The 60,948-nt window shown below is 41.1% G+C and overlaps 1 protein-coding gene and 1 long non-coding RNA gene across 2 annotated transcripts; one reads left to right on the top strand and one right to left on the bottom strand.

The window, feature by feature from the left end:
• Nucleotides 1-22,815: 22,815 nt before the first annotated feature.
• LOC307151597 (uncharacterized protein) lies at nt 22,816-53,808 on the bottom strand. The gene is made up of 10 exons (XM_079859695.1): nt 53,256-53,808; nt 37,474-37,602; nt 37,024-37,158; nt 36,804-36,847; nt 36,648-36,691; nt 36,192-36,219; nt 35,370-35,431; nt 33,336-33,421; nt 24,280-24,375; nt 22,816-24,193 (listed from the first exon to the last, which is right to left on the bottom strand). The coding sequence occupies exons 2-10, from the start codon at nt 37,591-37,593 to the stop codon at nt 24,062-24,064; spliced, it is 747 nt and encodes a 248-aa protein (XP_079715821.1). The 5' UTR covers nt 37,594-37,602; nt 53,256-53,808; the 3' UTR covers nt 22,816-24,061.
• Nucleotides 53,809-55,731: 1,923 nt separating this feature from the next.
• LOC307151532 lies at nt 55,732-59,384 on the top strand. Its single transcript, XR_013819895.1, has 4 exons — nt 55,732-55,927; nt 56,777-56,880; nt 57,035-57,184; nt 57,268-59,384. It is a non-coding gene; the product is annotated as an uncharacterized lncRNA (long non-coding RNA).
• Nucleotides 59,385-60,948: the final 1,564 nt, after the last annotated feature.

A 60,948-nucleotide genomic window follows, 5' to 3' on the forward strand; every position in this document is an offset into this window, starting at 1 on the left:
CTACACGGGCTCCACTTCTCTCAGAGACAGTCAAACAGATGTAGTAATCGTCACATTCAGTGCAGGAAGAACAAAGGTTGGAGACAGATCATTAATTCACTCGGTGTAATACTTCACTCGTGCCACACGCTTTCCAGACTTTCCACACCACTTCAGTGTCAGTGCATATAAACAACGGATCAAATACTCATCACTTTGCGTCTTTCCCACTGTTGACGATATCCCCTAGATCTCATTGACAAAACTTCACTCTCTCATGTCCATTTCTCGGCTTCAATCTTCGCCCTGCTTCACAGTCCAGCTTCAAATATAAACAACCCGCCGACAGAACACAGTATCTCACGGGAGGAGAACCACCCTGACCATCTGTTTCCTCTCTCTTTTTAAAGCCCCATCTTAATGCGCGTTCCTCTCACAACACTCTCTGTAATTCTCCTCACCTGCTGTCAATCAGGCAATTGGTCTCGCTGCCATGGCAACAGATTTCGCGGTGTGATGAGACGACCATCCACAAGAGGTCTCCAAATAATACTGCCTTCAAGAGGATTTTACTCTCTCTCCTTATCTGGCTTTTGTCACACCGTGACATACCCCCCTGCCAAACCGTTCTAGTCCCTAGAACGGGATCCGGACACCCAATCTCCATACCTGGATGGGGGTTGTCCCCGGTTCTCCCTTTGGGACCGTCTTGGCGGAGAATTCGGTTCCTCTGGCCTTGGCCCTATCCCCACTCTCTGAGGGACCACAGCCCATCCCACCACGGGAGGCATCCACACTGGTTCAGCAGGCGGTCTCTCTACAGCTGGTTTGGGGTAATTTGGACAAGGGCGCATCAGATTGCGGTGGAGCACCCGCTCTGGCCCTGCTCTCCCTTCGGGACGAATGGCATACACAGGCTGATCAAGGCGCGGCTGTCGTTGGACCACATACGGCTGGGGCTCCCACCGATCACTGAGCTTACCCTTTCCTTGTCGTCGGTTGTCTCGAACTAGAACTCTCTCTCCAGGCAGTAATGGTGCACTTCGTGCCGTACGGTCATACAACCTCTTATTCTTGGCTGCGGCTTGGTTAATTCGGTCTGAGACCCGTTCATAGGCCAGTTGAAGGCGTTGATGGTGTCTGGTCACCCACCCTGTTACGCTGCCTCCTTCTTCAGCCGCCGCAGTCCCCAGCAATAGGTCCACTGGCAGCCTCACATGCCTTCCGAACATCAGGTAAGTTGGTGCGTAGCCGGTCGTACTATGAATGCTATTATTGTATGCATGTACCATCGCTGGGAGATTGTCCACCCAATGTCCCTGTTGGTCACCTTCCAAGGTCCCCAAAAGACCAATCAGCGTCTGGTTAAACCTCTCACACCCTCCATTCCCTTGAGGATGATAGGGCGTCGTATGGATCTTCCTACATCCATACAATTGACACAACTCATGTACTACCCTGGATTCGAAATTGGGTCCTTGATCCGAATGGAACACTTCAGGGCACCCGAAGGGCTGGATGACATGCCTCCACAGGGCATTAGCGGTAGTGATGGCGGTCTGATCCAGAGTTGGGATGGCCCAGGCATATTTAGTGAATAGGTCTGTGATCACTAAGATGTTTTGGATACGGTCGACCGGCCTACCCAACGTCAGATAGTCCATAGCGATGATATGCATCGGTGCTTTGGCTCGAATGGGGACCATTGGAGCTCGAGGCTCTTTCCTGGCTTTAAACAGGGTGCAGCGCGGACAGCCCCGCAGGTAGGCCCTCGTAGTTCCCTCCATCCCAGGCCAGTAGAAGTGGCGTCGCAAGAGTGCCGTCGTCCTCTCCTGCCCCTGATGACCAAGCCTGGTGTGGTAAGCCTCCAGCAGGGCATGACACCTCCCCTCGGGAACCACTACCTGACAGACCGGGTCACCCGAGTGTGAGTCCTGGAGGGACCGACAAATCACCCCCTCCTTCAGATGGAGCCTCTCCTTCTGGCCCAGCAGGCCTCTCACAATTCGATTTTGAGCCCGGCGTTCCGCACCCTCCGGCCAATTGCCCTGCTCCAACCAGGCCCGGACTATTAACAAGTCCTCGTCTTCGCCCTGCCACATCCTCCAACGCTGTGGATCCCATCCCCAACTTACAGGCGGCTCCTCCGGTGGCTGCCCCGGTGCCTCCACAATGCCCACCATCATTCCCTCGTCCCGGTCGGCCTCCAGCGTGTGTCTCAGATCTTCCGGCCCTCCTTCAGGCCACCTAGACAGCACATCTGCGTTGGTATGTTCCCTTCCTGGCCGATACCGCAGCTGATAGTCAAAGTTGGCCAATTGAGCCACCCACCTCTGTTCTACCGCCCCCAGCTTGGCGGTTTGCAGGTGTACCAGCGGATTGTTATCGGTCACCACGGTTACCTTTGCTCCCCATAGGTAGTCCTTGAACTTCTCACTGAGCGCCCACTTCATGGCCAGTAACTCGAGCTTGAAGGAACTATAGTTGGCATCATTTCTCTCCGCAGGGTGTAGACTCCGACTAGCATAAGCGATGACTCTCTCTTCCTCCTGTTGTTTCTGGGCCAAGACAGCCCCCAAGCCCAGATGGCTAGCGTCCGTGTAAAGAATGAAGGGCTGTGTGAAATCGGCATATGCCAGAATGGGTGCTTGTAACAACTCTTGCTTGAGCTTCTGAAAAGCAATCTCGCATGCCTGATCCCACTCCACCACTGGGGACCCCCGGCCCCGGACATGTCCCGTTCCACCCAGCAACTGGTTCATGGGTTTGGCGATCTTGGAGAAATCCTTAATGAATCTCCTATAGTACCCCACGAAACCGAGGAAGGATCGAACCTGGCGCACAGTCTTTGGGGCCGCCCACCCCTGTACGGCCGACACTTTCTCCGGGTCCACAGCGATCCCTGCCGCACTTACAATATGGCCCAGGAACTTTACCTCCTTCCGGAAAAGCTGGCATTTATCCGGTTGGAGCTTCAGCCCGTACTTCTCCAGAGAGCGGAACACCTGCTCCAGGTGCTGAAGGTGAGACTCAAAATCGGGGGAATAAATAATCACGTCATCCAGGTACACCAGGGTGGTATCCATCAGCTGGCTCCCTAAACAGCGCTGCATTAGTCGCTGGAACGTGGCCGGGGCGTTGCAGAGGCCGAAGGGCATCCGGTCCCACTCGTATAACCCAAAGGGGGTCGTGAAAGCCGTCTTCTCCCGGTCCTGCTCGTCCACCTGCACCTGCCAGTAGCCGCTCGCCAAGTCCAGTGTGGAATACCAGGCCGCCCGTGTGAGGCTAGTAAGGGAATCCTCGACTCGAGGCAATGGGAAAGCATCCCGCTTTGTCACTAGATTAAACTTCCGATAATCCACACAGAATCTCCATGCGCCTGTCTTCTTCCTCACCAGTACGATCGGGGCCGCCCAAGGGCTGCTGCTCTCGCGGATGATCCCTCTATTCAACATCCCTCGCAACAGAGCACGAACCTCAGAGTACAATGTTGGGGGCACCGGTCGGTAGCGTTCTCTACTGGGTGTGGCCCCTCCAGTGGGAATTTGATGCTTAACGATGTTAGTACACCCATAATCCTCATCGTGGGTGGAGAACAGGGCCGGATTGGGACTCATTTTCAGCCCTGGAGTTTCATGCCTTAGACCGGCCCACTTTAGTTCCCGACTGACTATTAAAATAATGTAATTAAACCCTCAGTATATAAGGCCCAATCTTTCAAGGGCTATCTGGCACTTCCCCCAATATGGAAGCTTGTTTCCGCCACAAAATAAAAATAAATAAATGATAATTGCGACTTTTTATCTCAAAATTGCGAGTTTACATCTCGCAATTCTGACTTTATTTCTCAGAATTGCGAGATACAAAGTCAGAATTGCGTGAAATAAAGTCACAATTGCGTGTTATAAAATCAGAATTCGGACTTTTTTGAGATATAAATTCCTATTCTAAGGGGGGAAAAAAGACGGACTTTTTTTTTTTTCTCAGAATAGTTTATCTCACAATTCTGACTTTATAACACGCAATTGCGACTTTATATCATGCAATTCTGACTTTATATCTCCCAATTGCGTGTTATAAAGTCAGAGTTGCGTGATATAAAGTCACAAGTCACGCAATTGTGACTTTATTTCACGCAATTCTGACTTTATATCTCGCAATTCTGACTTTATAACACGCAATTGCGACTTTATTTCACGCAATTCTGACTTTATATCTCGCAATTCTGATTTTATTTCACGCAATTCTGACTTTATAACACGCAATTGCGACTTTATTTCACGCAATTCTGACTTTGTATCTCGCAATTCTGAGATATAAAGTCAGAATTGCGAGATGTAAACTCGCAATTGTGAGATAAAAAGTTGCAATTATCTTTTTTTTTTTTTTTTTTTTTTGTGGCGGAAACAAGCTTCCATAAACATCTGACTGTGTTAAATAGGAATCCATTGTAATAAAGTTATTCTCATTATTATGCAATAGGCTATTGCTCTACCTGCTCTCCTCTCTCATCTCCATCTCCTTCTCTCGTTCTTCTTCTCTCAGTCTCTTTATCTTTACCTGTAAATCTCCCCTTCCTGAAGATGAGCTTAGATTGATACAGTCTTTGTAAAGTGATTATTTATGTAGGTCGTTTAAAATTTCTATCATAAAACAGCCGTTTAGTTTAGCCACGCACCTTATCTCGTGAAGCGTCGCGTTGGGATTCGCGCGCGGCCGCGGCTCGCGCTTCTGTGAACTTAAATCCCGCTTGCTTTGATCGGTCATCTCAAACATTTTGCCATTGCCGACGAGCGGTGTTTGAGTGCTGAAGCAGCTCAGATGATGAGGTCGGTTATCGTCGCGATATGCGAATCATTGCAGCAGGTAATATTAGGCAATTATTTCACAACGTTCATTATACACTCAGGAAAAATTACCGAGGTCCGGATCTCGGAGACCTCAATGGTCGGTACGGCCCTGACTCGTAGGCTTGGCCGCTTGAGTTTCTAGAGATATTTTATTATTCTGGCCTTTTCAGCGCCGCCTTTGCGCCTATAGGCTATTATCCATGTTTTGTATCTCTTATTTTTTGTTCGCACATCTCTAACAAAGTGACTTTATTTTCATTTTTTTGTGGGGCTGCGATAAAATAATAATAAAAAAAAAATAGTGGGGCTGCGCTATGACTGGAGCCATAAGGAAAGCATTCAACCCAGTGCCATGACAACACCGGCCCTCCTGGCCAATAAAACAGACCGGCCCACCGGGAATTTTCCCGGTGCTCCCGATTAGCCAATCCGGGCCTGGTGGAGAACAACTGTGGCCATTTTGATAGAAAAGCCTTAAGCCGCCTTGTCTGATCCTCCTCCAGCCCTTCTCCCCGTAGGGACTCACATCCAAGGTGGGCCGGCAGTCCTTCTCCAGCCTCCCTGCTGTGCATCCCCGTCTGCGCCAAAGCAACTTCCACTACGGTTGGGCCTACTTGGCTGAACTTGACTTCTCCTGGCTCTTGCACTTGCCACGGTTTCACCGAGATGACTCGGGCTAGACACTGATGACGATACAGTTGGATTGGAAAAGGATTCGTGTTCCGAACTCTCACCCGAATTCGGCCTCTTTGGGCGGATGCCAGTCCTCTGGCCACCTCCACCTTAGGACCTTCGTTGTATGGTTCCACCAGCACCCACTCCTCCGGGTGATAAAGTCTAGGGGGCACCCTGACCCAGACCATCGCCTCGCTTCGAGCCGGGACGGACAAAGCATAACGGCAAGCCACTCTCCCAGTGCTCTCCCGGTCCTCCTGCTGCTCGGCCAGGCAAACCCGGCGACAGTCTGCCCGAATACGCTCCCATTCTCTGCCCTCAGATGTCACAGCCGCTCGGGCCGTCCCACGCTGGAACAGCTCTTCCCAGCAGTCGGAGATGACATTCATGCCCAGTAGGGCGCGATGAGACCCCAGACACACGTCACGAACCACCACCACTCCCTTCTGGGGTACAACCATACCGTAGATCTCCAGGTCTGTCACCACATAACCCACATACGGGATATCGAGCCCATTGGCCCCTCGCAGAGTTAACCAGGGGGCCTCAGTCGTCGGCCGGCCCTGGGTGCCGAATAGTTCCTGAACTAGGCTCTCCGCAAACAGAGTGACTTGCGACCCTGTGTCCAACAAACACTGCACCTTCTTGCTGTTGACTCGGATCGTGATAACCGGACAGCGGCCCACTAGGCGTTCTTTAGACAGTCCAGGAGAAGAAGGGTCTGAAAAGGGGGTCCCGACCACTTGACCCACAGTGGCCGGAGACTCTAAAAACCCCCTTGTGAAGCGCGTCTGGAAGGGCACTGACGGATGTAATGTCCAACTTCTCCACAACCGTTACAGATAGGACGCCCCTGTTCATCCCACTGGAATCGGGGACCCATGGATCGGGCGAAACGACGCTCTGGAGGGCGACTCCCGTCAGAATAGGCCCGCTCCCGCGGCGAAGGAAGTGAATGGAGGCGTTCTCGGCGGAGTTCTTCGACAACAGATTTGGACAGATCAGACATTTGTTCACGGATATCCCTTTTCAATTCTTCCCGGAGGGCATGCTTCCAATCGGAGGTGGCAGGGGCCGAAGGCCCACTAACAGCATTCGCCACCAGACAGCTGGGAGGATCCACACCTTCGGTGTGATCACGCTCAAGGGCTAGAGCTTCTCGCCGCAGTTCTTCAAACGTGAGGTCAGGATTTCGTCTCAACTGCACCCGCAGGCTCTGACGTACTGGGCCCTCCCGTAATCCTAGCAGAAACTGATCTCGCAGTAGGGTCTCCTCGTCGCCCAGGCCATGGTCCCGTCTTCCCCTTAGCCTGGTAAACTGTTCCCTCAGTTGCAACGCGAATGGCCGAACAGTTTGTCGAGGCCCTTGTCTACAATTAAAGAATTGGGTTCTCAGGACAGCTACCGGGGTGGTATCTCCGTATTGTACCGTAAGGAAATCAAAGATGGCTCGGACTGTGGTGCGGGTTGCTTCCGGTGCTGCCTGTACTTCTCTTCTTGCTTCTCCCTCTAATGAATTTAATACGAACTGTACCTTCTGCAGGGCGTTCAGCCCTTGGAGCCCTGCCAGGTATTCCACCTGGGCCTTCCATGCTGACAGGCTTAATTCTGACCCCGGACCTCCGTACTTCTGGGCCCACGGGGCCCCCATAAAAAAGGGCATAACCGGCTGTCTGGCCACTGGCTCTTCTTCCTCGGCCATTTAGGACCTTGATCGCTCCACTCGAGACGGTAACCCTGCCGACTACGCCAAGTTCTGTCACAGGTCGGGGTGGGCCAAGCCAGACTGCACCCACCCCTGGAGACCGGGTACCGCCTCGAGGAGCGTGTCAAGGAACCAAACAGCAGACAGAGGATAAAGGAATAACAATTTCTTTATTGAGTTAAAAGCAGATAATTTGAAAAGTCCTAATTAAAATCTTCCTTCTTGTCGCCAGAAGCAATTCGATGGGCCCCTGGACCGGAGCGAGATGGACGTTCGTGAACACCCTGCGGCTCGCCGGAGAGGAATCAAGGAGGACACACACCATCCAGGTAGGTCACTGGGTAGGTACTCTTTACAGGGCTCACAAGGACGTCTTGGCTACTCGGACCCCATTCGGACTGGAACCAGGTAAATACTCGTGGTGAGGATGGAACGAGTGCCGGAGGCTGCCCAGAGGTAAGTATCCAGAGGACGGGGATCCGCAATTCAGACGGGTCACAGGGGCGCCGGTGGCGAGCAGGCCGGGCCAGGAGGGGACCGTGGACAGCAAGACGACACTTTGATTGAGCCACGTGCCGCGGCTATTCTCCTTCCTTCCGAACAGCAGCAACAATTTGCAACACGGGCACGGAAGGCCACCCGGCAAGAGGACACTTCACTTTGACTGTGCCCTGCAACAATACAACAGGGTTCAATGGTTCAACAAGATGCGACGCTCAACAGTGATACCTTCTCTCCTTCTGAACAGGGCGGAGGCTTTCAGTGGGGACAGGTGGGGACCACCAGGCGGAGAAGACGCTTGAGGGAGACACTCCACTTGACTGTACACTGTAACCAGGTAACAGGATTTAACTTCCCAACAGCATATGGAACGTTCAATTGAAATACCTTCTCTCTTTCTGAGCCGGGCGGAGGCTTCAGTGGGGACAGGTGGGAACCACCAGGCGGAGAAGACACTTTGAGGGAGACACTCCACTTGACTGTACACTGTAACCAGGTAACAGGATTTAACTTCCCAACAGCATATGGAACGTTCAATTGAAATACCTCCTCTCGTACTGAACAGGACAAGCCTTCAATGGGACATTTGGAGACCACCAGACGGAGAGGACACTTGAGCGGGACACTCCACTTCGGCTGTGCACTGTAACCAGGTAACAGGAGTTAACTTCCCATCAGCATATGGAACGTTCAATTGAAATACCTTCTCTCGTTCTGAACAGGACAAGCCTTCAATGGGACATTTGGAGACCACCAGACGGAGAGGACACTTGAGCGGGACACTCCACTTCGGCTGTGCACTGTAACCAGGTAGCAGGGTTTAACTATTCAACAGCATATCAAACGTTCATTTCAAATACCTTTTCTGAACCGGACAGCGACTTTCGATGAAGCATGTGGAGACCACCAGACGGAAAGGATGCTCTAAGCAAGACACTCCACTTCAGCTGTACACTGTATCGATGCAACAGGATTTAACCATTCAGCAGTAATAAAACATTCAGCTGCAATACCTTCTCTCGTTCCAACCAGACAGCGGCTTTTGATAGGGACGTGTGGAGACCACCAGACAGGAAGATTGCTTTAAGCAAGACGCTCCAGTTCAACTGTACGCTGCAACAATGTAACAGGAATTAATGGATCGGCAGCATTCACAGAGTGGGACTGTCTCAAATGGTAAGTTGGACGCTGGATGTAACGAACCCCGTTCAGAGACAGCGGGTGAAAGACTATAGAAGCGAGTGCACAGCAGACTATTAATACTTCTCCACACGATAAACTTCACTCCATAACACAAACCGTGTGAATCGTCACTTCAGGCACTGCATTCCACTCGCACACGTGCATTCGGGCCAGCACTCACCCACCGGTCTTTCTCCCACCAGATCGACTCTCGTCTCTACACGGGCTCCACTTCTCTCAGAGACAGTCAAACAGATGTAGTAATCGTCACATTCAGTGCAGGAAGAACAAAGGTTGGAGACAGATCATTAATTCACTCGGTGTAATACTTCACTCGTGCCACACGCTTTCCAGACTTTCCACACCACTTCAGTGTCAGTGCATATAAACAACGGATCAAATACTCATCACTTTGCGTCTTTCCCACTGTTGACGATATCCCCTAGATCTCATTGACAAAACTTCACTCTCTCATGTCCATTTCTCGGCTTCAATCTTCGCCCTGCTTCACAGTCCAGCTTCAAATATAAACAACCCGCCGACAGAACACAGTATCTCACGGGAGGAGAACCACCCTGACCGTCTGTTTCCTCTCTCTTTTTAAAGCCCCATCTTAATGCGCGTTCCTCTCACAACACTCTCTGTAATTCTCCTCACCTGCTGTCAATCAGGCAATTGGTCTCGCTGCCATGGCAACAGATTTCGCGGTGTGATGAGACGACCATCCACAAGAGGTCTCCAAATAATACTGCCTTCAAGAGGATTTTACTCTCTCTCCTTATCTGGCTTTTGTCACACCGTGACATAAGTGTTTAAATTTAAGAAATTAAGTAAAAATGTCGATCAATATCGGTGGATGACGTGTTTTAATGATGGATTCAGTCACTTAGTGTGCTGGAATGTTAATATTGTTGTGTGTGTTAATTAGCTCTTAATATGTTGGTTCAAATTGCCGCCCGCGCGCCATTTTGAACGGCGGGTTTCTAAAGTAATAGTCCATGAGCCAGGGGGGTTGATCGGTATCAACGGGGGGGCAAATGCTATCATTGTTTTTTGGCAAGGTATACACCCCTAGTATTAGAAAAATCACGATAGCAGTGCAGCGGTGGTAGCGAAATCACTTTTTTCAGCTCATGTAGTTACTAACCCCCTAAGATAAATTCCGTTTTTGAAATCTGGTGTATATCTGGTTTAGGCTCATGCTAGGGATATTGTCAATATTCTATAATATGGTGATTGGTATCGTTGGAAAGGGGACCTTTTAGGCTTTCATTTAAGCCCAGTACTGAATCTGTCTGCCAAACACAGAGGTCACAAGACTTCTTTAAACCAGAAATAACACACATTTTTTCACAATTTCCGCCTAAACTGTATGCTTTCTTTTATCCCTGTGGCATGAAAGAACACCATGGACACAAAACTCAACAACTTCAATACTCAAGGCACTCTGATGACTCAGAAAATGTATAATATACCCATACTATTTATTTGTGAGAGCCTTAAATTGTGCAGCCAGCACAAGTCTTCAAAATAGAATAGAGCCAATAGACTGGACAAATAGAATACCCTATTAGTCCAGGGCCAAATGGCCTATTTATTCATGTACAGTTGTAATAAAAAGTAATTGTTTCAATAGTGTTGTCAACATAACACTTGTGGTTTAACAAAATGTTTCTATCATGTATTTTGATATTCACCCACTTTCAGTTAGAATGTCAGAAAGTCAGAAAGTAGCTCATGCACGGAATGTTGATGGATTTTGACAGTTTGACGAGGTTTTTTAAAAAGTCAGTTTTGTGAAAAGATTGTTGGTTCAGTTGACTGGTTATAACAACACTACCAACTATGCCATCTTCAATCAACTTCCATTGAGTTCCAGGGGTATTAAATGTAAGTACAAAATACTTTTTCTCTTGTGCTTGTGAATTGGTGGGGAATAGTAGCAGTAGCTAATGTAAGCTTGGCGTTTTTAGCAGGCTAGCTATCTAGCAGGCTAGCTAGCTTGCAGGTTAAACTGGCTGTCATAGATTAATCATACACTGGCATAGATCAATCTATGAAACAGTGTAACAGTAACTGCTACAGTGCAGTCAGGGCTCTCAAATGTCACATGACAGTCACTCATTTCGGTCTTTTGTCACGCCCTCTCGCCACACATTGTATTTCTCACGTGGAAAAACTATTTATAATATATTTAATATGCCGCAGCGCCCAAAATGTCTCTGGCCGCGCCAGTCTCATTATGGAACTGGCAGGAATCAATCGCTGTAAAAATCTATTATTGTCTATCCATTATAAAAGTGCGTCTATCCATAATAAAAGTGGATATATCCATTATAAAAGTGCATCTATCCATCATAAAAGTCCATCTATCCATCATAAAAGTCCATCTATCCATCATAAAAGTGCATCTATCCATCATAAAAGTCCATCTCTCCATCATAAAAGTGCATCTATCCATTATAAAAGTGCATCTATCCATTATAAAAGTGCATCTATCCATCATAAAAGTGCATCTATCCATCATAAAAGTGCATCTATCCATCATAAAAGTGCATCTATCCATTATAAAAGTGCATCTATCCATTATAAAAGTGCATCTATCCATTATAAAAGTACATCTATCCATCATAAAAGTACATCTATCCATCATAAAAGTGCATCTCTTCATCATAATAGTGCATGTCTTCATGTTAATTTTATGAAGTATACTTAAGTAATTTGCAAGTATATTTTTTTAAGTATACTTTATGTAGTAAGTATACTAATATCAATGTGTACTTGTAGTAAACTTGTGTACTATTTCAATACTGATTGGGACTAAATTGGCCCACTTTTAGTATTTTTAGTATTTGTAAGAGTAGTAAACTAAGTACACAACTAGGTTTCTCATTTGTAATGCATCTGTACTACAAGTTACTTATAAGTATACTAGTAGTTTACTATTTTAATACAAGTAGTACAATTTTTTGTTTATGAAAGTATACACTGAAGTGTACTCTCAGTAAACTACTAGTTTCGTAGTTTATACTGCAAGTATACTTGTAAGTTTTCTAACATTATACTTATAGTTTACTATAATATATTATTTTTGCACTTGAAAAATACCTTTAACTGTACTTTAATTTTTTAAATATTTTATTAGCTTCATGCATCCTTTTTTAATCAACACTTGAATGTCAGTAAGTTTCATAAAGAATGGCAACATTTTAAACAAAAAAGTAGAATTAGAGTAAATTGCTATACACTACCAGTGGACTAGCTTACACAAAAATTCAGATATGCAGAATTAGAAACATATCTGTTTTATATCAATATTCTAATCAATATTTTCAAACAATGTAAGTTTCATAAGACTGTATATGAAAAACTATGTAAAAAAATATATATTTAATTGACTACTCAATCAAAAGAGTTAACACAACTATAAGCCATGTATACTTTGATTTCTTAATTATTCTTTTAAGTATATCTGGATCAAAAGATTGAGTTCAAGTACAGGCCAAATATACCCGGGCCCGTATTCATAAAGAATCTTAATGCAAAGAGTAGCTCCTAGTGACAAAATTCTAAGAAAATTCTTAGAAATGTGGGCGTTTACTCTTAAAATTAAAGAACAAATCCCAGTAAAGAAAAAAGTACTTCAGAAAGCATCTTAACCCTTAAAAGAGGTCTTAAGGTCAGAATTGTTAGGAGCACGGATGAGGACTTTTCAGAGGCTGAAGAGATTCTTTAGCAGAGGAGAACATGGCAGAAAGACGAAGAGGGAGAAGAAAAGTGTTGCAGACAATGGGACTCAATGACAGTGAGTTAATAAGAGCTATAGATTAGATTGTGCAGGGATCATGTTTGTGACTGATCTTATTAGAGACGATATTTGGCAACTGGGAAAATGCAATAATGCAGCAGTGTGTAATGTACACAGTTGCATGTAATTTCTAAGTGAAGGCTTAGAATAGACCCTATACTTAAAATCACTCTTTTTTTCCTTCTTGGACAACCAGCCAATCACAGTCTTCAAAAGATTGTGTCATACATAGCAACGGGGTCAACCCCGCCTCCTCACTAAGATGAAAGTTTTTGTCTTTTCCTTACTCAGAGTTGCTCTCAGATTGGCCCCGAATCGCTCTTAAGATAAGACTCTATATGTAAAATCCTGAGAGGATTCTTAGAATCTTTTCTCTCAGGATAAATCAAGTACACTGAAGTGTAATTTTAGGTATATTTCTGAGAAGTACATAAAATGTAGACTGAAAGTATACTAAGTGTGAAAAACACCAAGCTTACATTAGCTACTGCTACTATTCCCCACCAATTCACAAACACAAGAGAAAAAGTATTTTGTACTTACATTTAATACCCCTGGAACTCAATGGAAGTTGATTGAAGATGGCATAGTTGGTAGTGTTGTTATAACCAGTCAACTGAACCAACAATCTTTTCACAAAACTGACAAAACCTCGTCAAACTGTCAAAATCCATCAACATTCCCTGCATGAGCTACTTTCTGATATTCGAACTGAAAGTGGGTGAATATCAAAATACATGATAGAAACATTTTGTTAAACCACAAGTGTTATGTTGACAACACTATTGAAACAATTACTTTTTATTACAACTGTACATGAATAAATAGGCCATTTGGCCCTGGACTAATAGGGTATTCTATTTGTCCAGTCTATTGGCTCTATTCTATTTTGAAGACTTGTGCTGGCTGCACAATTTAAGGCTCTCACAAATAAATAGTATGGGTATATTATACATTTTCTTTGTCATCAGAGTGCCTTGAGTATTGAAGTTGTTGAGTTTTGTGTCCGTGGTGTTCTTTCATGCCACAGGGATAAAAGAAAGCATACAGTTTAGGCGGAAATTGTGAAAAAATGTGTGTTATTTCTGGTTTAAAGAAGTCATGTGACCTCTGTGTTTGGCAGACAGATTCAGTACTGGGCTTAAATGAAAGCCTAAAAGGTCCCCTTTCCAACGATACCAAGCACCATATTATAGAATATTGACAATATCCCTAGCATGAGCCTAAACCAGATATACACCAGATTTCAAAAACGGAATTTATCTTAGGGGGTTAGTAACTTCATGAGCTGAAAAAAGTGATTTCGCTAATTTGGGGCCCTGGCTCATGGACTATAATATTGTAGCGATCAGAGAAAACGACAGACTCGCTTTATAGTCCCAAGGCTCTTTTATTAACGTGAGCACCTGTGTGGCCGATGCTCTTGCCTCACATCACCCAGAACCGCGAACACCAATCTTCCGGAACTTCCTCGTGAACAACCCGCCCTGCATAACTGCGCAGGCTCGTTCATCAGAAGAACAGCCCTCGCCTTAAAGTCCCACAAAACCAGAACACATAACACATGAAAGAAAAATACATGCATCAAGATTGCACCTGATATTGAACATAAATAGTCTTTAGACTTGCTACACTGCTCCCCCTTCACAAAGTTCCTCGACCTCGAGGGAACAAACAAAGTCCCTAAACCGTCTTGGCGGCCTTCTGACACGCTGAGGCCGCAGTTGCCCTTTCTGTGTAACTGAAACCGGGCTATATGATTGCGAGGTTTGCAGCTCAAGAGCTGGTGTGGCTGTATGTGGGTCTGCCAGAGGACTGGAAGTGCTCGCCTGGGGTCCTGGTCCACCCTCTGGGGTAGGCACAACTGTAGAGGTGGCCGGTGTTTGGGCTGTAGCGGCACCTCCTCTATAAGGTGCCAATCTGTCTCGGTGCACAGCCACCTTCCTACCCCTCGGAGGCAACTGAACTCGGTAAACCACTTCTCCGATTCTCTCCAGAACACTGCATGGTCCAACCCACTTGGAATCCAGTTTAGGGCACCTGCCCTTCTTTCTCTGAGGGCTGTATACCCACACCAGCTCTCCTGCTGTGAAATGCCGCCCTTTTGATTTCAGGTCATAATTTCGCTTCTGCCGGGTCCCCGCTTTTAACAACTGCTTTCTTTCAAAATTATGAGCGGCTTCCAATGAGTCCTGAAGCTTCCTAGCATACTCAGGGCCCGGGGGCACAGCAGGCGCATCAGGTGGCCTCCCAAAAGCCATTTCCCCGGGTGTTCTGATCTCCCGCCCCAACATCAAAAGGGCGGGTGTGCAAGAGGTTGAGTCCTGCACAGCGGATCGGCACGCCATTAGGATAAATGGCAAGTGCGTATCCCAATCTCGCTGATGCTTGGCAGACACAATGGCCAGCTGTTCCGCCAGTGTCCTGTTAAACCTCTCAACGAGGCCATCACTTTGGGGATGCAAAGGGGTGGTTCTTGTTTTGTGAATCCCTAATTTCTCACACATCAGCGAGAAGACACGTGACTCAAAATTTCGGCCTTGATCGCTGTGTATGGATTCAGCAACCCCGAACCGACTGAACATGCCATCCACCAACGCGTTCACCACTGTCTCGGCTTCTTGGTCAGGTAGTGCGTAAGCTTCTGGCCATTTAGTGAAATAATCCATAGCCGTCAGCACAAACCTGTTACCCCTCTCTGAACATGGAAAAGGACCCATTACATCCACCCCCACTCTCTCCATTGGGCCTCCTACGGGGAACTGTTGTAAGGGAGCGAGGGACTGGCCAGACGGGCCCTTGCGGGCAGTGCAACCATCACACCGCCGACAAAAATCCTCCACATCTCTCCTCACAAGCCCCCAGTAAAAACTCTTTCTGACACGTTTGAGTGTTTTTGAAACCCCAAAGTGTCCAGACCCCACCATCCCGTGGGCAGCCCTTATAACCCCCTCCCGCAGCGACATGGGTACCACCACCTGCCACCTCCCCTCCCCCGTAGCAGGGTCTTTCCACTCTCTCTCTAACACCCCGTCTTGCAGACGCAGTTCTTTGAATTTTGTCCATAAGTTTTTCGTGGACAAAGAGAGAATGGCCACTTCCTCCCACAGAGGTCGCTGTTGTGTTTGGACCCATTGGATTACAGGCTGCAGGTCCGCATCTTCCTCTTGCAGCCGCCTCCAGTCTTCTACTCCCACTGTCCCCACCATCAGACACGCTGGCGTATCGCCAAGCTTGCAAACCACAGAAGCCCCACTGGCATCCGGGTCCTCCAGCTCTCTTTCCCTGGCTTCTCTTTTATCACAGTAGCGACACCCGTCAACAAAGCATGGTCGACGAGAAAGAGCGTCTGCATTTGTATGGCCTGACCCTGGTCGGTGGACTACTCTCATATTGTATGCCTGGAGTTCCTCAATCCAGCGTGCCAGCTGGCCCTCTGGCTCTTTGAATGACATTAGCCATTGGAGAGCTGAATGATCAGTGCGTACAGTGAAAGGTAGCCCGCACAGGTAATACTTAAAGTGTCGGACTGCAAACAGCACCGCAACAAGTTCCCGTCTGGTGACACAGTATCTGCGTTCGGCCTTATTGAAAACTTTACTGAAGTAGGCCACAACTCGCTCTCCCCCAACCCCTGCCTGAGAGAGAACCGCCCCCATGCCCACATTGCTGGCGTCCGTGTCAAGAATGAAGGGCAGTGCGAGGTCAGGGGGAACCAGTACAGGGGCTGTGACCAGAGCATGTATCAGGGCGTCAAAAGAGTTTTGACACTCCTCAGTCCAAGCAAAGGACTTGTCCTTCTTCAGCAGGCGGAAAAGTGGGTCTGCGATGCTGGAAAAACCCTGCACGAACCTCCTGTAATATGAGGCCAACCCTAAAAAACTTTTGACCTGCTGTGAGGTTGTAGGAGTGGGCCAGCTGCTTACCGCTTGCACCTTCTCTTCCATCGGGCCAATCCCTTGGCCCCCCAGCTTGTGCCCCAAAAACGTCACCTCCCTCCTAAACAAATGACATTTCTCTGGGTGCAGTTTCAAGCCAGACTCGCTTATGCGAACCAGCACACGCCGGAGTGCCTCCAACGAGGTCTGAAATGAACTGCCATGGACCAGGATGTCATCCAGGTACACCAGACACTCTGACCGCGGAATACCCGATAACACCCTGTCCATTAACCTGGCAAAGGTGGCTGGTGCATTGCAAAGGCCAAAGCAGAGCACCCTGAACTGCCATAGCCCCCTGCTCGTACAAAAAGCAGTTTTCGGTCTAGCATCGGGAGAAAGTGGTACCTGCCAGTAACCAGTGCGCAGGTCCAGTGAAGTAAACCATGACGACCCGGTTACGAGGTCCAATGACTCATCCACACGAGGGATAGGGTATGAGTCCTTCCTAGTGACCTCATTAAGGCGCCTATAGTCAACGCAAAACCTCCACTGCCCCCCCTTCTTAGGAACCATGACCACCGGTGCGGCCCACGCGCTCTCGGACGGCTCAATAATCCCCGCTCGCTGCATGTCTAACAAGGCCTTATCAGCAGCGTCCTGGCGGGCAAAAGGGAGCCTCCGGGGCCGCAGCCTAATGGGCATGGCATCACCAGTCTCAATTTCGTGCTGCACCAGGTGTGTTCGCCCCACATCTCCTTCCCCAAATGCAAAACAATGTTGGAAATCAACCAACAAATCCCACAACTGCCCCCGCTGACTCTCATTCAAGCCCTCACAATTCTTCAGCCACAACTCCTTCAAAGCAACCAACCCCTTTCCCTCCTCAACAGCCCGAAATGGACTGCCGGTTGCCTGCTCATACCTGCTGGGGAGGTTCGAGGATGGCTCTAAAGGTGACTGTGTGGCAGCCCCAGGGAAGAGGTCAGCTGGGGTGTTGGGTAAGGGGGTGGAGTAAACATCTACCTGTGGTGGACTGACGACAGCGCTGGGGTGGGTTCGCGAGTGCAGTGTGTGGTGCTCCAAACTAGTGTCCTCAGGTGCAGCTGCTGCATCCAGCAGACCTGTAAAAGACATATCAACATTCCTTTCAGTGGACATGACAACCTCAGGACCCCCTTCAAAACGGAGCAGGCCATCTCTCAGGTCTAACTGGCAACCTGCACTTCTAAGGAAGTCCAGACCAAGAATACAAGGGTCCTGAACTGCAGCCACCCACACTGAATGACGTAATGTCTTTCCCCCTACAGTCAGCCCCACCACACCTTTACCCTTCATTGGCGCCAGTTCACCTGTCACTGTGCGTAGACGGACAGTGGTGGGTTCCAGACTGGCATTGACAGGAACTACCTCCGGTCTTATAACTGTCACAGTTGATCCCGTATCCACCAATGCTAAACATGGAACCCCCTCCACCAAAATTGGCACATGACAAAAATCACTAACACATGTCCGTCCCACCACAATCACAGACTCCTTTGGCTCACATTCACCCTTCCCCAACAGTCCTTGATCATTTTCCCTCTGTCCATCTCTTGAGACTCCTGCTGGTGATGACTCATATTGGGGATGAGTGCTGGGGGTCCGCATGGCCCCGATCATGCGGACCCCGTCCCATTTCCCTGGTTACTGGCCAGTTTAGGACACTGACGAACTAAATGTCCAGTCTGCCCACACCCCCAACAAATCCTCGGTCGTGTGCGGGGACGTTGATCAGGTTGCAGCGCCACAGCGCGGATTAATTCAGTAATCTCAGAAACCCAGGCTGGCCTTTCGCTTAGCACCTCCCCCACGTCAGCAGACCTCACTGGCACAGATGTGCGCTGTCTCTCGTCCGGCACGCACATTCCCCAGACAATCTCCCTCTCCAAAGCCATCTCCAAAGCATCCTGCAGGGTTTGAGGGTGGGCTAGTTGTGTCTGTCTACGGAGCTCCACAGGGGTAAGGGCCTGTATGAATTGGTCTCTCGCAAGCTCCCCTTGAACTGATGGTGGCATGTGGGCATATGCTCGCCGAGTCAAATTTTCAATATCATTAGCCAGGACTCTCAGTTGCTCCCCTGGCTGCCTGCGTCTATTACTCAGTTCAGAACGCAGGAGCCCTGGCTGCTCAAATTGCCCAAAACGCCGTCTCAGTGCCCCGACAAGTGCATTATAATTGTGTCTATCTTCAGGGATAAGCAGTAACAAACAGTTCAGAGCATCATCAGTGAGACACATAGCCAATTCAAGAGCTTTGCGGTCCTCTGGCCAGTTTGCAGCATGAGCCAACAGTTCAAATTGTGCATGAAAAGCTTCCCAATCCGCTTTACCTGAGAATTTGGGGGTCTTTACTGCCACTGTAGCCGCGGCAGCGCGGGCGCCGCCATGTTCATTCACGTTGGAAACCAGCGCCGCTCCGTGGGCGCCGCCATGTTTGTTTACGTCCGAAGACAGCGCGGTTCCGTGGGCGCCGCCATGTTTGTTTACGTCCGAAGACAGCGCGGTTCCGTGGGCGCCGCCATGTCTGTTTACATCGGAACCCAGCGCGGTTCTGTGGGCGCCACCATGTCTGTTTATGTCCGAAGACAGCGCGGTTCTGTGGGCGCCGTCATGTCTGTTTACATCGGCAACCAGCGCGGTTCCGTGGGCGCCGCCATGTTTGTTTGTTGAACTCGTGAAAGTTCGGCGGTACTCGGCGGCACTCGGCTCCGGCAACGAAAGCCCGGCGTCTGCAGCCATTCTCCTAGTAGCCTCCCTCACACGAGCCTTGTGTGATTCCAGAAAGTCTTCCTCTGTTGCGAATTGATCGGAGGCCCATGCTGAAGCGCCTATAGCCTCACGAAACATTCGGCTTGCTTCTGGCTCGGACTTAATCTTTTCTTTAGTCTGCTTCCGCATCGCGTTTCAGGGACACTAACGAGAGCAATCTCGTATACTAACTGGATTCAAACAGTTCACTTCTGACACCAGTGTAGCGATCAGAGAAAACGACAGACTCGCTTTATAGTCCCAAGGCTCTTTTATTAACGTGAGCACCTGTGTGGCCGATGCTCTTGCCTCACATCACCCAGAACCGCGAACACCAATCTTCCGGAACTTCCTCGTGAACAACCCGCCCTGCATAACTGCGCAGGCTCGTTCATCAGAAGAACAGCCCTCGCCTTAAAGTCCCACAAAACCAGAACACATAACACATGAAAGAAAAATACATGCATCAAGATTGCACCTGATATTGAACATAAATAGTCTTTAGACTTGCTACAATATAGTTAATAAATATTATAAAAAAGGGTGGATTACGCTCAAATAATATCATGCAGTTGCCTTTGTCTAAGTATATTGTCTTTATCTGTCTAGTATTGTGTACTGTGTACTTGAAATTTCAGTTTAGAGCAAATGCAGTTACAGTGTTAATGGGGAAGGGGTTCACTTTTCTCTTTTCACACTCCTCACAGAGACCACAGAACTGAGAGTGTGTCAAGTGTATGTTAACCCCCTGTCCTGTCTTTAATAAACTGCTGTATGTAATATTGCAACAGAGAAAATACCACTATACGATCCTATGTCATTGTAATGTTAGATTGAAACATTTGAATGTATTTCCAAAGAATCAAATTGAACATTTTATATTTTATTATATGCATTTATTATATATATATATATATTGTCTTGATTTGAATATGTGTCTGAGATGTGTTATATGTAATTTGTGATGTATGTTATGAAAGAAAACAAACAAAAAGAGTGTTTTGTTCATGTTTTATTAGTCAATGCTCAGAACAGCTTTGGATTTGAGCGAGACAGAGACCACAGAACTGAGTGTAGCCCCTCCCACGATTGTGATTGACAGTGCAGCGTTTCAACACAGTGAGTGTAGCGACAAATCAGAATTCCAGTCCGCTCAAAGTAAAAATATTTGAAGGCTACATTTTAATGTAGCTATTATTTACATTTATATTATTAATGTTAATAATTCACTTATAAATAAAATAGTTAAAATTAGTCTGTTTTAAAGTTTCTTGCTATTTATTGCAATTGGTACTCTGAATTTAACCTTGTGAAAATAAAAAAAGGTTTTGAATAATAGTGCAAATAAAGCAGTGTTGGGTGTTGTAAGGGGTCCATCCCTTGCTTCTGTGAGCGGGGCCCAACATTTGGTGCTCTGCCCCTGTGTGTAGCGCCATATCATGGCCAACTGACTAAAATAATGTCATCAAATACCAAAAATGATCAAACAGATTAAATGACTTGCATTAAAAACCCATATCAGCAAAATATTGTAAATCTTAACATTAGTTTCAAACTAATAGACAATTCTTACTATTTAAATCCTAACAAGCCAAATAGTTTCCACACCAATCAGATTAAGGAAATTAAAAATGTAATATGCGACATATGTTAATTAATTTGGAATAAGACAATATATAAAGTGATCAAATTACAGGAAGAGTTCAAGTGAGCAGAGGTGAATGAGGAAGAGGAGGAGAGAAGAGATGAAGGTCAAGTGAACATTTCAGTGTTGAAATTTACACTCACAGTCATTATGCAAATGTTTAAAATCTTAAGTTGAATGTTGAGGTGAGTTTGTGATCGTCACCGAGGGGAAATCTCTGTTCTGAATTTGAGAAGTTGCAGATGTTCACAGAAATAAAATGTAAGACCCAAACTTGTTATACATATTTACTTTGGTCCTGTGCTTTAATTGAGTCTTGTAGTAAAACCACAAGATAGAATTTAAAACATCTGACCAATTAACAATGGCCAATCACAGTGCTGATGTCACACAGCTCTCCATGTACATTTCTATTAAAGGGGAGGTTGATCATGATTTGACTTTTCTAACTTTAGTTAGTGTGTAATGTTGCTGTTTGAGCATAAACAACATCTGCAAAGTTACAACGCTCAAAGTTCAAAGCAAAGGGAGATATTTGCTTTTACAGAAATCGCTTTTTAAGGACTACAACAAACGGCTGGTAGAGACTACACCACATTCCTCCCGGGTTAGTGACATCACCAACCCTAGAATTTACATAAACCCCGCCCCCAGGAACGGGTTTACATAAACCCCGCCTCCATGTTGAGAAGAGGAAGAGTTGTTGTAGTCGAGTACATTTGTGAGTCAGCTCAAACTGTCGCATCTGTCTTTTCACATGCAATCTGAATGAAATGAATTCATCAACTAACCATTCAGAGACGTCCTGTTGTATTCTACGTGTTGTCACTTCTTGAGTCTCTCCATCTTTGTCTGACTTCGGTTTGAGCATAAAAAGCAGAACAGTTTCTAACATTATAGTGTGTGTCTGCGTGAGGTAATCGGAGCTGCTCACACACAAGCTGTTGAAGCTCCGCCCTCTGTGCCGGGAGCAGTAGCTCATTTACATTTAAAAGGCCACACACAAAACTGTGCGTTTTTGCTCACCCTCAAAAAGAGACAACTTTAAAGGGGTCATATAATGGTACATGCACTTTTACAAGTTGATTGTACTGAAATGTGTGTTGGCAGTGCCTGTACACAACCATCATAAAATGATAAAAATCCATCCAGTGTTTTTTTGACAGCTGCAGCATTTCAACACAGACCCGCCCTCGCTCGTGAGCGAGCTGTCCGTCATCATAGTGCATTATTGATATGCTGGAGAAGAATGGCATCTAAGCGATTGTGGCGTCCTGTTCTTGGGTGTAATAAGGAAGACAGCAGTCATTTTGATGTTTTGATGGAATATTCCCAAAGCATTGACGCGGTGATTCCCCGTGATCGTCAATGCTTGCATGTTTACGCGAATCATTTTCACACAAGCTGGTTTTGCTAAGAAGCTGCTCCTGAAAAAAGGATCGGTACCAACTATTCGTGTTCCTGCTGCACCTCCAGAAGAAGAAGTGAGTGTAACGTTTTATTAACCTTTATATTAATATTTATATTAATCTTTGCAAATCGCTTGCTGCACGCTTCACGATGAATGCGGCTGTTTACACTTAGGGTACATTACGGCATGTTTTCTATGTACGATGTTCTCAATATAATTCATAATCTCACGTTTATAATGAACAACGCGTTATGGTTATTGTGTTAGAAACGGTGTACGCACAGAACAGAGGGGCGGGGGGAGCAAAGCTCATTATCATTTAAAGACACATGCACTCAAACGGCGTGCTGAAAACAGAGCTGTTTTTGACCAGGTAAAATTTGTGTTTTCTTACAATACTAATGAGAATTTTTAATTAAAGTATATTACAAACTTTTAATTTAGACCCTAAAGAATCATATTAGCTTGTACAAAAATGGCATTATATGACCCCTTTAACATGCTATATAAAAATATCTGTGGGGTATTTTGAGCTAAAACTTCACACACACACTCTGGGGACATCAGAGACTTATTTTACATCTTGTGAAAAGGGCATTATACCACCCCTTTAATTCAACTTTATTTCTAAGTTGGACTCAAAGTCCATTAGAGAGAAAAACATACAACAACCCACAAAAAATGACATACAATACAAAGCATTTAAAATGGAGAATTATGCCAATACTTCCTCATAGATGACTGGAATCGCATCACAGTTTGATTAGGGTTTGATAACAGCAGAATAATAGCATTCTATGAATTATCCAGCCGACAAATACATTTATACATAAAATCTCTCATTAAAGCCATTAAGGTTTATACTCTTGACATACAAAAAAGATTACTTGCACTGCTCCACCTTTTTTTGTTTTTTATATATATAATCCTAATACAATCATTGTTGTATGTTGTAAGTTCTCAGACTCAAATCTACTTTTCATTCAAATCACAATTTGCTAGTGGTTTAGCCGAGATTCTCTGGCCTAATGGTGCATTCACCGTATGTTTCCATTACCATAATAACGAGATTCTCTGTAATCTGTCTGTAAACTCTGAATGTTCTGAATGTTTTAGATTATCATAATATTCTAAATGAATGTGATTCATTCTATCCTATATCATGTATAATATTTCCCTCTATTTTAGAAAAGTTTAATAATGAATTTTCCTGCATTTTTTCACTTTGCTAAAATTACAATGCAAGTCTTTTTTGACATATTTGATAATGTGCATTTGTGTTCAATCTTTGGTTTTCTCAAGAGCTTCGTTTCCTAAAACAGTTTTCAAAAATACACAAAACCACAACTATATAAACAGAGAATGCATTACATTATATATGTGTTCTGTAAATAAGGTTACAGTAGAAGTTACACATTTAAAGTCAGCAAGACATTACAAATCAGTTTAATTTATCTTGGATGATTAGTTTCTTGTGCAATTTAACTTACATGCATTTTTGTGTAATTTAAAGATTGAATTAGACTAAAGATACATATGAATGGTCATAAAATTGTCATAAAATTGTTTAAAATGTCTTAAACATTGTCTTTTTAATCTGTGGTTCTGTTTTTATAGTTTTCTGAACTGTGTTTATCTTTACAGTGGTGATCCTTGACTGTACGGGGGGAAAAGGACACGGAGAGCCCTCTGCAGGTCCCAGTTGACCATCAGAAGAGTGTGTCTGCATTTCTCACGCGTGTACTGGGTAATGTTATACAGATGATCTACCTGAAAACATGAAAACACAAGAGAATGACAAATGTATGAAAGAAATTGAGAGGAAATCTGAATGAAAATGGTTCATTCTCCATTACCTTCAGTTGTTGTGCTGCAGGTGTGAAGCTCCAGTTATTCTGATCTAGTGCCACTTCAGCCTCCTCATAGGTCACTCCATCTACAGCCTCCAGAACCTGACCAATCAGCATTCATCACATTACATAAGCAGCAGTAAAGAGCTGGCTAATTTGCTCATGAATTATCAGATATAATCATTTGCACATCAAGAGTTTAATCTCTTGACCAGTATCTCTTCACACTCCAGTATTGAACAGAATGGGTTTCCAGTGGCGGTTCTAGAGCATTTTAACTGAGGCATTCAGGTACACCATATACCCTAGTTATACCTTAGATATCCTATGTAGAAATATAAAACTAATGTTGTGCTGTTTTTTTTCAGGACATCCAAACAAGAACTTGCATAAATACATATGTAATTTCACAGTTATTTAAAAAAAAATAAGAACCGCCCCTGGTACTCAGTATATATATATTAGGGGTGGAACGGTACATGTATTCGTATTGAACCGAAATGGTATGGGTGTCACGGTTCGGTGCATGAATATACACGGAGAATACACGGTATAAAAATAAATATAACTCGCGTACAAACTAATTAATGTAATGCGGAACTACTGTTAGATACACGGGTTCTTTAGGGACAGCTAATTTGTAGCTCCACCTTAGCTCTGAAGCAGAGCTGTTGAATATAGCCGTTTCTCAATACCAAGTACGCAAAGTTCGGACTTGAGTCCTTGGTAGTTCGGACTGACAAGTTCGACTCAGGAGAACGAACTCCCGAGGACGGGAGGACACAAGTCCGATAATTCTGAAATGGAACAGCAGCGTACTTGATAGTGTCACTCATGCAGCTCGCTCTGGCTACTCCGGTTATCTCTTTATAGGCTACAAATAAAACAAAATATGTTATAAACCACCTTTGCCTCTTTTTCATTTTCATTTAAAAAAAAACTATAATGGCCACACAAATGTGGTTCAGGCAACGCAATTGATTATCTTAACTGCATATTTACAACAACACGAAATATAAAGCACAACCCTGACTCTTTGTTTTCATTTTAAAAATATGATGAATAGGGGGTCACGTGACGCATATGGCGGAGTAGCGGCGCATTTCCTTTGCTCCCGCAGCTCGGCATTCGTTTAGCCTTTTTTCTCTCAATTTATTTGGTCGCAGTGAGTGGACACCTTCTGCTAGAAACACCATAATGCCTGGAACTCAGAGAAAACTTAACCTTAACGCAAAACCGGCTAAATCGGGAGAGGACCAGTCGCCGCGGCACGGCCAAGCTAACATGGCCGCCTCCACACAACCAGGCCTGGGTCAAGTTGATGCCGATAGCTTGGTGGAAAGAATATCTGCTGAGGTACTCAGGGGCGTGGAGGCGTCATTCGACAAAAAGATCGACCCGATTCTGAAGAAGCTCGACGAGTGCTCGTCTAGATTCGTCACTTTGGAGACGCGGATTACTGAGACCGAGAATCGCATTTCCGACTCCGAAGACGCCGCGGCCTCCCACGGTGCTAGGATAGCTGAGATGGAGAGCAAGATGGAGGCTGCCCTGGAGAAGATTGACGATCTAGAGAATAGGAGCCGGCGGTGCAACATACGCATAGTCGGGCTCCCAGAAGGCAGCGAGGGTACTAACCCGGTGGAGTTCTTCAGCACCTGGCTGCCGGAGCTTCTGAAGGTGAGCTTCCATGGCGGTTCCGTTAAACTGGATCGCTGTCATCGCGTCCTCGGTCGTCGTCCTCCCCCTGGACAGCGGCCCCGGGCTGTCATCGCAAAACTCCACAACTTCCAGGACAAAGCACGGATTATGCAAGCGGCGAGGAAGGCGCAGTCCCTGGTCTACAATGATACCCGGATCATGATATTTGAGGACTTCTCCATCGCTGTGGTACGGAGGCGACAGGAATTCTACCCAGTGAAGCAACAGCTCAAGGAGAAAGGGATCGGCTTTGCCTTGTTGTATCCAGCTGTGCTGAGGATCAATCACGGCGGGCAGGAGAAATTCTTCAAACATCCCAAAGACGTGGCTGCCTTTCTGGAGAAGATGTCGCAGCGCGAAGGTTCTCCCTCCGTGAGCCCTGCTGACTGATCTCCATCACTTCACTGGCTGGCATAAGTATACTCTGGTCCTCTCTCTTATTGCCACATCTTATTGTTTAGGCATAAACTTGAACTTCACATCAGAACTGTTACTTGTTAGTGTTTATCTCACTGTTGGCTGACTTACTGGATGTGCTATACAGTTAAGCTCGCCCATTTTCTACAGCCTGTTAAGTTAGGGCTGGGTTTACTGATGTGCAGACTTGTTCTTTCCCTCTCATATTAGTCTGTTTAGTGCTCACTTGTGTTTGCAGTTTATTTGTTCTTCCTCTTGATAAGAGCTGCGGGCCAGCGGTTGAGATGTGTTGCAGGTTCAAGTGTGGGTGAGTGCAACAGCTGGTCCAGCATCTTCCTATATCTACCTCATTTGGGAAGGTAGCTCACACCCCTGTTGGGTGTAACAGACCAAAGTCTGACCCCAATGTCAATGTTTTTGTTGTTCATTGTTTATAGTTATGGTTTAAATGTTAGCAAAGCAGTATATCTATCCTCTTTCTGTATCCTTTGTTATAGTCTGGCCTCAGGGAGCTCTGATTATTTTCTATCTTTCTATTCAGTCGGTATGTCTTTCTCAAAGCAGGATGACAAGTGACAGTACCAAACCCACACTTAAAATATGTAGCTGGAATGTAGGGGGCATACACAATCCTATTAAGAGGAAAAAAATTCTAAGTTTTTTAAAGAAGGAACAGGTTCATATAGCTCTCCTACAAGAAACACACCTATCTGCTGATGAACATTTAAAGCTGAAGCGGGACTGGGTTGGTCAGGTGTTTAGCTCATCTTTTACCAGTAAGAGCAGGGGCGTTGCCATTTTAATAAACAAGCACCTACCTCTATCTGACGTCCAAACTATCTCTGATAAATCCGGCAGATATGTAATGTTAAAGGGCCATCTCGAGGGCCAATCGGTGTCTTTCCTTAATATTTACTTCCCCCCTGTACATTCTAATGACTTCATTTCTCAGGTTATGTCTTTATTTTCTGACTGGATCTGCGTTAACTCAGTTATAGCTGGGGACTTTAACTGTTACTTCTCCTCTGTAATGGATAAATCACCTTCAGTACAGAATATAATGTCTAGAAGAGCTGGAGCTGTATTGGACACCTGCAGAGAACTCGATTTAGTGGACACCTGGCGTGTCTTACACCCTAAAGATAAAGAATTTACATTCTATTCTGGTGTTCACAAAACATGCAGCAGAATTGACTTTATTCTCACCCCCACAGTTACATTAAATAATGTCAAGAACTGCAATATTGGGGACATCATTATCTCTGATCATGCACCAATCTATATAACTCTAGCCAACCTAAACCCAGTGGGTCAAAGGCGACCTTGGAGATACAGCTCCTTCTTAAATCACGACCCAAATTTTGAGGAATATCTAAAAACACATTTGGAAGATTTTTTTAAAGTAAATAAGACTCCTGATGTCTCCCCTGGTTTGATATGGGACACCATGAAAGCCTATATCCGCGGTCTAATTATATCATACACTGCAAGGCTTAAAAAGAACAATATGAAAGAGCAAAGAAAACTTGAGTTGGATCTGCACCAGCTTCAGACTAAATACAATGTATCTCCGTCAGAAGAACTCAGAAAGGATATACAAGTGGTTAAGACAGCTTTAGAAGGCTTACTGACAAAAAAGGCAGAAAAATCTTTGTTTTTCATGAGGCAAAGGATGTACGAATTGGCAAATAAACCAAATCGTTATATGGCCAATCTCCTTCGCAACAGGACTTCGGCTCAGAATATTTCACACTTCAGGGACTCTTCTGGTGTACATATTTATGATAACAAAATAATTAATGATTCCTTTAGAACATTTTATAAACAGTTGTATACCTCTCAGTTCATACCGCCCTTAAAGCAAGATATGATAGATTTTTTCTCAAAGGTGAAACTACCAAAAATTACAGAGGAGCAGAGACATAATCTGTGCAGACCAGTTACTCTGAGTGAAATTAAGAATTGTATCCAACTCCTCCCGAACAATAAGGCCCCAGGCCCTGATGGTTTCAATGCAGAATTCTATAAAAAATTCAACACCAGTTTAAATAAACCTCTTCTAGATATGCTACAATCCTCTTTTACAGCCGGAGCCCTTCCACCATCCCTGATGGAGGCCAATATCTCCTTGGTTCTTAAAAAGGGTAAACCACCTGAAGAATGTTCCTCATATAGGCCTATATCTGTTTTAAATTTGGATTTTAAGCTTCTTGCAAAGATTCTGGCCTCACGTTTAGAGATTGTTCTCCCCACTGTCATTCTCAACGACCAGACTGGTTTCATACGCGGTAGATACTCCTCTCATAATGTGAGACGCCTGCTTAACATTATTCAGCACTCTTCCCTGTACAGCATTGATGCGCTGGTCATCTCGCTTGATGCTGAGAAGGCCTTCGACAGGCTGGAATGGCCTTATCTTTTCTTTACACTCCAAAAATTTGGCATTGGGGAAGTATTTATTAAATGGGTCCAGATTCTGTATACTTCACCCCTTTCAGCTGTAATTACAAATGGGCTCCGGTCCAGCAACTTCAGCATTGAACGAGGGACCAGACAGGGCTGCCCTTTGAGCCCACTGTTATTCGCGTTGGCTATGGAGCCCTTAGCGGCTGCCATCAGACAGGATACCAATATTAGTGGAATCCTCTTAAATAATTGTCAGCATAAAATTTCTTTGTACGCGGATGACGTTTTAATTTTTTTAAGCTCACCGACACAATCTATTCCCAAATTGATAGAATTAATTAATTACTATGGATCCTTTTCTGGCTACAAAATAAATTTTTCTAAAAGTGAGGCAATGCACCTATGTTCCACACAAACACCAGACCCAAACATCTCACAGCCTTTTCGTTGGTCCCCTGCGGGATTCACATATCTGGGCGTAAAAGTGTCACCTTGTTTGAAAGACCTATATAAGTTAAATTTTGTCCCCCTCCTACAGAATATACAGCGAGATCTTGATAGATGGTGTGGTTTGCCCCTGTCTCTTCTGGGTCGTATTCAGCTGATCAAAATGAACATACTTCCCCGGCTCCTGTATCTGTTTCAGATGCTACCGGTCATGATATCAAAGAAAGCTATCTCAAAATTAAATAGTTCTATCATATCATTTATCTGGCGTAAGAAGAGACCCAGGCTAAGATACAGTCTTCTCTGCCTCCCTATGACAAACGGTGGGCTGGCCGCACCCTCTTTTTTATTTTACTTTTGGGCAGCACAGTTTAAGTTTCTTTTGGAATGGTTCATAGACGACCCTAATTCTACCTGGCTTAGGTGTGAATCGGCTTCCTTAGGCAGCATCCCTTTGCAGAACTTGTTATACACTTCTTCTGACAATATCACAGCTTTGGTGAGAGACAATATAATCTTAAGGAACATGATTAACATATGGCGTAAGGTGAGGAGGTTGGAGGGGTACAGTAATAACTTTTCTCTATTAACACCTATTCATGAAAACCCTGACTTTGTACCTGGTCTTCAGGCAGGTCTAGTTGCCTGGAAAAATAAAGGTGTTACAGTCATTGGGGACATGATACAGGGAAGCTCAATTCTCACTTTCCCTCAAATGAAAAACAAATACGATCTCACCAACAACGATTTTTTAAAATATCTCCAGGTTAAAATTTTTATTTTGAGCAACTTGAAAAAATTCCCTGGAGGGCTGGCTATCTCCCCCATAGAATCTTTGTTTCGAAATGATAAGGGACTTAAATTCTTCTCCAAAAAGCTTTACAAGACCCTATGTAATCTAAAGGCAGATAATTCTGACAAAATTAAGGGTAAATGGGAATCTGAGCTGGGCACGATTGATCCTGATGATTGGAATGCCCTGTGTGGCCAGCCCTCTAGGGTCCTGCTGTCCAACTCCTATTGGGAGAGACAGTTTAAGATTCTGTATAGGCTCTTTATCTCTCCTGAGGCCAGACACAGAATGAATCCTACTTTGTCTGAATTATGTGTGAAATGTAAATCTGCTACTGGATCATTTTTCCACTGTCTATGGAGCTGTCCTCATATCCAGCAGTTTTGGTCTACAATTATTCAACAGTTCAGTATTATTTTCAAGTGCCATCTACACCTGGGAGCAAGGACCTGCCTATTGGGACTAAATGAGGAGCTGCCTGCAGGCTTTCGTAATAGAGACCTTTTGGACATTCTGTTACATTGCGCCCGGAAATGTATCCTGGTCTTGTGGATTTCTGATAAAGCTCCTACTCTCACTCAATGGCAGCAAACTGTATTGAGCATTATCCCATTTGAAGCCGTTTCCACAGCAATGAAGGACAAACCCTTTTATTTTACCGGACATGGGACCCATTCTTGGACTATCTGGGAATCTCTGCATCCCGCAGGTTGAGATCTGGCCTCATGGGTCTGGCCTGGTCTAAAGATGTAGGGCCATAATCTGCTGTCAAATCGGTTTATATTATGTACTCTGTGATTCTGCTTGGAGTCTGAGTACTTCCTACTTATATCTCCTTGACTGCATAGACTATTTGTATTTTGGGCACTGGCCCTAATGCTTTACCTACTGCTTTGCAAAAAAGTTCAATAAAAAATAAGTTTAAAAAAAAAAAAAAAAAAATATGATGAATAAAAACATTATAATATTGATCATTAAAACGAACATTTAGCAAAAAGAGACAGGGTTGTGTCATATATGTATACAGTGAAGAGAATGTAGGCAACATAGGCTATAATAAAATATTTTATGTTTTAAATATATAAAATAAAATGACAACCTTTTTTTTGTTAAATGTCAGTTTTAATGATCAGCCATTCTAAAAGTATAAGTAGCCTAAAAGGTATAAGAAGCTATACAATAATAAAGCAAACGATTCAGTCAAACATAAGTCAGCTCTCTAGGCTACATCGTTAAAGTTAAATAGACTAACGTTAAATAGAGTTATGAAACTTCACTTTGCCCTCAGCTAAAACGTTTTGCCAGGGAACAAATTATACATTAATGAGACAAATAAAATAAATAAATCGCCTGTTGGATATACAGAAGACGATTTATATCTCATGTTAAACCACTAGACTAGAGACATCCGAGCCAGCGGCAAGTCAGCAGCACTAGCCGAGGAAAGACTGTTCTCGGCGGGTTACGAGCGCCGAGCGTCCGACTGCCTGGTTCTCACAACTCCGAAAACGTCAGATCAAATTTTCAAATAGGTGCTATCTTTATAAATAAACCAAAGATTTGAGCTTTAAACAACTACATTCTCGCCTGAAATACTCTTAAAACTACATTTCATGACACAATTACAGCAGTATTTTTAAGTACAGACAAGTTCGCATATTGAGAAACGGCTTATGTTTTTAACAGGGGGGCAGGGATTTGTATTATTTTGACGGTACCCCCGGGCGCCGCCATTGGCTAGCGGAACCCCACCTGCTGTTAGCATCCCATTGACTCCCATTCATTTTGGCGTCACTTTGACAGCGAATAACTTTACATCTGAGGCGTTTAAAGACTCCATTTGTCCATTATTTATTTCTAAAGAAACACGAAAATGTATAAAAGGCTCCATTACCGTGTATCTTACGTTATGGCCCTGTAGAAGCAGTTTTTGTAAAAGTAGGCTAACGATTGCCTCATAACCACGCGACTCTCTGTCACACAGTAGAGAGATTACCGTATGGACAGGAGGAGAAGCTCGCGGGCAATCGGGGGGACGTGGAGGCAAAATGACAAAGTAATTAATCAGAACACCTACAAAAAGTTTCTCCTGCACCAGCTCATGGACAGCTCCTACTCACACTCTCCGTCTCTGCAAGTTTCGGAAGGGAATGATTCAGATTTCTCTCGGCACAGATACTAGAAGACAGACGGTTTGCTCACGTCACATCTACGTCGTCAAGCTCAGTTTGAGTCTGCGCAGTCGCTCAGCCATCAGGAAGTAAGAGTTTCTAATTGGCTTCACTTTGTCTCCGTTGAATCCAATGGGGTCGCTGTGTCCATTTCTTTTACTGTCTATGGTTTTTAAACGGTTCTGCTCTGAAGCTCCGTGGCTATGATGGACAGGCTGCGATGTCAAGTTTGCAATTGTGTGTGAGTGAGTCCGTGTGTGCGCGTGTGTGAGAGAGAGAGAGGCGCGATCGAACAGTGGAAACATAAAAACATACTCCGTCATTTTGTTTATAGGATATCATTCAAACTGCAAATTGTTTACTTATATTTACTCGCAATAAAACACAACATTGTGCTTTTGTCAAACAAACTCTTGTCAAACTGTAGCCTACTGTCACACAACACAGTGAGTAAGTTATATTCTACATTGATTAAAAAAGAAAATCAAAATTGTTGATAAAATCAAATGGTAGTAATATTTTATACAGAAATAAATTTATAATTCAGATGAGAATAAAGTTAGTGTTAATTAAAATTGTAAGGAAAAAAAAATATTTTTTATATACTTTGTAAAATATTTGTATATTTATAATATACATTGAATACAAGGCTTAAGATATTTATTTTCCTTTGGTGGTACAGCCTGAGACATGCACAATTTAAAAAAAATTGCCTTCTACATTTTTGTTTTGCTTTTCCCTCCATTGTACCGAACTCGTACCGAACCGTGATGTCTGAACCGAGGTATGAACCGAACCGTGACTTCTGTGTACCGTTCCACCCCTAATATATATAGTAATTTATGTGATACAGATTGTTTCAAAGCAGCTTCACAGTACTAAACAGGATTGATGCAAACTTCATCAAATATGAGACAAATTCATATGTAGACAATAGTCATTATTTAGATCAATTTAGTTCAGTTCAATAACAGTGTAAAGTTCATTAGTTATGAGACAAATTCAATATCAGCTCAATTCTGTCGCAGTGAACAAGATTTCTACTCTAGATTGATTTATAAATTCAAAATCCCATGAAACACTTAGAAGACAAAGTGAGATTATTGTATTAATAGAAATCATCATACTTGTGTCATGAGTCGCTCCTTGTGAGCCTCTAGCCCCTGATGCTGTGCTTCAGTCGGGATCTGTGATCGCTGGTCTAGATGAGATGCTGAGGATGAAATGACAGCGGTCAGTTGTCTGAGATGCACATTCTCCACCTTTTTCCTGTCAAACACTCCCTGACCAGTCAAGTCAGCTTTATTTATATAACTCTTTATCCAATACAGATTAGCCGCTTTCCCACCATCTGGCCAAACCGTTCTCACTGGTTAACTGGTCCATTCTGTGCTGATCAGATATGGGTTCACTTTCCACTGTGAGCTTATAATGAAGCGCTTAGGAATGTAATACACATGCGTCAGATGTTGCCTTGGTAACGCAAGGGTTTACTGATGATATATGAGACATGCTGTGTCCCAAATGACACACTATACACTATGAACTTATACACTATGCACTTATACACTATGAACTTATACACTATGTACTCAACCGTGTAATCTATAATATAACCTTTATACGTTTATTTTGTCGTTCAACATCAGAGTCTGATGCCCCTCCCCCTCCGCTGCATTATTAAAGCTGTGTCAGTCGATTGCATGAAGCGTCCAACATTACACACTTAATTTTTTCGGTTAAATAAGTGCATCATCCGGGTACTTAAAGTGCACTTTTTCTTCTAAGAATGTTCAGTGTGAACGCACTACTCGCACTATTTACACTACAAAAGGGCATAGAATAGTCTGCGGTTTGGGACGAGGAAGTCGTAGACTATAGACTGTAAAAAAAGATGGACGACGCACCTTCACTCTCTTTGGCCCTGATTCTGCACAGTAGGGAACATGATTGTTTATTTAGAGAAGCTGTCAATAATGACGTCACATTCCCGTTTTTATAGCACCAAATAACAGACCAAACTTATTTTAAAAAATTAACACTTAATCCTACATCAGCGTGATAAAAACTATCTAAATTGACAGAAAACATCTTTGGAAAAAATAATTTGATTGTTTAGTTTGTCTCACGTCCCATTAGACTTCATGGGGAGGCGGGGTTTATGAGCTATACTGGGACCAGCCACCGGGGGGTGAAAGAAACGCTTTGGCTTCACTTTTCAGGACTTGTGCCGCACGCTTGATATGAGATGTAGAATAGCGACTGCGTAATGGAAGATGATCAGATATTTCTTTTAAAATTATACTTAATTTGTATTTACGGTGCTCAAGTAGCGCGATTAGCTAATACAGAGAAACTGGTAGCCAGGCAATTGACCAATCCTGAGTGGCGATGTCACTTCACGGATTCTACCAGCAAATTAGATCATTCCGGGTTGAGAACGGTTTGTAATCGTGGCGTGTCGTACCAGGCTCAAGTGGAAACACAACTGGAACCGTTCCTTACCGTTTGGCCAGACGGTGGAAATGCAGCTTTACAGAAGCCAAATGTCCAGTTTTTGCACTGCTTTGTTATTGACAAAGTAAGTGAATATATCTAAGCTGTCTTCAGCTGTTTGCATCGCATTGAGACTTGCAAAGTTGTATTGATAATTAGCATTTCCATCAGCTATATCAGTAAAAGTGCTAAGAGTGTGTGTGTTTTTTTTGTTTTTTTTTGGCAAAAAAATTCTGGGATGGAAACCTGGCTAGTGATAACAGAAAAATGATTCAATGATGCAAACAGAGATCATTTCTGCTGTACAGAAGCTCTAAAAGAAAATAATGTGTGTATTTAGCTGAAGTCAGTGCAATATTGATTCAGTTCCGTTGTAAAGATCATCAATCGAACTAAATTAGTTCATTTATCTATAAAGCAGCTCAGGAGAAAGCAGTGATGTCATCATCAGCTCAGCTCAGCTCTCATCCAACAGCATTAGGACAGTCTGATCAAGAACACTGTGGAATATTAAGGGTCTCCAACTAACCCACATGTCTAATGAACAAGAGATAGTTCAGCCACAGGTCTGGCTGTTCATAAAACATTTCTACAACCTCCCGAACCCGCCATACTAGTATTTCAGACCTGCCATTCTACTGGATGATCATGTGAGAAGATCTAACCTGACTTCCTCAAACTGGAGCTCTTCTTCTGCTCGGCCAAAGGAGGATCACAACTTCTGGGGCTGATGAGATAAAAAAAAAAAAAACATTTGATTATCAAAACTTGTGAAAATAACATCTTTAAAGTCATTTTTTGCAGCAATTTCTGTTTGTCTGAGGACCAGTTTCCTTTGCTTGTTCTTTTCCTGACTGGGAATCTGTGAACGCCCATAGAGTCATTCAGTTCAGAGGTTGGTAAAGTTTGGCTGATTAAACTGATTGGGGAGAGACTGAACGTCCCTAGTGCCAGTTTTATGAGTCTATATCAATCCAAACTGCTTTCACGGTCAAACTGTGCTTCTGTTTGTACTTCTGAAACAAAAATCTCCTTTTGTTTACCTCTATGCTCTTATTACACCATATCGGTTTGGTGACAGCGCCACCTATTGATCCAGCATTAATAGTTAAACCTTGAATAGAAGTACTTTCTGTATATTCATGAGCAGGGCCGCAATGATCACACACACATATGTGAGCCATGCTGGCAAAAATGATTCGCAATGAGACAGTTCTCAAATATTGTTATTTTTCATTCTATTTTAAAAAAAAAAATGTTTTGTTGGAATAAGACAAAAAAAAAAATGATGAACTACACATATTTGAGGCAAAGTCAATTGTGTGATCATACACAAGTATATACTACACTGAAGCTTTACACCAGCGCTGTGCTGCTTACATCTGTTCACTATAATCTTATCATAACAGATTCAGTTCAGATCTAATGACACACACCACAGAATCCAACACACTAATGTACATATTTGACAGAATCAGATTCATTACCTCTGATGTTCTCCAGAGTCTCCAGCTGCTGTAAGACATAAAGCACAAACTCTGGTTAATTCTGCTCATAATCAGAGTCAGTGTGTGAATCTCAGCTAGTGTCAAGTGTACATCTTTACCAAGACATCAGTACTGAACTATAACTCTGAGAACTCTGTGTGTGTCGTACTGTAACTGAAGAGGACAGACTCTGAACTGTCTGACACTACTAGTCAATCTTTAGAAACATGAATGTCATTTGCACAACTCCAGATGCTGACGGTGTCACTTCTAGTGCTTGTTAACTGCTGTCCTTTAGTTCGCTGTGTTTCCCATGTTTACACAGTAACTGTGAGCTCTTCATCTGTGCAGTCATGACGGCGTATAACTATGATTGAGTAACTGACAGAACATTGCAGATCATCATGCTGTCACTGACCTTCTCTCACTGAAATCATGAAATACTGTGATACTCACACTGCTCTCTGCGTCTGTACACGAGTAAACAGGCGTCTGAACTCCTGTGGAGAAACACACACTTTAAGATCCGCTCAGATATGAGCTCACAGAAACATTAATATCTGTCATGAACAAAGTCTCAGAAGCTGCTGTGATCAGAAATAAAACTGATACCTGTGTGTGGAGCTCTCGTTTCTGAAGACGCCGTTCAAGGAACTCTTAGAGGAAAAAAATGAAAAACACATGAGATATTTATGAGTAATTATATAAACACAGATATACAAGATTACATTCACACAATCCTTCAGTGACACAAAGCTTGTGCATATACATACAGTATATATATATATATATATATATATATATATATATATATATATATATATATCTGTACCTCTGATACACTGCGGTCCTCAAATCGACGCCAGATTTCATCTTCACATCTGATGTCTGCATTATAACGTCCACCAACTCGAGGTGTTTTACTGTAGTTTACTACGGCATAGAGCTCATACTTATGGCAGAGAACCTGTAACAGCAGGAGGAATTATGTTTATAAATATATTTACATTATACAACATTACATTATTTATTACATCCTAAAACCCATCACATCTTCTGCTTTAGGAATCAGATTTGTTTTATAATTTTCATCAAGTTTAATAAAAGCACAGATGGATTGAAAACTGCAGCAACAGAATTACAGTATTTGACTTCAGCAAGAAAATATAATGAACTTGAATGATCACAAATGTTAGTGTGTGTCTAAAGTGGTTGTGATGTGTGTGTGTCTGTAAAGCATTAAACCGAATCACTGCAACAGACACTCATATTATGTCAGTACCGTGATATGAGGACGAATGATCACTTCCTGGTCATTTCTACTGGAGCTCGACCCATATGAGCTCTTCATCATCTCAGATCTCTTCAACACAACAATCATGTGTTTCGGAAACTTGATCATTTCCCTTTTCTGTGGAGAAAATAATAATATATTAGTGCAGCATGAATGAATTGTGCTGCTTTTCTTCACAAGATACTTTCAGCATTTGAGGCAAATATCACAGTGAACGAGTACTTGATTAAGAAACTTTGTCACTGCACTGTAAAAAGTAATTGCTGAATCTACTTAAGAAAAACTAGTGAATTTAACTTACTTTGGAAAATGTGTTGATTTAACTTGATTAGACTTTGTACTCTGAACTTTTAGGTGGATACTAAACAAATCTAGTACATTGTACTTAAGATTGTTAAGTGTATTGTACTAAAGGCATGTTCACACTGTTGCAAACTTTTTAAGCACATAATTTGCTAGTAATAATAATAATGCTAATAATAATGAAATGAATAAACATTTTAGTAAATACCCTACAATTAGAAACGGTTGTTAAGTTTATACACACACACACACACACACACACACACACACGTGCACGCACACGCACACACACACACGTGCGTGTGTATTTATTTATAGGTTCTGAATCTTTTTTTCCTTTGCGCTATAAAATAACTTGGAAACTACTAAGATTAAAGCTTATTGGCAAGCCCATTGCTGCTGCTGTGTCACAATCCATTATATTTTTATTAACAGAGCTTGATATATTTCCTGGCCTTTTGTTAAGTTTCAGCCATGATTTCAGCATTAATTTCTTAAATGCATTTTCGTCTCGCGCATGCGCAATGGGAGGGACGGTTAGTGTTTGAACTTGAAGACGACATCGACGAAGAAGAACTTAAGCTCGCTCGTGTTAGGGATGCGACAGCAAAACTAGGTAAGCTATTTATAAACCTCAATGTCATTGTATTGCTTATAAAACCGTAAATAGAATTTAATTAGATTCTCACGTAATTAAGAGGAAAAGGCATAAGTTAACTGTTACTTAAGTAGTTTTATGTCGAAATAATGAGACCAGGGGCCCGTTCTTCGTACGTTGCTTATTACATCCGAGATCAAATGACACATCCAAGATGATATCATCGTGCGAATCATGATCTGGCTAACTCGGTTCTTCGAACACACTTGCCGGATATGTATCGCTGGATTGAGTTATCTGAGATAATTGCGCGTTCATGCGCTGGTTAAAAGGGGATATGTATCCATAGTAGAAACACTGATCAGCAACGCTGCTATTGGCTGCTCAGCGTGGCCAAAGAGCGCGCTCAGTTTTTCTCCTCAGCAGAGTAATAGTCTAGATGGGATGTACCCAAAAAGTGAAAGTGAGGAGCATTTATGGGTACAAGTCGGGAACTGGCCTATCTTACATATTTCAAGGGTGCTGAGTCCAAAAAAACTGGTTCCCAAGCAAAATTTTGAGTTTTTGACCTTCTAATTTGCATATCAAAATGGCCGCCAAATTGCCTATCTTGCTCAGTCGTTAGACCATTTTCCCCTAGTTTTTTTGTAAGTAGGCAATCAAGATGAGGAAATTAAGTTTCTAGATCAATAGTCAAGGGTCAGAGCAAAGATATAATGGAGGCTCACTGCATTTTTTATGTATATATATATGCAAAATACCAACTTTTAAGGTGAAATTAAGCATTATTTGTGTCATTTTTTAAGGCCGACATACATATTCAATCAATATCACTCTTAAATGTTCCCAGTGTATATATGATATGTGATGTATTCCATATTACATAATAACTAAGAAAAACACCATTGCAAGTTGTCTGAGATTTCATTTTTTATGCAAATTAAGGCGAGAGACTACAGGTGAATAGGGTAACATTTTTAACTAGCAGATATCACCATGAAACTTTCACAGTTGATTACCTACATTAAGATGAGAAAAAAAATGTATTACAAGTTTTCTGTAATTTAATGTTTAAATATGCAAATTAGGCAATATCTAATCAAATGTGCACTAATTTGCATATATTTAAAACAACGAAATCTGAGTATTGGATAAAGCCAGGTTAAAAAAGATTTTTTCATTGTGTTCACATATTAGATGGGAAAAAAATTACAGAGGGATTTATGGATATCTACATTTGTTATCCTGTAAATCAGAAAATACTGTCAATAGCCTTAAAAAAAAAATTTTCGCCATGTTTTTTGGAATAAAATGTTATATAAATCAGGCTAGGATTAATATATTTACAAATCCCTCTGTAAATGTCTTCATAATATAACTAGGTACAAGACTGGAAAGTTTGGTGTATAGGTGCTACTGAAGTGGAGCGTCATCCATGTGGTTTCCTTAGTCTGCTTCCGAAGCCTTCACCGGCCCCAAGCAGGAGGACGGCACCGCCCGTCTCCGCCCCTTAGCCGGCCAAAACGCCAGGCTAAGCAGCACTCCTGAGATGGGCAGCTTGGAGTTAGGGCTCAGTTCTTCTCAGGAGCTGGTAGCAGGACCACTCCTTCCCCTGGTGGAGGGCCGGGGGAGAATCCTTTTTCTAAGAACTGATGCCCCTTCCTCTGAGTCCCAAGAGGCCATGGATGGCAGTGTGCGACGCTCTGCCTCGCCACTCTTGTCCCCCTCTGTCACCAGACCTCTGTCAGAGCAGGCCCCCCGTGGAACACTGGTCCTTCCCTGGCCTCCTCTGTCAGGATGCGGCAATGACCGTGCCCCCACACCGGGTCGCTACGCCGCCCACGTCCGGACCGTTCATTCCACTTCGCTGCCCTACCGAGGGTACGTCTGTGGTTGCCATGGTTCAGTGGGAGCTGGTTCAGCTGGTTCAGTTCCAGCTGGTTCAGTTCTTGGGAGCCTGGCTAGAGCTTCCCAACCTGTCCCGCTGGGTTGAGAGAACCACCAGGCTCGGCTATGCGATTCAGTTCGCACGATCTCCTCCCCGCCTCCGGGGAGTCCGTTACACTATGGTGGGTGGCAATGCCCCTGTTACTGGCGAAAGGTGCAGTCGAGATTGTCCCTCCAGCCGAAATGAAGTCCGGGTTCTACAGCCCTTACTTCATTGTACCGAAGAAAACCGGTGGGTTACGGCCAATCCTGGACCTGCACGTCTTGAACCGATCCCTTCACAGGCTTCCGTTCAAGATGCTCACGTGCTTTCATGGCTTCAGCCTCTCCCTGGAGAATGGAGACTCCATCCAAAGAGAGTTCAGCTGATTTGGGATCAGTTCGGGGTAGACCTGTTTGCCTCCCACGACTCGTCCCATTGCGACCTGTTTTACTCCCTGACCGAGGGCACACTCGGCACGGACACACTGGTGCACAGCTGGCCGCGGGGCCTTTGCAAGTATGCATTTCCCCCAGTGAGCCTTCTTGCACAGACCCTGTGCAAGCTCAGGGAGGACTGGAAGAAGGTCATTTTGGTTGCCCCTCATTGACACAACCGGACCTGGTTCTCCAAACAAGTCCTCCTCGCGACAGCACCTCCCTGGCCAATCCCTCTGAGGAACGACCTGCTTTCTCAGGGACGGTGCACCCTATGGTACCCTCATCCCGATCTTTGGAACCTCCACGTGTGGCTCCTGGATGGGATGAGGCAGGTTTGAGTACCCTACCACCAGCGGTAGTGGCTACCATCACTTCCGCTAGAGCATCGTCCACGAGACATGCCTACGCGTTGAAGTGGAACCTCTTCGTCACCTGGTGCTCTTCTCGCAGAGAAGACCCCAGAAAATGCCCGCTCAGTGTCGTGCTTTCCTTCCTGCAAGAAGGGTTGGACCGAATTCAGTCTCCCTCCACCCTGAAAGTGCACGTTGCCGCTCCTCTGCGAAGAAACATATCTGCATGTTGCCAGCATACTTCCTTATATACCCATGAGGTAAGGCGGAGTTATGCAATGCAAATTCCGCAGACCCATGGCATTTCTTTGCAATTGGCTCGTTTTATTTCTCGAAGATGAGAGGCTTTCTAAGCGAAACCCCATTCGTCGTCATGATGTAACGTCTCCGTTCCCTACTCGGAACGAGGGTTACATATGTAACCGAGACGTTTTACGCCCCCTCTCAGAAGCCTTGGACATTTGGGACAATGTGTCAAAAAATATTTTCTCTAACCTCAAACCCTTTCTCCCACATTGTATGTAGTAGCAGCAACCATGTATGGCCCACTATAGTCTTCTATCAAATAGCAGTATTCATTGGTTCCATGAGAGTGGGGCCAGCCCATAAAAATATCTTAAATTTTAACGTCTAGTCGGTCCACAGTCTAATTCTGCTCTTTTTGGTTTTCAGCTATTGTTTTTGTCTGACTTTTATTATGAAGTTTTGTCTGTGGGTCATAATTTGTCATTTACTTTGCAGTTTCGTCTGAGATGCATCTGAAATCGGTCACAAGTTCACTTGTTCATTATAGTGTATAGTGGCACATGTACTTTATGGAGAAAAGAGAAATGAAATTGAGTGAGCGGCTTAAGATGACAGAATTTGTGTGTGCCAGAGAGTAGAAATAACTATTTTACACCTTAAAAAATAATGATGATAATAACTTTATATGGTATAATGAAAATAAATAACTTGTTCACTTGTTCTCATATTCATGTCATATTTAATAGATAGTTCATTCATTTTAATAGAATAATAATACAAAAACTACAAAAAAGAATTAACACAATGATATAATTTTATTATTTTTACTTATACACTGTAAAAAAAACTGTAAATTTACAGGAAACTGTCTGTATTTTTTTACAGAATTTTGCCGTTTTGTCATTATACAGTGAATACCTGTTATTTTACAGATATTTGTTGTAATTTAAAGATCCACTATTAAATTTACAGGTAATTGCTTTTATTTTGGTTTTACATTAATTTTACGTTTTTTAAAGGAAATTCTCTGTAATTTTATAGGGTTATGTGTAATTTTACATACAAAATTAAGTAATATTTTACAGATTATTTCTGTGGAATTAGAAAACAAAGAAAATAAAGTATAACTGCAGAAATCAGCAGTCACTTAACATGTTTTCCTTAAAGATTATTAAGCATGTGGGGGTTAAAGTGAGTTTTAAGATTTGTCCACACATTAGGCAGGCCTATTTAATTATTTATAATCTTTTAATTTTGTCTTGCAAATAGATGTTCATTTTGATCATCATTTGTATTTGCCCGTAAATTTCATTTAGGCCTATATTTTATGTCTTTTATGAATCGTTTTTCCAAATCTGCGTTGCTGCACATTGCGTGGCTTTGTGTGCGTTTGAATGTGTGTGTGTGTGTGTGTGTGTGTGTGTGTGTGTGTGCCCAGATTCAAATTATCCGCCATTACGTTTCGTTGCTTAGTCCCGCCCAGCCCACAACGGTTAGCTACAAATCTGTCTCTGTCGTCGATCTGTGTCAAGGGCAAGCGGGAGATTTGAATTCAGAGCTATAATCGTATTCGACAGAAGCAGCCGTGAGCAGGAGCGCTGCTGAACACATATTAGTTGTAGTCTGGTGTCAGTCAGTCCGGAAATAACGCGCCCTTTTTCAGTGAGCCTGGTTCGTCACAGCAGACCTCATCCCGACCGATCAACGGCTGAGGTAAGAGTCTAATACTACATGTAAATGATATTTTATATTACATTTGTGTTAAGTGGTTAGACTGTTTCCATGCTAACGTTAGCATTCTTAAATTATGTTCAGTCATAACTGGCGTCGAGGGCAAAACACAAATGCAGCATGGGTCTTTCAATTATCGATCTGTGTTAAGAAAGATCAGTTGAACCCACTTACTTACTTGTTAACTTATAGACCTAAAACAATCTTTAGTAGACTTGTTATTCATATTAAAGTCCATAATTGTGTATAAAATCTTCGTTATGATAGTCAGTAACATTAAACCAATCTCTTAAATGGCGGGACATTTTGAAACCATGTCTGGAAGCTGAAAACTTTATTTAAAAAAAAAAAAAAAAAATTTTTGTAAACTTTTTTTTTTTTACTTTATTTTATTATAGTAAAATTGTAGTAAACACGTTTTTAGCTGATTTTTTTACCATTGTAATAGCCACAGTTTTACTAAAAATAGGCCTACTGTGTTTCTTTTGTTTATTCCGTAATAGTTAACATGACTAACTTTATTAAGACCGTTAAGAAATCGAAATACTGTCTGTAACTTAACATACTTGTTGATGATACAGGAAAGCCTAGAACAGGAAGACTAGAATATGAATACAACATGATGAACCCCTAGGTGTATCTAGGTGTAGGTCACAGTAAATCATATTCATTTTTATGTTACTTTCTATAAATGTAACTTAGCTAAAATCACATGGCAGCTCAAAATATTACTGTTAGCCTTTCCAGCTCAGCTTCAAGATCATAGTCATTTGAGTTTTTGCATTGTCCCAATGGAACATATTCTGACGTGTAAATCTAATACTGAGTTTTAAAATAACTTGTGTGTGTGTGTGTGTGATTTCAGGTCACGTGGAAAGCAGATGATCATGGCAAACAAGGTATGGGAAGAATTCATTAAAACATAAAAATCATAATGGTTCTGATTCCATATGTTCATAACAGTCTTCTGATTCCATATGATTGCACTAAAAGTATGCACAATGTTTGGATTTGCTACAGCAAGATTACGATTGTGTTAGATTCCACCCATCTTTCTTTCTTTTTTTTAACTAGGCTCTGTCATTTAGAAACATGACTTTTCCTATCACTAATATCTTAATGACACATATCTCTACCTTTTAATCCAGCCAGATGATCTGACGGTTGCTGCTCGCATCTCAGCCTACCTGATGGAAAATTCTTGCTGGATGAATGACCTTCACCTTTAAATCAGCCTTGCCAAGACAGAACTGCTTATGGTTCAGCTTTCAGCCAAAACATACTTGCTGTGATCCTGCTGATTTGCCTTATCATTAGGAGGATCAGGCCCTTCCTATCGGAGCTACACAACTCTCTTGTTCTATCCAGACTGGGCTATTGTAATGCTCTCCTGGCAGCTCTTCCAGTGTCAGTCAAACCTCTGCAACTGATCCAGATGCTGCAGCAAGAGTTGTCTTTAAAGGTAGCCCTATGCCTAAACTCACTGCTTCAGATCGACGTGTCCTCCAGAAGCATGTGTTCTGCAAGTGAACGGCGCCTTGTGGTGCCATCATCCCAAAGAGACACAAAACCACTTTCACTGACATTTACCTGGACTGTTTCCTGGTGGTGGAATGACCGGCGCAACTCAACACATTTTCAAGAAACTGCTAAAGATCCATCTTTTTCATAAACACTTCACCCAATAATACTAAATCTTTGTAAAAAAAAAAAAAAACCTTGCTATGTGTACTGTGCGACTAACTGGGACTTGTCACTGCACTTGTTGCTTTTTATTATCTTTAATTATTATCTTAATTGGTTAGTCACTTTGGATAAAATGTAATTGTAAATGTTAAAATAAGTTATAATGTAAAGGTATATGGTAATTGCTTTTTATTGTGGATATATTTACATGTTCTAAATTATATACTAAGCATCTATTTCCTATCAATCACTTATCTTGATGTTTAGTGTTTGTTCAATTACTAATACTGTAAATATGCAGGTATTCTGTACTCATACATTTAGTTAATTTAAAAGAAATTGACTGTACATTTGCTATTATTAAGAACTTAATTAGAGATGTTGTGAAATTGGATCGGTACAAATAAAAATAAAAACTGTAAATTTACAAACATTTGTATTTGAATTTATGTACTTGTGTGCATTTTTTATACATAATTTCATTTATTTTACACAGAAAAACTATATTAAAAGAAAATTACTGTAGATAGACAGCATTATTATATAAAATAATTGTATAAAACCTTAAATTTACAGTATTTAATTGTTTTAAAGGTGTATATGACTTTTTTTAAACGTTAAAAATCCCAATAATTACATAAGATTTAATGTAATATTAAAGATATAATCTGTTATTTAATTATGGAAAATTACTGTATTTTAACGAGATTGTTTTTTGCCGTTATTTTACGGTAATTTTCTGGCGCCCCAGCTGCCGGAATAATACCGTTTTTTCACAGTTTTTTTTTTTACAGTGTATATTTGCCATAAAAAGCAATAAATAGAGCACATAATACATGAAAGCTGTATTCCTTTCAGGGTTATCTGGTTTTGTTTAGTTTTAGTTTTCTCCACATGGACTCTGTTTGTGTTTTCACCTTGGTTAGCTTGTCTTCATGGTTGTTAATTTGATTCATTACTCAGTTCAGGTGTGTGTTGTGTTCAGGTGTTCATGTGTCATTATCCTCTAACTACTTAAGTTCAGATCAGTTTGTGTTTCGTGTTGGGTCTCGTCTATGTGTAGTTGTGTTTGGATGTACCTCTTTGGAGTACTCTGTTGGAGCATTAAAGCCTAACTTTCGTCGTCGATTCTTTGGTGTTTTTGTTTTCCATCTTGTTTGTGTTTTGCTTGGGGCCGGTGAAGGCTTCGGAAGCAGACTAAGGAAACCACATGGATGACGCTCCACTTCAGTAGCACCTATACACCAAACTTTTGTACTTGTACCTAGTTATAGTTATATTATGTTATATTATGAAGACATTTACAGAGGGATTTGTAAATATATTATTCCTAGCCTGATTTATATAACATTTTATTCCAAAAAACATGGCGAAAATCATTTTTTTAAGGCTGTAAGACTGAAAATACAGGTTGAGGCCCTGGTCTGAGACAAAGGGCTAATTACCATTTGACCTCGCCCATACGACCTCACTTCCGCAAACTACTAAGAACTCACACAAGAATATGGTTTAATGTGAATGTTTATCATTGACTGTTATGTTTTTGGTGTCATTTGAAATGTCTCAAAGTGAGTGGTACAGATATCTCATATCCAGATAGATAAAATAAAAGGTAATAAGGTTTATAGAAGTTTAGAGAAAACTGGTTAAGCCATTTGAGGGTGGTTCTCCCCATCCCCCATATCACCTGGGCAAACAGGATAAAGGAAGGTGTGCGTGAGCTATCTGGGCTCTTCTTTGCTGGTCACGAATGGAATAGGTGGTCTCTCCCTCTCTCTCCCTCTCTCCCTCTCCCTCTCTCTCTCTTTCTCTTTCTCTTTCTTTCCCTTTCTCTCTCTCTATCTCAGGTTACAAGCTGGGTAAGATTCTTTGGTGTAACCAATGTATAATCATGTTCTAGATATTTGAATTGATTGTGGAATTGATCTCTGATATCTGAAATATTAAATTGTTACACGCGATTATTCTAACTGATTTTGACATTGTTCCTTTAATGGTTATAAGGAATAGTCAAACATTCGCTCACTTTCAGTGAGGCACAGATATTATTAAACCTTTCATTTATGGAGTCAGATGAATTAACGAGTAAATACATATGATTAATGTATTACAAATTTAACCAAAACAATACTTTGCGTGAGTGAGGACAGAACACGTGATAACCTTCCCCGTGTTATTGGAAAGCCTCCATTGGACCAATATATCGGGCCTTACAAGGCTATTGATAGTATTTTCTGATTTACAGGATAACAAAAGTAGATATCCATAAATCCCTCTGTAATTTTTTTCCCATCTAACATGTGAACACAATGACATTTTTTTTTTAACCTGGCTTTAGCCAATACTCAGATTTCGTTGTTTTAAATCTATGCAAATTAGTGCATATTTGATTAGATATGGCCTAATTTGCATATTTAAACATTAAATTACAGAAAACTTGTAATACATTTTGTTTCTCATCTTAATGTAGGTAATCAACTGTGAAAGTTTCATGGTGATATCTGCTAGTTAAAAATGTTACCCTATTCACCTGTAGTCTCTCGCCTTAATTTGTATAAAAAAACTTGCAATGGTGTTTTTCTTAGTTATTATGTAATATGGAATACATCACATATCATATATACACTGGGAACATTTAAGAGTGATATTGATTGAATATGTATGTCGGCCTTAAAAAAATGACACAAATAATGCTTAATTTCACCTTAAAAGTTGGTATTTTGCATATATATATATACATAAAAAAGGCAGTGAGCCTCCATTATATCTTTGCTCTGACCCTTGACTATTGATCTAGAAACTTAATTTCCTCATCTTGATTGCCTACTTACAAAAAAACTAGGGGAAAATGGTCCAACGACTGAGCAAGATAGGCAATTTGGCGGCCATTTTGATATGCAAATTAGAAGGTAAAAAACTCAAAATTTCGCTTGGGAACCAGTTTTTTTGGACTCAGCACTCTTGAAATATGTAAGGTAGGCCAGTTCCCGACTTGTACCCATAAATGCTCCTCACTTCTTATAGAAGGCCATTTTTCTAAAATCCGTCTAGTCTATAAGAACTAATAGTAGAAGTTTTTTCGGAATTTTAATGTTTAATCAAAACGCCAGGGAACACCTCAAAGTCTGCAAAAGCCAGGAGAAAGGGCTGGCAAAAAGCAGACTATTTAAATCCGTTAGAAGTGTGTTAGATGTTTTTATCACTTAATAGCCTATATTTTTGTATTTTAATAATTGCATAATTACTTTGTGCATTGTAATGTCAGAGTCACCACACTAGAACATGGGAACAAATAAAAGTGAAGTACAAAAAAAAATTTTGAATAATATTAGTTATTTAATTTTAGTTATATTATAGTCTCTTTTATAAAAGGCACTGTTAAATAAATGGTGTTCTGTTTATAAAAGCAACCAAATAGAAACGATCTTAGTAGCCTACCTACACTGTAAAATAATTTTTGCTGCATTAAATTAAGGCCGTATAGTCATTTCAACTGTTAAATATGAAGTTAGTAATGATGAATTGCTTGTGAAAGTGAAAACTGATAAACTTGTTAATGTAAAAATATTTTGCCATGAGTTATTGATCACATGTTTCCCGAGTGTAGTTCATTGTAATGACATTGTGTTTTCCTCTTTTGTGCACTTTTACATAATACACCAACACTTGTATCTGTGCCCAATAAAGTGGAGCTGAAATATGTGCAGTAAGTGGACATTTTCTAACTTTCCAAAGGAAAGAAAGTATAAGACTTTGTAATGTCCATTTGTTTCCATTGCACTGGACAGTGAATAAACCCTCTCAGATAACTGTCATATGGAGGAACTAGCCTACCTGCAAGTGCATAAATAACTTTACTTAATCTATACTTTATGGCTGCAATATAAGTTGCAGGATTCCACATCTACAGAAAGGCCTACAGAAGAGTCTGCACAGACAGAGGAGACATAGGCCTACAGGTGGACAGTGGATAGCCAACTTTTCCTTTTTATTTGTTGCATGAGGCATGTGTCTAATATCTCTTGTTGCAGGCACTTGACCACTGGCTTTTCTTTACAAAGAACAATTGAAATAAAACTCAAGGAACTAAGCATATTTGTCTTTTATTAAACATTTAATGAAAAGTTTTTTTTTTTTTTTTTTGGCAATGTCACAGGCCCTGTCAGGTGTGCAACCCTCAGACTTTTCAGACACTGACATCTTCCCCTTAGTTAGCCAAAGTTCATTTCATTGTGTGCCCTTGTCCTGGCTAGAGCTGCATTGTAACTGGTTTGGGTCAGGGAATGGGGTCATAAAACACCTGTCTGCAGGCAGGAATATGTCATAATCACCTATGAAAAAATGCAGTTCTGTTAGGATCAGCATAAGTGTATGTAATACAGTGAGCTTGATATTTAATTGTGGAACTTTTCTTACCACTTTCAAATAATGTACATAAATGTGAATCTCTGAAAATTCTTAAGTCATGCACAGATCCGGCCATTTTGCTTTCACATTTGTGATATGGAAGATTTTAGTCAACTGCCTTTTTTTTATTTGATATAATATTACTAATCTGGAATATTAAGAATAACAATAGTAACTGGGCTGCACATTTACATTGTGAACCCCCTTTCTGTTCACATAATCCCCTTCACTGAGGCCTTGATGGCAGACTATGGTAGCCTATAGTCTATGGTACCAATCACGTTAGTGAAGCCTGAGTGACATATCTGTAATCGGCATGGTCATGATTGTATGATCTTCATAAATTATGATAGCCTAAAAAAAAAAAAAAAAAAAAACTGCTTTACAACATTGGGTCTGGCTTGGAAATGCCAAAAAAAAAAAAAAACTAAACCAGTTTTTTTATGCATAAAAGCGACAAAAAACGACAATCTCACGAATCACGAGAAAAAATATATATCTCAGAAAGTGCACTAGCGCGCTGCGCTGGACTTCCCGTATCAGCTCCGCTTATGAAGCCGGGATCGGATCTAATCCTGTTAACATGAAATAAGCCTGCTCCCGAGCAGGTTTAAGTTTGCGCACCTGTTGCTATGACAGCAAGTCCAGGATGAGCGTTGAAGAACCAAACAATCCAAGATCATGCCAAATCGCCAACAATCAAATCCAGCTAAGTGAGTTAGCGACGTACGAAGAACGGACCCCAGCTGAGAGACCAGTGGCTTAACTTACTAACGTTAGCTAGGTTGCAAAAATCGATTTTAACTGAACACTTTTTTTGTAACTTAAAGTTTGTAAGCTATTTTACTCGGTTGTAAGTTCGGGGTTTATCATTAATATTTATGTAAAAACCTGCGCGGCCTAACGTTAAAGGGATAGTTCACTTTGAAATTAATTTTTGATATGTTTTAGCTTACCTCAAGGGCATCCAAGATGTAGGTGTCTTTGTTTCCGCAGTAGTTTCAATTTTGATATTTTTAGGTCAAACCGTTCTTGTCTGTCAGTCCTATAATACATGTCTATGGTCACTGTCTCAAAGAGCATGCACAAAGTCCAAATTAAAACAATTCCCCATCGTCCAAATTAAACAATTCCCCATCGTAAGTACACATTGATGGCCTAAGACACGAAACGAGCGGTTTGTGTGAGAAAACGAACAGTATTTATATCGTTGTTATCTCTTGAACACAGCACACGTCCAAATGATCTGACGGCGCGGGCGGGTATAGATATATACATAGATGTCGCCTTGGCTACTGCAGTTCATTGGAACGAAACCGTAGCCAAGGCGACATCTATGTATATATCTATACCCGCCCGCGCCCTCAACTTTGCTGAAATCCAACATCAATGCGGTACGAACAGCCGTTCTTCATGGCCTACCACTCCTCCTCGGAGAGGACCCTTCTGATAAGTATTTTCTTCTCTGATGTTATTCTTATTTAAAAGGCAAACTGTTCTTTAAACAGTTTTGACATCTGGCAAGAAGAGTAATGAAGGCAAGATAAAACAGTCAGACACAGAAAGAAAGAAAGGGATAGAGAAAAGGATTAAGAAATTAGAGGAAAAAAGACAAGATACATTTTATATTACATAAAGAAATGAATGAAAAACAGTTGTAAGAAAGACAATACTTTTTTATTATTTTTAGTTTGTATAGCTGGCCTTCAGTTTTATTTGTCTTTTCATGCAGTGGTTTGATGCATGCATTCCTCCCTGCATTCACTGCTGTGTCCTGTTTGAAAGGGCCTTTACATTTAGCGATTTTCTTTTTTTTAATGCACTTTGTGATTTTATCTGTGAAAAGCGCTTTATAAATAAATTTTACTTAGTTTTACTTAGACATAATACAGTGTTATTAATTTAGTTTCATGCTTTAATTAGAGTATGTGCTCTTAAAGGGATAATTCACCCAAAAATAAAAAATTGTCATCATTTACTTAGTTGTTCCAAACCTGTATGAGTTTCTTTCTTCTGCTGAACGTACATCAGAAGAAAGAAACTCATGCAGGTTTGGAACAACATGAGGGTGAGTAAATGATGATATAATCATTTTTGGGTGATATAATTATTTTTGGGTGAACTATCCCTTTAAAATAAGTTTTGTGGCTTGATTTGACCTCATTTTTGTTATATGCTATTCCCATTTTTAGGACTGTGATGACAATGAAGATATTTCCCACATTGAAAAAGGCATTCTGACAGTGATTCCAAAGGGCTCTGCAACATACCCTACTCCCTGCATCTTGATGCCACAACAACAGCAGTCATTTTGGAAGGTACAGTGGTTGTGGATGAACATGCTCTAAATGCTCTTATGCTCTAAACTTATCCTGCAACAACACTGAAGAGCACATTCGACTTCATACAGAGAGTGATTTTGTCCATTGGCCAAAATTTTAAAGAGAACTGTAGTAGGAAATGTGTCCTGTACTAAACTTGTTACAGACTTGTAAGCTCTCCTTTTGACCACTTTATAAAGATGTTAAAAACATTGATCTTTTTATTGTCTTTTTGTTTTCTTGAGTGCAGTATGTGTTTTTTTTTCTTCTTTTTTTTTCTAAAATGTTGTAGTGGGCCATGTTGATTGGCATGCCTTAAGTAATGTCTCAAATTAATATTGTTTTATGGAGCAAATAAACATTCTAGTGTTGTACCAAATCTGCTGTCTGTCTTTGTATTCTCAACTTAGAATTTTGAGTAGAACTTGCTTGAGAAATTTAAGGCAATCAGTTTCCACATATTCCTCTAGTAAAATGAACAAGCAGACATGTTAAAATAACTGTTTTCTTGAAGTTCACCTTACTTAAATCTGTAAGTTGCCTAAACTTTTGAAATTGAGTTACCTCTACTCAAGTTTTATGGTAATCTCTACAAATATGCAAGTTAACTCTACAAAGTAATAGAGAGTAGTATCAAATCAAAAATTATGACCTAATTCACTTGAAAATTGAGGCAATCAGTTTCCACAGCTTTTCTAAGTAAAGTCAACTTATTACTTTTTACAGTGTGCTAGTAATATTTCAATTATTAAAGCTTATGGGAAATGGTTATCACTTTCCCCAAATATTAAATTTCATAAGGTATGAAAAGTGCCAAACAATTTGTTGTTTAATAATAAAGTAAAACAAGTAAAAATGTATTCATCATTAATACCCTTGTACTAAATATTTAAGAACATTTAACCAAAATGTTTCCCTGCTCTTTTTGTAGCCTGACTACGTCAGACTTCCTACTTCTGCTCAATTTCATTTCGCTTCTACAAAGCAAAGTGAAGTAGCAGAGTCTGGTATTACCAGGCTACTCTTTTTGCTAAGAAGAGGAAGAATCTAAACTTATTCTACTTCTGTTCTTAAAAATTGACATTTTTGGCTTATGTCTCAGCTTCTTTACTTGTATTTAAACAGCTGTGAAATATTTCTGTCAGAAAGGTTCTTTTTCACTCTGATATCTCTGAAAATATAGAGCTAGGTGATGTCTTAAACTTTATCTGTATGATGCTTGAATACCAAATTAATGAAGAAAGATACCTTAAATTCAAACCTAACTGCAAAGTATTTGCTTATGATTTACTTTTACTATTTTCATCACATCGAAAAAATCCCCTTCAATAAAAAAAGATTTGAAAAATCCCGTATTATAGAATATTTTTTTATGTAAATTCAAATACCCCCTCTCTGTATCTGTGATTCTCTGTTTGTGATTCTGTCTGTATTATCTCTTTTTGTACTGATTTATAATCATGCAATAAAAAGAGAAACGGTCTTTGTGTAGGCTTCGATCACCATTATCACCTTATTTTTTCTTTTTTTTTAAGACAGTTCCAGTTGGGGACAGGCCACCAAAACAGTAGGCTATATTATTTGTAAGTGTCCATCCTAATATCGAGGAAATAAACTAATGAGAGGAACAGATTATGAAAACTGTTTAAGAGAGTTTATTGATGTCAACCAAAACATTATTCTCTCATCATAATATCTAATTACAGTTTGCTATATCTTATCTGGCTATTTCATAAGGCATGTAGTATAAGTCAGTTTTACCTTTTTGATCAGACGTCGTCGGGTGATTTCCCGAGGAGAAAAGCGAATATATCCTGCTTGGTATTGTCTGCATTGTTATAACGCATCAGCTTCACGATTTGCGATATAAACCAGATTTATCTCTTGATCATAGAGTCAACACAGAAAGAGCATATTTAACCTTAACCAACTAGACACAAGTGTTATACAAGATCCAAGATGGCAATGAAATCGAAAGTGAGCAGCTTTCTATCTTGTACTGTTTCATGAAGCTCCTCCTTCCACACAAGAGTGCTCGTCTGTAGGAGGCGCCGGCCACGTTTTATAAACGCAGTGCTTTCGTTTTCTCAGTGTGATCTGATATAGCCCAAAACTCGACTGTGTGAAAATGGTCTTTCAGGTGCTCATTAATTTCAATGATAAAAGGAATAAACCACTAGAAGTGGCAGACACTCAGGAAACGTTTGATAAAACCACTATTTTGGAACTGAAGACGAAATTTAAAGAAAAGAACCCCGGAGCTAGCCTAGAAATCTAGACGCACCCTAGCGGCAGCAAAATGTATTTTGCAGCCAGGGTAGTCTAGCAACTCTCCCAGTTGGTAAACATGGTGACGTATTTGTGTGGGCGGAGCTTAGCTGGAGGCAGAACGATCCCTCTGGCCGCTTCACTAGCGTTAAGGCCTCATTATACTTCTGCGTCGGACCTACGCCGGAGCCTATACGCCGTAGGCAACGTGTTGGTTTTAATTTATACTTCTGTGTCGTTGTCCGCGTTGACGCGTACCTAGGGAGCGTGTGAAACCCCGAGGGAGGGGTTCTGGCAGACCAATCACAGCGCTGGCGTCCGCGTAGAATTGACGCGTTGTTACATTTTTGGAGAGGTGCACGTCAGGGTACGCCGTAGGGTACGCGCGCTACACACAGCCTACGACTTAGTGTGCAAGTTTTGTTAGCTTGTTTTTTAACAATGACTGGAGAAAATCCGATTTTATCTTAATGTGTAAGGTCACTCACTGTCCAGGGCCGCGATTGTTATTTGCGAAAGTTAATTTTAACGGGCGGAACCAGATTGGCCGACCCGGCCAGACAGAAGACGACAATGTAAAGAGTGACATTATGGTGCAATTTTAACGATGTGAATATTTTCTAGAAATAAAAATTCCAGATACAGCATATCACTTTTTAACTATGTATTTGATTACCAGGTTCTTCAAAAAGTCCAGTCCCAATCAATCAAAACAATGTATACAATCATAGATGATTCACAAATAATCACAATAATTTAGAAAACATTATGTGATAAATTGTGAAATTGGAGCCTGTACTCCATCGATTCTTGTACCCAACAACACAACAAGATGACATTTAATAACAATAATAATAATTTAAGCTCCTTAAGTAGCCGAATCTGTGCTGGTTTGTATTAGCTCTTTCAGAGCTATTTTCTTCTTGCTGTGTAAATGTGTTTAAATTCTTTATATTTTTCAGTCTCGTAATTGCTGTTGTGAATCACGCTGCTTCTCTCGTGAGAAATGAATGTCAGCTTCACTCTTTCTCAGCATGTGATTGGTTGTTCGTTACTGATGTCACTAAACTCCTAAACTCAGGATCAAAGCCTGAGTTGACAGAGAAAGTTGATGATCAGCAATGGTTTGGTTTTATCAACTTAAAACTAATCCTGTAACCCTGAGTTTGTTCAACTACCATCATGGTACAGGCCTCAGGTGAACAGATTACATATTTACTTTGTTACTAACTTAACACACATGCAACTCGTGCTCATCATTCTTCTGTTGATTATTAATTCAGAACAAAGCAAACCAGCTAATGAGTAAAACAACTGAAACATAGAAATATCTGAAGAGAGTCACTGATGCTGCTGATCTGATGAACACAAACACACGATTGTAGGATGGTGAAGAAGGTAGTCAGTGTATAATATGAGTCCTAGCACAGACTGAATGGCAAGTGTGTGAACCGCCTCTCACCTGAACCAAAACATTCATGTTTGATATTCAGTCACACATGGGTTGACGAGGGAGGGGATGAAGAGAATTCACTGTAATGATGGACTCATTAATCACCAGTAGATGGAGCTGTTGCTCAGCAAAACACAAAGTATACAGCACAGAAAAAAATAGGCATGAATATATGTTCACTTATATCAAAACTAGTCATTATAGAGAAACAGCAACAACAAAATTATAAGCATTTGTTATCAAAACTTTTTTATGCAAACAGCCAATTGGCCATGTGTCACTGGAGTCTCTAGAACTGTACGTCCAATATTGATCTCACCAGATGAGACTCTGTAACTATCCGTTATAGAAAATTTTAATTAAATGTTTTAGTGACTAAAGTTTGCGATATTGAATTGAATATTCTGATGAAATATTGCCTGGCAGTGCTGGAAATATAACTTTATTGGGATTCACATATTATGATTTATTCAAGTTTAACACGCCCACGTGAACGAAAGGCGTGTCATCCAGACCAGTCACATGATTTCGGGTTAAGACTGAAAGAGTAAAACGAAAGTGCGTTTTCTGTGAGTCACAATCAAACAGAAGCAAAATTCTGCAGTTGTTTGAGAGACATTCTTACACAAAATTATGAGTTATTATGATAAAAAATATGAGGTATCTGACTTTGAACACGGCATTAAACTCGTGAAAAAGGACAGCGATATCGGTGAGTTTGTTCAAAGTTTTTAATATAATGGAGCCTATCACTTTGCCGCGAACTAATTTCAGCATTTGAAAGACAGCTGTGTAACACGACACGATTACAATTTAATGGGTTATACCTTTGTTGCTTGTTCTATCGCATGACCTAACTATATTTTAGGATACGACTGACGCAACAATAGTCCTCTTCACATTCTGCTTTATATTTTACGAAAGGCTCTCACGATGAAAACGCGACAGGTTTCGTGCAGGCCTACATGCTATATTTGGCCAGGACACTCCTGTAAAGACTTTTTTTCTTTCTTTGTAAATAAAGGTTGTATAATAGGCTAATGTATACTACAGGAAATGGCCTGAAAAAAAAAATAGAAATTCAACTTATTTGTTTCTTTGTTCCTGGAACATTTATGTAGCTTACAACAAGTCTAGTAATATTATAAGACTAATACTATGTGCAATTTGTCTTTGTGTATATGTGTACATAGCCTAACTTTCACAGTGGTTTACAATTAGGCCACAGGATTTTTTTTTTTTTTTTTACTTTGCTTCACTACATTGCAGAGTATAACATCCTGTTTTTTTACTCCAGTTTATTTTATAAAAACATGTGGAGAACATGGTGGGCTGTAAAGAAACAGCAGGATTGTCATCGAACCATTGTTCCATCATGACAGTATTAATCTGAAAGAGAAAACAGGCCATAGAGGACTTTTACACCCATTCCTATAGCAGCATACTTTCAGGAATGCAGAGAGTGCACTAGGCCTATTTACTTACACTCTGTGCAAGTATATAAGTCGGATAGTGGACATTTAAATGTAAAAAAATAATGTTTTAATAATTTCCCCATCAGATCCCTTTGATGATGATCCAGATGTTTTAAGAGCTCGTTTATCCTGTGGTCACGTCACTGGTCCACAGACACTGACTGACTACTGCAGATTACAGCTGGATGATGTAAGTGTACTTTAGTTTGCATCTCAAGATGATTTTTTTTATTTGTAAAGCTATTGTACATTTATAAGGTCTGCTTTTTTTTTTTTTTTTAGATAATACAATGAAATGTCTTGATAATAGGCGACAGACTTTTTCTCAAAATGATGAATTGCAGGGTAGAGCCGAGCTGAGATGCCCTGTGTGTAAAGAACAATGGTCTTACACTGAAGTCCGTCTATTAGCCAAACTTACACCTGAAGAACGGCAATTCTTTGAAGCAACTCTTGCCAACAATGCCATTAGAAAGTTAATAGATGTCAAGAATGTAAGTTTCCAACACATGTTTTTTTCTTAGAAACATTAATAAATTAGTACATTATTGTTCATAATCTCTTTCTCTCTCTTCAGTGTCCTGGTTGTGACTGGTTGATTGAGAGATCAAACTCGTATTATCTCAGTGTGAGATGCACCATTTGCTCTGTAAATAAGGGCAAAACCTTTGAGTTCTGCTGGCAGTGTCTGAGAAAGTGGAAAGGTCCGCGTCCTCGATCTGATAGATGTGACAATGACGACTGCACCAACAAAGAGCTGGATCTGCTGAGGAATTGTGCAACTATTACTTTACAAGATGCTGCGAATATTGTATGTCCAGCGGTTCGTGCTTGTCCAACATGTGGTTTGCTGCTTAACCACAACACAGAGCAATGTAAAAACATAGTGTGCTCTCGGTGTAATAAAGAGTTTTGTTTTGTCTGTCTCAAGCTCACACCTGACTGTCTGAAGACAAGTAGTTACTATAAACCCTGTTCAGATGGTGTGGCTCCACGACAGACATCTATTCCACTTTGGAAAGTTAATTAATAATTGACTACATTTGTTTAGATTTTATTTTGTTATTGGATAATAGTAGGGGTGTTACAATATATCGCAATACAAAATGCAACAATATGTATCGTGGATAGTGACAATATTTATTGTGGATAGTTCACCCAAAATAAAAATGACTGAGATTTTTTATTTTTTTTATTTAAAAGTTTTAGTGTCAGTACTAGATTAAACTATAATATTGGATATAATGTAATGGGGAGTATTTGTGTGTCCTAATACTGCCAGATGTCTGATGTTACCAGTGAAAAATGGCTTACATTATTGTCAATCTAGTCAGTGACAGTACAAGCATATTCATCTAAAATAATTCTGTGCTTTCAGCTTCAGAATCATGAATAGTGTTATTCTGGTGTCTCTATTGTCCTGTGCTTTGGGTTTCCAGCACCAAGTCCAAGCCTATTCATTTACACACAATGTAACATCAAATTTAGCTTTTTAATCAACAGTAATTTTTGTATCTTTTACGGTATGTCTTAGAGTATTGCAATAATATCGTATCTTGAGTTCAGTATCGTGACATGATGCTATCGCTACACCTCTAGATAGTGATCTGTGAATTTGTTTTTGTCGGTTATTAAAAAATGTCTGATGGTGATTTGTGGACCCTAAAATAAATACAACTACAAACTAGAGTAAATTAACTGAACTAAATGGAACATAACTGTGACAAAGGTCTCATTTGTTAACATTATTTAATGTATTAACTAACATGAACTAAACATGAGCAATACATTTGATATTGTTACTGTATTTATTAACCTTTGTTAATGTTAATAAAAATACAGCTGTAAATTGTTTGTTCATATTCACAGTGCATTAACTAATGTTAACAAATAAATAATAATGTATTAGTAAGTGTTGAAATTAACATTAACAAATATTAATAAATGCTGTAGAAGTGCAGTTCATTATTAGTTTATGTTACCTTATTGTAAAGTGTTACCAAAATATGAAATATGAAGCTTGGAAGTGAAAAGTTTAAATTAGACTCATGGAGTGCGCTGAAAATGAACAAGATGTGTAATTTATTTACATGCATTTTTATGTTGGTCTAATAAAAAAAATCCTGGTTTCTGGTTTAAATCTGTTTTGTCTTAAAGCAGTTTGTCTTTGTTTTAAACCAGAGTGCTGATGTGCAGAAAACATGTCTGGTATTATTGTTTTACCTTAAATAAAAATAATAGTTTCATATTATAGCTGTTATTATTATTTAAATATATTGACCTCAATGCCAGGTTTGTTTTTAAATATACAATTGCTAGTGATGTCCTTTCAATATCAGTGAGCCTTGGTGGATTCAGAGCAACCTAAACCTCCATACAAGAGCAGAAGAGGTCAAATCAGTGCGTTTCAGTTTTACCTTAAAAACAAAACTGATTGTGCAGGAGAGCGGGTAACTTGGAATTGGCTTTAAAAATTCACATTAATGAAATAGGGAAAAGTCGGACTAGTGAATACTTTTCATGGACAAAAATATAGAACACAGAAAACCATCAGTGGCTTAGGCAGGATTTTATAGGTGAGGGGAGCTTTCACGTAGTCAGTTTCCTGCACATTCCTTATATTCAAAAGCAAACTAATGGACTCAATATTCAGGTTGGCCTAATTTAAATAATTCTTCCCCCTTTATTTTTATTGCAAATGAACTGCAGTAGAACACACGCTCAGTGGGCTACATGGAAACTATTCGCTTTGCCAAAGAATTTAGCTTTGCCAAAAAAATTTAGCTTTGCCATTGCTGCAGTTTTTCTAACATTGTAAAACTGTAAAAGGTTAGGTTATGGCCTATAAAAATAAAGCATTGATAAATAATTTTATGACAAACATATTACTGTATTACTAAGTGAACGCAAATAATAATAATTATTATTATTATTATTATTATTATTACATTTTAGTCTACATATTTAGTCTAAATATGTAGCCTAAAATGTAATAATAATAATAATGATGATAATAATAATAATAATAATTATTATTATTATAATAATTATTATTATTATTCGAGTTTATAACTATAAATGAGTTCACGTAAAACAGTAATATGTTTATCATAAAATAATTTATGAATGCTTTATTTTTAAGCAAAAATTATGCAAAAAAATGTAGGCCTATTTTATCCAAAACTGTAAAAGGTTAGGTTAAGGTCCAAAATAAAAAAAGGAACAAAGCAATTCGTCAAATATCAGTCATAATACAGTTTAGACAATAATAATAAAGTGCTAAGATTATCACAAATAAACAAAAGATTTTGATGCATGTCATTCATATTAATTCGTATATTCCACCCCATACCCGCTATACAATCACTTTAAGCATGCAGACGCATTTAAGACAATTTGATTTAAAACAATATACAATAAGATTTGTTAACGTGTTCTTCTAAAATAAGAGCGAGCCACAAATCCGTGAGTACAGTTTACAAACCCGTGGGAACGGATTGTGAATTTGTGGGTACAGATTGCAAAAACTGAAGGCACGGTTTACAAATCTGAGAGCACGGATTAGAAACTCGTGGGTACGGTTTATTAATCCGTGGGCACGATTTGTTAAACCGAGGGAACAGTTTGAGAATTCGTGAGTACGGTTTATAAACTGAGCGGACGGATTTCAAAACCGTCGCCACGGATTGTTTTTTTGTTTTTTTTCTCCCAGGTGACTTCCCGGGCTCCGTAGTACGTAACATACTTTACCAACTAATTTTACCGGGTTAGGCTATATGTTCCGTTCCGTTAAACACGCCCATTTTGACACATTAAAGTATAGGCCTAGTTTAAAGTGAAACTGAAACTGAACAATCGGTGTTATATTTCAGCTCACAGCGACCAAACGATTGCTGTGTCTTCCCTGTTTATGCTCATTTATTTTCTCCTAAAACAGATTCAGAATGGCGTTTCAGGTCCTCGTCAACTTTAATGAAAAGAATGAGACACCCTTACATGTGGCGAATTCATTTGAAGAGTTTGAGAAAACCACCGTCAGAGAACTGAAGGAGAAATTCAGATCTTCAGTTCCCGGAGCACCTGGTAGGTATTTATTATTTAGGCTACTCTTTAAAATCGTGTAACTCAAATGTGTTTTTCTGTTGATATTTTGAAACAACATGACTGAAAAAAAAGTAATTTCTAGGCTAATTCTATATAAATAGGCCTACAAATAGTATTGGTTACATTTTATTTTGATGGTCCCCTTTAGACATTC

This window comes from Squalius cephalus (assembly GCF_949319135.1).
Source record: "Squalius cephalus genome assembly, chromosome: 23".
Taxonomy (NCBI): domain Eukaryota; kingdom Metazoa; phylum Chordata; class Actinopteri; order Cypriniformes; family Leuciscidae; genus Squalius; species Squalius cephalus.

Excerpts from the sequence above, each read along its gene's own strand:
- LOC307151597 (XM_079859695.1), bottom strand. The coding sequence starts at position 37,593 with ATGATCAAGTTTCCGAAACACATGATTGTTGTGTTGAAGAGATCTGAG. Across the intron at positions 36,220-36,647 it reads GTACAGACGCAGAGAGCAGT|CAGCTGGAGACTCTGGAGAA; the intron begins GTGAGTATCACA and ends TATGTCTTACAG. Across the intron at positions 24,376-33,335 it reads AGGAGCGACTCATGACACAA|GTTCTGGAGGCTGTAGATGG; the intron begins GTATGATGATTT and ends CTGATTGGTCAG.